Here is a 69408-nt window from a genome sequence, read left to right on the forward strand (position 1 = left end):
CCTCTGAATCATTCAGATGTTCATTGGCAAACTTCAGACGGGTCTGTACATGTGCTTTCTTGAGCAGGGGGACCTTGCGGGCGCTGCAGGATTTCAGTCCTTCACGGCATAGTGTGTTACCAATTGTTTTCTTGGTGACTATGGTCCCAGCTACCTTGAGATCATTAACAAGATCCTCCCATGTAGTTCTGGGCTGATTCCTCACCGTTCTCATGATCATTGAAACTCCACGAGGTGAGATCTTGCATGGAGCCCCAGACTGAGGGAGACTGACAGTTATTTTGTGTTTCTTCCATTTGCGAATAATCGCACCAACTGTTGTCACCTTCTCACCAAGCTGCTTGGTGATGGTCTTGTAGCCCATTCCAGTCTTGTGTAGGTCTACAATCTTGTCCCTGACATCCTTGGACAGCTCTTTGGCCATGGTGGAGAGTTTGGAATCTGATTGATTGATTGCTTCTGTGGACAAGTGTCTTTTATACAGGTAACGAGCTGAGATTAGGAGCACTCCCTTTAAGAGAGTGCTCCTAATCTCAGCTCGTTACCTGTATGAAAGACACCTGGGAGCCAGAAATCTTGCTGATTGATAGGGGATCAAATACTTATTTCCCTCATTAACATGCAAATCAATTTATAACTTTTTTGAAATGCGTTTTTCTGGATTTTCTTGTTGTTATTCTGTCTCTCACTGCTAAAATACACCTACCATTAAAATTATAGACTGATCATTTCTTTGTCAGTGGGCAAACGTACAAAATCAGCAGGGGATCAAATACTTTTTTCCCTCACTGTATGTATGTATGTATGTATGTATGTAAGTGTGTGTGTGTCTGTCTCTGTGTGAAAGTGTGTGTGTGTGTCTGTCTGTGAAAGTGATTGTGTGTGAAAGTGTGTGTGTCTGTCTGTCTGTCTGTGAAAGTGTGTGTGTGTGTGTGTGTGTGCGTGTGTCTGTCTGTGAAAGTGTGTGTTTGTGTGTGTATGGGTGTGACAGTGTGTATGAGTGTCTGTCATGTAACTCGCACATCTGTGAGGGCACCATTTTTGCAGAAAGAGATGTACACATTTTGGAGCAACATATGCTGCCATCCAGACATCATCTTTTCCAGGGACGTACCTGCATTTTTCAGCAGGATAACGCCAAACCACATTCTGCCCAGATTTCAAGCGCATGGTTGCATAGGCAGAGAGTGCGGGTGCTAGCATGGCCTGCCTGCAGTCCTGACCTGTCTCCGAATTGAGAATGTGTGGCGCACTATGAAGTGCAAATTAAGACAACGAAGGCCCTGTGCAGTTGCGCAGCTGAGGAAATGCATAATGGATGAATGGGGGAAAATCCCGCTTGCTAAACTTAACCAAGTGGTGTCTTCAGTGCCCAAGTGCTTAATAAGTGTTATTAAAAGAAAAGGTGATGTTACATAGTGGTAAACAGTCGACTGTCCCAACTTTCTTGGTTTCTTTTCACTGCTAATGAGATGCTGTAGAGTGAGTTAGTTATATTGCTTTCAGGAGCTCTAATCGTATTGATGAATTCATGCAGCATTTGTAATTGAATTTCAAAAAGAAATCCTTGCTGTCTGGCCTGTGTGTATGAGATGTACTCTGTCAATCTTTGGCTAACAACTGAAACATTGGTAGAACAGAAATGGCAACATAAAAAAGAAAAGTACATTTTAAAAGAGCACATTAAATAGGATGAATATACAGTTTTTTACAATCACTTTGTCACTAATTTCAGAACCTTGATGTCATTTTTCAAAACTCTAGACACAAAACTCAAAACGGTCATCACTTGTAACACAGGCTGTCCAATGTTCTAAACATTGCATTGTGCATTCATATCTTTATAGAAACCTAGCACTTGCAGACTTGTTGGTTCAAATAACTCATTTATCATGAAATACCATAGTAACATAGTAACACAGAAGATACCGATAGTTTCACTGTGTAGTTGTTCGTACAATCATTAAATATTGTAGTACAAAATATGTGATACATGTTTCATTATGGTACTACACATAAATACATCACTGTAAAAGGACTAGTAGAGAGAATACTACAGACACAGTGGAATCATTGAACAAAATCTGAAATGTATTGATGCAATACAATCAAATCACACCATAGGTTTCTTTGAATCCATGCAAAAATAATTAGCTACAAAAAAGAACAAAACTACAGTAAAATGTCAACTGCAGTGTTCCTCACCTGGCTTAGTGTAAAAAGCAAAACAAAGGATTGATTACTGTACTTCTAAATTTCCATCAGCCCTGTGTTCAGGTTCAGGTTCTCACAACCATTTTTCACAAGAGGCATCTTGAAACTGAACATACCTGAACATACTCAGTCATCAGCTGCTTCACTCTGTCTGCATTTCTTTCAAAAGGCACACTATACTCTGTGCTACACATTGGTATGCAGTATACAGTCATTTGACAATTGAGAGTAGCCTAATGTTTAGTGCATGCTGAAGACTTGCCGCTTCTCAGTACGGACATTTCTGATGATTGAGGCCACAGTTGATCCTGAGTTGATTCTGAGGTTTGATTGAATCATTGTAGCTGCCTCAGTCATGGTCATGCCATGATTTACAACATGCTCTACAACTATTTCTCGGATTTCACTGGACACTATTTGCTGTTGCTGCCGCTGTCTGGTCCGTGGCCTTGTCCTCTACCACGTTCCCCCAACACCTCTCAAATGAGGCCCATGGCTGCCTCTCTGGTGAGGCCTAAGCCCTCCTCTATGACGAGGCCCACGACCACCTCTCAGAAGGGGTGCATGTCCCCTTCCATTCCTTTGACCACCACGTCTTCCTCCTCCCACTGCTTGACCTCTATTGTGACCTGGATGACCTGCCGGCTCCATGTTATCACTGTGTTGCTCGGGTGGATAGCACTCATTTCACTCGATACTCGTACCACAATGTGAAATCAATCATCAATAACCAGTTGGCAGTATTGGAATAGCAATTACAAGGGCCTGCATACGTACAGTAATGTCAAATCTGATGTGGAAGAACAATCATCTTCAACCAGGTTGGAGCGTTAGTTGCAATGCCTTTAATACACGCAGCGTGGAGAGGAACAGTGACTCAAGAAGATCCCAAAGTCGCTCTGCCTTCATTTTAACAGTCAGAGCTTTTATACACAAAAATCAAAGAGCTGGTTATAATCAGAAAGTCATTACTATGTTATCTTAAAAGTTAGCTAAGCAGAATTTATATCATTATAGGACAGAGTTCATAGATCAACACATGGATTAGGGAGCAGGCACTTCAATCATACTGTTTGACATTGTCTCCAAGATTCTCATCGTAAATAACAAGCAGAAATCAAACTACCTTCTGGCCTGACCTTCTAGCTTGACCTTATCTTTCTTAAGTATACAAGAGAGAAAAACAGGTATTAGAGAAAGAATTTCTAACTTTCCTTCCACACTGAAAACATGGTGTGGAAAAGTGCTACATGATGATGAATGATGATGAAATATTACATCCATAGATAATGTAGTTCAACTGGTTCATGCTCCTCGGTTATTGGTGTCAATGGATCTCATTATCCTGAAACTTTCATGATCGAAACATGGAATACTGTTCGTCAGTTTCCATAAAACTATGAATTAAGAGTAATGCAACAGTCACTTATCATTTTGAGCAGCTGTATCAATTGATAGTTAGATCTTTGTAATGAAATGAATAGACAGTGATCTCAGATGTAATGTGTGAATTGCATTTTGAAATGGTAATACTTTGACGTTAAGTTGTATCATTTTAGTTCAATGAACAAATGATCTGAGGTTGATGTGTATTGTATCCAAGCAATTGAAAAATGTGCATTTTGATCATCGGGTGTGAGTTTAGTGTCTAGAGTTTTGAAAAATGACATCAAGGTTCTGAAATGAGTGCCAAAGTGATTGTAAAAAAGTGTAATATCAGGGGACAGTGGCTATTACTGATCTGGCCTTCCGTGGCCTCTGTATTAATGTAACAGGTCACATTGTATGTGTACACTGATACTTGATAGTATAATATAGTACAAGTAAAAAACATACATAGGTATCATAGAAGTATTTTGCAGAAATGATTAAGGATACTTATCAAAATGGAGAGGAAATGCTAAATCCAGTCTCCCCAGGCTGAGCTTCTATTGCTACACCTGCTAAGTGGCTGCTGGCCCCACTATATGGATAGAGCCACACCAAGTACAAGAGTCTCCCCATTGCTATTTATATCTCCCTATCCAGTCTTCTATACGTGTCAGGTATACAAGTGTGTGTGTGTGTGTGTGTGTCTGTCTGTCTGTCTGTCTGTCTGTGAAAGTGTGTGTGTGTGTGTGTGTGTGTGTGAAAGTGTGTGTGAGTGTCTGTCTGTCTGTCTGTCATGTAACTTGCACATCTGTTAGGGCACCATTAATGCAGAGATGTACACATATTGTTTATTTTCCATATATATGTATGTATGTATGTATGTATGCATGTCCAATTGCTTTGACAATACAAATGCACTGAATTGAGACAGAGAGAGAGAGAGAGAGAGAGAGAGAGAGGTGCTAAGGCACATTTGTAACATAAATTAGGGAACATTTGAAACATGCTTAGGGAACATTCATAAGAACATAAGAATATAAGAAAGTTTACAAACGAGAGGAGGCCATTCGACCCATCATGCTCGTTTGGTGTCCATTAATATCTAAGTGATCCATGGATCCTATCCAGTCTATTTTTAAATGTTCTCAAACTTTCAGCTTCTACCACTTTCCATCTTGAATGCCTTGAAGCCCAATTTCCATTTGTTGTCCCCTGGTGCGTGTGTCCCTGCTGATCTGGAAAAGCTCCTCTGGTTTGAGGAACCTTTCATGATTTTGAAGACTTGGATCAAGTCCCCACGTAATCTCCTCTGTTCCAGGGTGAAAAGGTTCAGTTCCCTCAGTCTCTCCGAGTAGGACTTTCCCTTCAGACCTGGAATAAGTCTGGTTGCTCTCCTCTGAACTGTCTCTAAAGCAGCAATATCCTTCTTGAAGTGTGGTGCCCAGAACTGTACACAGTATTCCAGATGAGGTCTAGCGCATTGTACAGTCTTAACATTACTTAAATTCTACACTTTTGACGATATACCCTAGCATTCTGTATGCCTTTTGTATTGCTTCCCCACATTGTTTGGATGGAGAAAGTGAATCCACATAGATTCCTAGGTCTTTCTCATGCATTACTTCATCTAGATCTGTACCTCCCATAGTGTAATTATAGTGGACATTTTTGTTTTACTGCATGTATTACCTTGCACTTGTCCACATTGAATTTCATTTGCCAGGTGTCAGCCCACAACTGAATTTATCTAAGTTCCTCTGAATAGCATGTGCTGCCAAGATTGTATGTGCTAAGCCACCTATTTTAGTATCATCTGCAAATTTGACAAGGTTGCTAAGTATCCCAGAGTCCAGATCATTAATATAGATTAGAAAAAGCAAAGGCCCTAGTACTGATCCCTGTGGAACTCCACTAACAACCTCACTCCAGTTAGAAGTGACTCCTCTAATCTGTTTCCTATACATCAACCAGTTCATAATCCATCTACTTACATGACCCTGAATGCCTACAGCTTCCAATTTGAGGATCAGTCTTTGGTGTGGAACCTTATCAAAAGCTTTTTGGAAATCTAAGTATATCATATCATATGCTTTCACGTGATCTACAGCTGCAGTTGCATGTTCAAAAAAATGTATTAAGTTAGTAAGACATGATCTGCCTCGTCTAAACCCATGTTGACTATCTCCAAGAATATGGTTTTCATTGAGATGCTCCTCTATTTTCTGTCTAATCATTTTTTCCAACATTTTACAGGTGATGCAGGTGAGACTGATTGGTCTGTAATTTCCTGGCTCAGTTTTGTCCCCTTTCTTGTGGATTGGTATGAAATTTGCTGTCTTCCAGTCAGTGGGAACATCCCCTGTTCTAAGTGTCATTTGAAATAATCGAGTTAACGGCCTATACATAATTTCCCTCATTTCTTTAAGTACTGTTGGAAATATCCCATCTGGCCCAGGTGATTTGTTTGATTTTAATTCTGCTAGTCCCTTTAGTACCTCCTCCTCATTTATCCTGATCTCTCTTAGGGTTTGACTGGATTGATTGTCAACCTGTGGCATGTCATCTGTTTTTTCTTTTGTAAAAACCTCTGTGAAATACTCATTTAGAATATTTGCCACATCTTGTTCGTTTTCCAAGATACCTCCATTTTTGCCCTTTATCTGTTTCACCTCCTCCTTAATTGACCGCTTGCTGTTGTAATTTTGAAAAAAGCTCATTGCATTGGTTGTAGCTCCAAGAGCTATGTTTCTTTCTATTTCCCTCTTTGCTTTCCTGATCCCTTTCTTAAGATCTCTTTGCAGCTCAACATATTCTATGTATTTTGTTTCATCACCATCCCTTTTGTATGTGCTATACAACATTTTCTTCCTCTTTATATTTTTTTGCATGCCTCTGGTTTGTATGTATGTATGTATGTATGTATGTATGTATGTGTGGAAGGAAAGTTAGAAATTCTTTTCTCACAACTGTTTTTCTCTCTTGTATACTTAAGAAAGATAAGGTCAAGCTAGAAGGTCAGGAGGCCATAAGGTAGTTTGATTTCTCTTTGTTATTTACAATGAGAACCTTGGAGACAATGTCAAACAGAATGACCTACGTGCCTGTTCACTAATACCATGTATAGACCTATGAACTCTGTTCGATAATGATATATGTTCTGCTTAGTTAGCCTTTAAGATAACATAGTAATGACTTTCTAGCATGTATGTATGCATGTATATATATATATATATATATATATATATATATGTATGAATGTATGTATGTCCAATTGCTTTTGACAATACAAATGAATTGAGAGGGAGAGAGAGAGAGAGAGAGACAGACAGACAGACTGACAAACAGAAAAACAGACACACACACAAACACACACACACACAGAGCCAGCCAGCCCGCCAGCCAGCCAGCCAGCCAGCCAGCTCAGCGATGACATCACGAGCCTCTCTCAGCTGACTGCTATGACATCACAGAGCACGTACATTCCGTTGCTTGCCGTCTGTCAACCACTCAGTCACTGCCAGCCAGACTGGCTGGCTGGCTGGATGTGGGGGCTGCTTGCTGCTGCTGCGTACCTTAGCAAGCTTATTTGCTTGACCGGCCTTCCTACTCCTCTGCCCACATGCCCACCTATGCCTCTACTCCAAGATACTTATACAATAGAAAAACTATGGTAATAATAATATAGCCCAAGACAAAAAATATTAATCTTTCTAGACTGTATTAAAGTTCAGCACTTCGGAAAAATAGAATTATTTTGTATTTCAATAAAACAAAAATTATTACTGGTATCCACACACCCAACCAATGTAAATGTCACGGACGGTGTTAATTAGCTCCTTAATCACCATTACTTATTATATTTATATTTCACTTCACTTTATGCAATATGGCTTGTGTATTTTGTTTGGTTCTATATTGCCATTATTTTGTGTGTTGATTATCTTTCACTTTATTGTTTAATTTGTTATTCACTTAGTATTATTTTGATTGTTTGCACGCGTGCCTTATTATTTTTGTTTCTTCTTTCTTTCACAACTCACCTGGGTCCACCTGCACTCTTCACACGCGTCCCCACTTAATCACCCTGCCCTGGGAGAGGAGAGGATTATCTGCTGTAGTCCACTTTCCAATGTGGGAGGTCTCTGCGGCTCATATCTCATTCAATTATTTATTCATTTATCCTACATCAAGTTTATTTATTTTCCCACGTTTCATTCAATCACCATCAGAAGCTCTCTGTGCTAAAAGTGGCAGCACATTTGTCTCACACACATCAAACTCACCTTTTCCTGCTTCCCAAGCCTTATCAACTTACTCAGACCCTCGTCAACTTACTCAAACCCTCTTCAACTTTGGTTAACATTGCTCTGCATTCTAACAGCTATTCTTTCTCCTATTCTTAATTTCTTACAAGAAATGTATTCAGGTTTTTTTATCAATATGTTTTATTTATATTTATACAGATGTCACTCCATTATTCGTTTATTGAAGTCATATATGTACCTAACAAAATATTAGCCAATAGGCCATTGATCTCAATAATGATTCCCATAATCCTAGGACACCTTCTCTTTTACTCTTCCTTTCCATTCTTACTTTTCTCCTGTAAAGCATTTTATATTACTTGAGCTTACTTATTCTATAGTTGTAATCTTATACTTCTGCGGTATCTTACCCTTTTCCTACATCACTCATCTTAAAACCATGGTCTACTTTGACTTTCATTTCAGGTATTATATGCTAGGCACCAATAACCAAACATTTTCTGAAAGACTGTAACATGTCACCAGACTGTTTACATTCTCCTGCTTTCACAGGCTGTCAGGGCTGCACCAGGCTCTCTTCTAGCCTTTCGTTTCCTTGAATTTGACTTTTGACAGAGCTTGTCCATAACATGATGTTTAACAAACAAATTCTGGTTCTTCTTGTGGAGACACCATGACTATTTATGTATTACTATTATTATCCATCTGTTTATTCAATGTATATTTTGGATTACTTTTCTTATAATAGTCTTTCTTTCTGATTTCTGATGCTTGAGGCACTCTGTATAGAGCCAAAGATCCTCATGAATATGATAAATCTGTTGTTACATTTTTAAATATAATTCTAAAATGATTGCCAAAACATAGACATTTACCTTATATCACCTTCAAACTATACATATTCATAAACACACAAAGCACATACACATTGATATCTAAAGATAATTCAGATATCCGATCTGTGGCATGTTTTATTGACCCTGCAGTGTCTCAAACAGCCCTTATAACTTATTATTTAAGCTTATGATTATTTAGAATAAAATGTCAAATAATCCCACTCGATTATTTCATTATTTCACTATCTCAGTTTTCTTGATCCATTGTGAAAAAGTTCTGTTATTTCCTCCTCATCTGTAGAGGCTACATTAGCCCACTCCCCGGTCTGATATTCTCGTAGTAACTGTATCCAAATGTTGGGCGGACATTTAGCCTTCACGATGATGTGTACATCGTGCGGGTGAAGGAGGTGAATAACCATCTTTTCATCTAGAATATCCCAAAAAGTTGTGTTACCCTGGTTTGGTTTTAATTTTGGGAGGGACACCCATATCATTTCTTTTTCTCCTGGGGAGAAGGGGACATGGGTTTTAGTCGTATAGACTATTGATTGACCTTCCTCTTTACTCTGTCTAGTTTTGACTTGCATGGGTGCAGCTGGGACCGTTTTCAGAGCGGTCAGATCTGGATACAATGTATTATTATAACCAAAATCAGTGATTGATTTATATTCCGGATTATATGGGGGAGGAGCGCTAGCAAAACCTCCTTTTTCATATTCCCATGCTTTGCGATCTAAATCATCCCAATCGGGCCTGTCGTCCTCGGAGTGATCTGTGTCGCGACGCGCTGCTAACACGGCAGCACATCGCGCACCTACACCTTCACCTTTTCTGACCACTTTTCTTGCCCTTCTAATTTGCCTTGTAGTTCTATTAATTCTATCGTATTTTTCACAACTTCTTCTCTCAATTCACATTACTGTTTATGATGATCTTCCATTTCTGTTATTTTCTTTTCTTGATTCTCACCAACCTGACACAATATCACAATTCCTTTCTCTGTCTTATCTGGTTGTTGTTGCTTCCACCAGTCCCGGTGCTCCTTCGGAGACCAGTCTTTCTCCCAACTTCCTTCCAACATTTTCTTCTCTACATTCTGTTTTTTTATTTCTCAAAAAACCAATAATGCTGGTGTCACTCACTGTGACGATTTATCTGAAATATTACATTATTATATATTATTTTATGTATATATATTATAATAAAAACAAACACTCCAGTAAGGTACGGACACCCGTACATGACACTGGCTAAGGTAAGGGAACCCATAAACAACCATAAGCACCCCCGGACCTAGGACAGACTGTAACTTGCTAACTTGCTAACTTGCTAACTGTTTTGTTTGCTTCACATCGTTTGCTGCTAGTTGCATGCCAAACGAGTTCGTTCTGTCCAAAATATAAGCTTTTTTCTTCTAATAAACTCAATAAAAATACAGTGCACTAGCAACTATTTCCCTTTCAAAAGTTGTAGTCCCGTTTCAGTTAAAACAAAATGTGTTCTTCAAACAAAGAAAATACTTGTGTTTCTTTTCCCTCTTTACCTGCTCTTATCACAAAGCTTCTCAACACAATCTCAGGTGCAGGTGCACTCTGCGCTATCCTTTGCCCGAGCTTTGTCCAGGAAAACTCACTGTAGCCATCTTAGTTCAACACGGGCTCTCCTTACCTGCGAGTCACACGGGTCCAGTTCACTTTGCAAGTGAACAGTCTCTTCTCAGAAACAATAAGGAAACTTGGAAAGAAACACAATCCCAGGTCGGTGTTAAAAAAAAGTTCTTTGTTTTCATATTAAAAGAAAACATTTGTATTTTCTCTGCACACTTCACAGCTCCAATTAGCACACTCAACTAATCCCTGCCCCCCTCAGAACCGTCACTAAAGAAAGGTACTCACAGTCATTTTAAATATGACATCCTGTAGTGTTTCATTTCAAAATATGATCTTATTATCACTTGAACCAAATAAATCCTTTGACCCACTAATACCAAATTACAGTTATGGGGGCCACAGATGTGATTTGAAAATACGATCTTCCATGTCTTTCTGTTGTGTTTTGACCTGGGGATCTGTAATTGTCCAAGTGGCTACTGCACATGTACTTATTTAATATTAAATGTGTTATTTAATTAGGCTTGGTTCTGGTGAGCATGTACAAGACGTCAGCTTTTTAAATAACTGTGTGTATTGGATCATACACATTTTAGAAATACTCTCTCAAACTTCCCGCATTGGTACCTCACCAGGGAGGTAGAAAACAGCAATAGCATTGAAAAAGTGTGATTGTAGTTCTGCTCTTCTGCAATATATTTCTACAATATCTTTAACATCTTCTTTAACATTGTTTTAAAGGCTGGGACCAATATGGTGGAATATCTCCAACACACGGACATTGAGAGACTCGACCCCTTTGTGCTGCTGCTCAGAGACCAACTCTCAGTTGTCTCTGAGTAGGCTATGGATCAACTTCCTTTCCTAATATGAAGGAGACCATGGATACAAAACCTATGAAAAACAGGTGATTATTGTTATTCTTCTCATTATAAACTACTTAATACATCTCTCCCATAAAGTACAACAGGATAGTGGTGACGTCATTCAGGATTGGATTGCCATTGGTCAAAAGCCCTCTGAGAGAAATTGTGTGGCGACACTCCACACTCTTAGAAGAAATTGTTCTGCACAGAACCATAAAGGGTTCCTCGAGTAATCGCTCTGGTGGATCCCTTTATGGTTCTATGTAGAACCCCTTCAAAGGGGTTACATGAAGAACCCCCAAACATAGCGTTCTACACAGAACCATTCGTTTTAAAATGTTATATATAGAACCCATTCAAAAGGGGGACACGTGCTATACCTGAATTTGTTTTCCAAATACAATCTTTAAAAAATGTATGAGTTCATATATACAAACACACATACACAACGTAGAAATCGCACTACTAGTGAAGTAACTTCATTTACATTATATGCCACAACTCCTCAATTTGGAACGCAAAAACAAGACATCTGATGTAAAAGTGTAAACTAATTACGAACAGCACTTTTGATTTTTATCTTCAATTCAGGGGCTACTTATTCGAACAGTAAACTGTATTCTCTCTTCAGAGTGACTGGAATGTTTTTGCCTACATTCAACTTAAATATGAAAGTTTCCAAAAACGGCATAGTTTTCTTTAAGGCTATTCAATGCCAAACACAAAATTCTCTCTGCTTTCAGTGCTTGTCCTTCAGCACAATTACACAGGTTCATGATGTTCTCATTTCAATACATTGTTTTCTTATTTAAACTATTTGACTTTGAGCTTACATTGAGAATAAAATCACTTTTGCAAGTAAAACCTGGCCAAGAAAGGAAGCAGCACTACAATAAAACAATACACAGAATACAAAGCAGTTCCTTCAAAAGTGAAAGTGATAAAGAGTGATGTCTGTCAGTAAATTACGTTGAGATACATATTGGTTATTTTGAATTAGGAGTCCAACTTCAATAACTTCTATTAACAAGCCAAAATACAGATCAGAATTACGGGTAATTGAAAATAATATGTAGCGCCTAGGTAAGCTTGGATGTGTTCAGAGAAACACTAAAAACGGACCTTCCTCACACCCGTCTTGTTGAGGTGGACGTGGTCATACAGGTGATGTGGCTGGATGTCTCAGTGGTGTGCCAGGTGGACGTTGGGGAGGAGGGCACATCTTCGGGATACTTCTGCGTTGATGGCCTGGATGATGTGCAGGGGCACGTCTGTGCGGGGCAGCAGTGTGGAGATGGTGATTTTGGCAGTTTGGAATTCCTCTGTGGCTTTCTTTGCCACCTGTCTCAGGGCTGAGGCCACATCGCCCCTGCGGGCACTCAGGTCGTTAGTGCCGGTGTGGATGAGGATGTGTTTGACCTGGCACAGCCTCCTCTTGGAGAGCAGCTCCAGGGCTCTCTGTGCTGTCGGGCACCAAAGCTTTTTCACTTTTCGCCCAGGGAAGAGGCGCCTCTCATCCAGGAACTTCCCATTGGAGTCGCTCAGAATGACCACCTCTGTGTTGACCTGCCACTCCGGGTTTTGCGTCGGGAGTGGTGGGGGCAGCGGGTGTGTTTTAGGGGAGTGGCGTTTCAGGGGTTTGTGTATTAGTGGCAGGTCTGGTGATAGTGGGGGTGTCAGGAGTGGTGGGGAGTGTGGGTGGATCAGTGGGTGCGTCAGTGGGTGCGTCAGGGGTGTAGGTGTTGTGGGGTCAGTGCAGTGCAGTCTCTGTGCTCCTCTCTTAGCTTCTCCAGCTGGCTCTGCAGGCTCCTCAGCTGGCTGTGCTGGGGTGTCCTGGTCAGCTCCTCCCTCGCTCTGTGCAGCTCCGTCCTCAGGGTTTGGCTCTGCTCCTCCTGGTCTCTTACTGCTGCTCTCAGCTTATGGATCTCAGCCTTGTGGTGCATCTTTAGTCCCTGAACTCCGCAAACTTCAGCTCCAGCACTGATAGGCATTCCTTTAGTGTTTTAATGTTGCTGGAGAGTTTTGGGGAGACAGGGGGGCAGTCTGTGGGAGATGGGGCACTGTCTGGCTCCGTGTGGCTGGGGGCAGACTGCAGGGTGGCCGGCTCTGGCTCGTGTTTCTCTACCTCAGTCTGCTGCTTTGAGGTGTGGAAGCCGAGAGATAATTGGTCCAGGCTGCTCTCGCTGTCCTGCACCATGATGGTCCCATTGTGGTATACATTAAAAGTGAGCATCACACTGTCTGTGTCTTTCTCTACCAGCACTGAGATCTGCCTGCCTCTGCTAATGCCCCTCTTGTTGTTATTGGGGTATGTCTGGCACAGGGTTTTGTGAAAGGCGGTGTAGAACAGTAGATTGTTCTTGACCCTGTTTTCTCCTTTACCGGTGTAGTCTAGGATGAGGGTCTCAGGAGATGCTCTCATCACAGCTTGTTTGTAGTCCTTCTTAGCCTGTGCAGAGCGAATGTCTTCAGGGTATCGGATTTCAAAAGGCAGCTCTGCAGTCAGACTGCTGTTCGATAGATTTCTATCAGTCTCAGTGGCAGTTGGGCTCTCTCCTACTGTCACTCTATTCAAATTGGAGCTCTGCATTTTCATTGGCTGAGTCAACTACTGAGAATGCTTATTTATTTTATTAATACATATTTTTTTGTTTAATTATTTGTCTCTATAGGTGAAAGGTCTTACCTCCAATTCTTGTCTTCAGCTTTTCTTTTCTGACTTTTCTTCCTGAACTGTCTCTCTGCTTTCTTCTTTTTGTGTTTCTCTTAAAATTATTATTTTTTGAATACTTTTTCTTCTGAATTTCTATTCCATGTCTTCTGTGTATGTGTGTATGTTTATAGTGCTATATATTCATTTGTAAATGACAAATTAAATCCGCTTATGTATAAAAACAAATGTTTTTTAGGAGCTCATATTCCTCTCTCTCTCTCTCTCTCTCTCTTTCTCTCTCTCCCTCTCAATTCAATTCATTTGTATTGTCAAAGCAATTGGACATACATACATATACATACATACATACATACATACATACATACATCTACACGGAAAATAAATAATAGAATTATGAATCACAATAAGATGTAATGAAGTACAGAAAATGAAAATGTAAAAAAATGTGATCTTTAATACATACAAATAAAGAAAATAGGTTTACTATTTCCAGATTCCTTTTTTGAAATACAATGACATGCATAACAAACAAGTATTTACATTATATTTACAGCCGGTGCTCGTGTGTCACTGTGTCCCTCAGGCTGTGGTAGGCGCTGACATATTGGGCAGCCAGGGTGGCTGTGTGTCCCTCCCCCAGGAGGACTGGCGTTTTTCTTTTTTCTCAGTTTTGTCACAGGTTGGGTGGGCATCCATTATGTTGTTACAGAATTTGTCCCTTATTTTGGGCTAAAGCTTTCCGTGGAGGGGAACGTGGATCAGTTTGTACCATTTTTGGGAGAATCTGCCTTGTTGGGGCGGAGCTGTGACCAGGTGAACAGCAGATCGGGCATAGGTGGGCATGTGGGCAGAGGAGTTGGAAGGCCGGTCAAGCAAATAAGCTTGCTAAGGTACGCAGCAGCAGCAAGCATCCCCCACATCCAGCCAGCCAGCCAGTCTGGCTGGCGGTGACTGAGTGGTTGTCAGACGGCAAGCAACGGAATGTACGTGCTCTGTGATGTCATAGCAGTCAGCTGAGAGAGGCTCGTGATGTCATCGCTGAGCTGGCTGGCTGGCTGGCTCTGTGTGTGTGTGTGTATGTCTGTGTGTGTGTGTGTGTGTCTGTTTGTCTGTTTTTCAGTCTGTCTGTCTCTCTCTCTCTCTCTCTCTCTCTCTCTCCCTCTCAATTCAATTCATTTGTATTGTCAAAGCAATTGGACATACATACATTCATACATACATATATATATATATATATATATATATATATATATATATACATACATACATGCATACATGCTAGAAAGTCATTACTATGTTATCTTAAAGGCTAACTAAGCAGAACATATATCATTATATAACAGAGTCCATAGGTCTACACATGGTTTTAGGGAACAGGCACGTAGGTCATACCGTTTGACATTGTTTCCAAGGTTCTCATCGTAAATAACAAACAGAAATCAAACTAGCTTCTGGCCTGACCTTCTAGCTTGACTCTATCTTTCCGCCTTATATACTTGGTGAATAATTGAGGATGTAGCACCAAGTGACCACATTAGGCTGCCTGAGGGTTTCTGGGGAGTGTAGTTGTCTAGGGTCGGTTTTCTTCCCTAGAGTGCAGACCTTGCAGCAGACCTGGCCTGACATGTCTGCCATGTATGACCCTGCCCCTTGGTTTGTCCCACATCCTCCCCCCCAGCTGCGACCCCATAGGTCGAGCGACAGCCGCAAAAAAGCATGCACCCGGGACAGCCCATCAACATTCCCCATGGCCTTCCCTGGCCTGTGCTGCAGGGTGAAATGAAAATGTTGGAGACTCAAAAACCACCTCATCACACGGGCATTCCTGTCTTTCGAACGATGCATCCAAGTGAGGGGGGCATGGTCAGTGATCAGGGTGAAGTGCCTGCCCAACAAATAGTATCGAAGACTGTCCAAAGCCCACTTCACTGCCAAACATTCTTCTTCAACTACCAAATAATTTATTTCATTGGATTCCAACTTTCTGCTAAGGAACAACACCGGGTGTTCGTGATCACCCATTCTTTGGGACAAAACCACTCCGATCCCCACCTCAGAGGCGTCCATCTGGACTATAAATTCTTTCTGAAAGTCTGGTACCATTAAAACGGGGTTGCGGCAGAGCGCCTCCTGTAGGCTCCGGAAAGCCCGGTTTGCTGTATCACCCCATCTAACCATATTGGGTTCTGTAGCCTTAGTCATATCAGTCAGAGGGGCCGCTAAGGTAGCATAGTTGGGAATAAACCTCCGGTAATACCCAGTTAACCCTAAAAATGCCCTAACCTGCTTTTTATTGACAGGCCTAGGCCAAGAGTTTATGGCTTCAACCTTGGATATTTGGGGTTTCACCATACCCCTCCCTACTGTATAGCCCAAGTATTTGGCCTCTTCCAACCCCAAATTGCATTTGGTTGGATTAGCCATCAGGCCTGCTGCATGTATTGAATCCAATACCGCTTGGAGCTGAGACAAATGTGATTCCCAATCTGGACTGTGAATGACCACATCATCTAAATATGCTGCCGCATACGTCCTGTGTGGTCTAAGTATGTGGTCCATCAACCTTTGAAAGGTGGCAGGAGCACCATGCAGGCCAAAGGGCATCACTGTGTAGTGAAACAGACCATCTGGGGTTGCAAAGGCTGTTTTTTCTTTGGCACCCGGGGTCAAGGGAATCTGCCAGTAGCCCTTGGCTAAGTCAATAGTTGAAATATAGCGAGCATTCCCAATATTCTCTAACAATTCATCTACTCGGGGCATTGGGTATGCATCAAACTTTGAAATTTCATTAACCTTTCTAAAATCATTACAGAATCTCCAGGAGCCATCAGGTTTGGAAACCATGACTATAGGGCTGGACCACTCACTGTGGGATTCTTCAATAACCCCTGCCTCCAGCATTTCCTTAACCTCATTTCTAATAGTGTTCCTGCGAGCTTCTGGTACCCTGTAAGGCCTCATATTTACCTTCTTTCCTGGGAGAGACACAATGTTGTGAGAGACTAAATGGGTACGCCCCGGTATGCCTGAGAAAACTTCCCTATTACGTATTATCAAGTCGTTCACCTCCTTCAACTGGTCAGGTGACAAGGCAGCTGCAATATTCACCTTCGGTGTCCCTAGTGGCTGAGGGGGGTAAGTCAACATCAACACTTCCCTGTCCTTCCAGGCTTTTATTAAGTTGACATGATATATTTGTTCTGGGGGTCGGCGGCCGGGTTGCTGAACCTTATAGTTCACTTCCCGTATTCGCTCTATAATCTCATAAGGTCCCATCCACGTAGCCAGAAATTTACATTCTACAGTGGGAACCAACACCAACACCCTATCACCAGGCTGGAACACCCTCAGTGTAGCCTGACGATTATAGGCGAATTGTTGGTGTTCCTGTGCCTGCCTTAGGTGCTCTCTCACAATGGGAGTGACTGTGGCTATTCTCTCTTGCATAGCATTGATGTGCTCGACTACACTCCGGAAAGGAGTGGACTCGTGTTCCCACGTTTCACGGGCTATGTCTAATATCCCCCTGGGGTGCCTCCCATATAACAGTTCAAAAGGCGAAAAGCCCAGGGAAGCCTGTGGGACTTCCCTAATGGCAGACATCAAGTAGGGCAGCATGAATTCCCAATTTTTCCCATCCTTATCGATTACCTTTCTTAGCATGGACTTCAGGGTCCTATTAAATCTCTCAACCAACCCATCTGTTTGTGGGTGGTAGACTGATGTTCTCAACTGCTTAACCTGCAACAATTTACACAGATCGGTCATAACCTTAGACATAAAGGGTGTGCCCTGATCTGTTAATATCTCCCTCGGTATCCCCACCCTACTACACATCAACATTAGCTCTTTTGCAATACCTTTTGAAGCCATGGTCCGCAGTGGAATGGCTTCTGGGTACCTGGTGGCATAATCCAAAATAACCAGTATATACTGATGCCCTCTGGCTGATTTCGGGAGAGGTCCCACCACATCCATAGCTATCCTAGCAAAGGGGGTCTCTATGATGGGCAAAGGGACCAGTGGGCTTCTGAAGGCTGGTTTAGGAGCATGTAGTTGACATTCAGGACATGAGCTACAATGTTCTGTCACGTCTGCATGTACGCCTGGCCAGTAAAACCTCCTCAGGAGTCTATCCTTGGTTTTGTCCATCCCCAGATGTCCCCCCAGGATATGCCCATGTGCCAGATTGAGAACTGTTCGTCTGAATGGGGTGGGAACTAGCAATTGCTCCACAATGTCCACCCCTATCTTATTTACACGGTACAATAGGTCATTTTTTACCATAAAATAAGGATAAGCTGTTGGCGGGTCTGCAGTAGTCATAGGGGTCCCATTTACTACCTTCACATTTTCTTTAGCATAGTGTAGAGTGAGATCTCGCACCTGTGCGCTGCCAAAATCAGTGGGGAGTCCCTCTAACACTGACACTTCTACATTGTCAGCTTCAGGGGTCTCTATGAATGGATTCTCACCCACCCTGCTAGTGCTGGGTTCCTCACCCTCCATAGGGTCATCTACGTCACTACATTCCACCCCTATGTTTTCAGTTTAATTTTCCCCAACCAAAACCTTCACTGTCGACTCAACTGGAACCAGGTCTACTTTTAGCTCTAGTTGTGGGATCGAGGCAACTTGTGGCTTACAGTTTTCAGTGTGCATTTCCAATTTACTATGTTTTCTATCTAGTTTTCCAAAATTAGGAAAATATCGTCCCAGTATCACATCATATGGCATGTTGGGTACCACACCGACTTCGTAATCTAGTTTCCCGGCCTCTGTCTGTATGTTTACAAGGGCTGTGGGATAGGGGCGTGTGTCACCATGTGTGCATGTGATACTGAGCTCCTGATGTCTATCCAGCTTGTTGGTCGCTACTAATTTTTCTGTGACCAGTGTAACCATACTGCCAGAGTCGAGTAGAGCAGCCACTTCTTTCTCATCGACTATCACTGTACACATGTGTTTTGGATTAGGTACTCCGCCTATGAAAACATCCGTCCCAACAGGGCAGGCATAAAATACCGGTTTCTCTTTCCCCATATCACACACATTACATTGCATTGGTTCCTCTCTACCTGGGCAGTGGGCCGCAATATGTCCTACTTTGTCACAATTGTAGCAGACAATTGGTTGTGATGGTGACCCCCTATAACCCTTAGTCTCGGCTTTAGGCCCCACCTTTGCCCCCCCCAGTCTTGCTCTTTTCTTCCAACCCAGCGCGTCATGTTCCCCAGAGTACTTTGGAACCATCTTACCCGGTCCGCTGGTTCGTCATGGCCTGGGGAACGAGTTTTTAACCTCCGGTACATGCTCTGCTGCTCCGGCTGTATAGAACCGCTCTACAATGGCCACCAAGGTGTCAGCGGACAGCACCTCATTCTGGCCAACCCAGCGTCGAACGTCCTTGGGCAAACAGCGTTGGTAGTTGTCAAGGACTATGGCCTCCACCACCTCGGCTGATGAATGGACCTCTGGCTGTAGCCATTTCCTGGCCAGATGGATCAGATCAAACATCTGCGTTCAGATTGGTTGTCCTGGTTGGTAGGCCCACTGCTGAAACCGATGTGCCCTCACTGCGGTGGTCACGCCCAATCGGGTCATTATCTCCGCTTTCAATTTATCATAGTCCTGGGCGTCCTTCAGCTCCAGATCAAAGTACGCTTTCTGTGCATCCCCTGCCAGATAAGGTGCCACAAGCCCTGCCCAGGAATCTTTTGGCCATCCCTCTCTCCGCTGTCCTCTCAAAGGTCATAAGGAAGGCCTCAACATCGTCCTGTTTTGTCATTTTCTGCAGAAAGTGATTGGTGCGGGGAGTGGAATGGGTTGCAGCCCCCTGTGGCCCAATCCTGGTTGCAAGTGCTTCAACACTCTCTTTCAGCTCTTTAGTCACCTTTTCCTGCTCTTCTCTAAACATTTTATTTGTATCATGCTGGACCTGCAGTGCTTCCTGATGCATCCGCATAGCATCCTGGTGAGCCACCTGCTGCACCCTGGTCGCTTCCTGTTGGGCTATTACAGCCTGTAGTTTTTTTTTTTTGGATAAAAAAATTCACTCAGCCAGTCTGGGTTTCATGAGGTGCTGCCCGCATTCTACACCAAATGTGACAAAACGCCTTGGCTGTACACATGTGCGGGTCTTCTCTGTGATCTTCTTAGGAGTAAAAACCAGTCATGACCCAGGGAGGAGGTTGCAAATACAGGGCTGTGCCTGTATGTTTACTTCAAACAAAACAAATCTGAAAACAAAACCTAACTCACACTGGAGTTGTAACTAATCTTACATAATCATTCTATTTTAAACAAAGTCTGGAATAAATAAGTCTTGGCTTTCTCCTTATGAGCTACCTCTGTTTTCCAGATAACTCACCCTATTGTCTCTCACTTCTCTCTCTCTCAGGCCCGCCTTATATACCTGGTGAATAATTGAGGAAGTAACACCAAGTGACCACATTAGGTGCTAGAATGGCTGCCTGAGGGTTTCTGGGGAGTGTAGTTGCCTAGGGTCGGTATTCTACCCTAGAGTACACACCTTGCAGCAGACCTGGCCTGACATATCTGCCATGTATGACCCTGCCCCTTGGTTTGTCACATTACATACATACATACATATACACGGAAAATAAATAATAGAATTATGAATCACAATAAGATGTAATGAAGTACAGAAAAAGAAAATGTAATAAAATGTGATCTTTAATACATACAAATAAAGAAAATAGGTATACCATTTCCAGATTCCTTTTTTGAAATACAATGACATGCATTACAAACGAGTATTTACATTATATTTACAGCCGGTGCTCGTGTGTCACTGTGTCCCTCAGGCTGTGGTTGGCGCTGACATATTGGGCAGAATGTGTCCCTTATTTTGGGCTAAAGCTTTCTGTGGAGGGGAACGTGGATCAGTTTGTACCATTTTTGGGAGGATCTGCCTTGTTGGGGCGGAGCTGTGATCCAGGTGAACAGCAGATCGGGCATAGGTGGGCATGTGGGCAGAGGAGTAGGAAGGCCGGTCAAGCAAATAAGCTTGCTAAGGTACACAGCAGCAGCAAGCAGCCCCCCCATCCAGCCAGCCAGCCAGTCTGGCTGGCAGTGACTGAGTGGTTGACAGACGGCAAGCAACGGAATGTTCATGCTCTGTGATGTCATAGCAGTCAGCTGAGAGAGGCTTGTGATGTCATCGCTGAGCTGGCTGGCTGGCTGTGTGTGTGTCTGTGTGTGTGTGTGTGTGTGTGTGTGTGTCTGTTTGTGTTTGTCAGTCTGTCTGTCTCTCTCTCTCTCTCTCTCTCTCTCTCTCCCTCTCAATTCAATTCATTGTCAAAGCAATTGGACATACATACATACATACATACATGCTAGAAAATCATTACTATGTTATCTTAAAGGCTAACTAAGCAGAACATATTTCATTATAGAACAGAGTTCATAGATCTACACATGGTTTTAAGGAACAGGCACGTAGGTCATACCGTTTGACATTGTCTCCAAGGTTCTCATCGTAAATAACAAACAGAAATCAAACTACCTTATGGCCTCCTGACCTTCTAGCTTGACCTTATCTTTCTTAAGTATACAAGAGAGAAAAACAGGTTTGAGAAAATCATTTCTAACTTTCCTTCCATACAATAATACATACATACATACTGAAAATAAATAATAGAATTATGAATCTCAATATAATGTAATGAAGTACAGAAAAAGAAAATGTAATAAAATGTGATCTTTAATACATTCAAATAAAGAAAATAGGTTTACTATTTCCAGATTCCTTTTTGAAATACAATGACATGCATTACAAACGAGGCTTAGGTGGGCATTTGGGCATAGGAGTAGGAAGGCCGTTCAGGCAAATTAGCTTGCTAAGATACGCAGCAGCAGCAAGCAGCCCCCCCATCCAGCCAGCCAGCCAGTCTGGCTGGCAGTGACTGAGTGGTTGACAGACGGCAAGCAATGGAATGTACGTGCTCTGTGATGTCATAGCAGTCAGCTGAGAGAGGCTCGTGATGTCATGGCTGAGCTGGCTGGCTGTCTGGCTGGCTGGCTCTGTGTGTGTGTGTGTGTGTGTGTGTGTGTGTGTGTGTGCGTGTGTCTGTCTGTCTGTCAATTCATTTCAATTCAATTCAAAGGTTCTTTATTGGCATGATCTATCACAATATTGCCAAAGCAGATACAAATGTTCTATCAATCAAGACAAAACATTGCAATACAAGATTCAGTGGAACAAATATAGTACACATTGAAATAAAATTAAGTAGGATATAAACCATATTTGTTGTTTGTATCAAAATTTGTGTCATGACATCAGAAAAATCACTGTTTTTATTTTGTTTTGCAAATGGAGTGCCACAGGCTGGTGTCTACACAATGTCTCGCAGGCTGTGGCAGGTGGATACATATTGCGCTGCTAAGAAGGCAGTGCGCTCCTCCTCTCCCAGCAGGACGGGGAGTTTGCAGCAATCGGGGATCATGCTGAACTCAGGGATATGCATTTTTAATATTTTAAAGTATGTCTCCCTGATTTTTGTGTATTTAGGGCAGGACAGCAGGAAATGCGCCTGTGTTTCGACCTCCCCTAGGTCACACTGGCTGCACAGCCGCTCTTCTCTGGCAACCCAGAATTTTCTGTAGCGGCCTTTTTCAATGGCGAGGCTGTGGTCACTGAGCCTGTATTTAGTTAGATTTTGTCTCTCTTTTATATTTTGGATTTTTAAGTATTCAGCCAATGTAATGTTTCTATTCAGGGCCCGGTAGCATTCCAATTTGTTTTGTAATTCTAATTCGTGTCTCTAATCTTTTGTGTATTTGCTTTTCAGGTACATGTCAATTTTCCCAATTGTTGTTGTTTTGGTCATTGTGTGTTCGGGCTCTGTGAGCCTCAGAGCCGTGGGGGCGTTTCTGTGTACGTGTAAGATGTTTTTATTAAATTCTAGGTGGAATATTTCCATGGGGCTTTTGTCCCAATTGTTGTTATTGAGGTTCATGAGGGGACCCCACACTTCGCTCCCATATAGCAGGATTGGTTGGATGATGGAGTTTAATATTTTAATCCAAATAGTTATTGGTATTGTTGTTTTCCCAAATTGTGTCTTTATGGCATAAAATGCCCGGCGTGCCTTGTCTTTTAATGCGTTTATAGCCAGGCTGAAGCTCCCTGACGCACTGATGGTCAGGCCAAGGTAGTTGTATCTGGTGCAGTGCTCTAATCCAGTGCTGCCCAGAGTGAAGCGGTACCTGTTTCCCTGAGATGGGGCTTTTTTCTGGAAAACCATAACTCTGGTCTTGTCCAGATTGACTGCCAGGGCCCATTTCTGACAGTACTGCTCTAGCAGCGCCAGGTTCTGCTGAAGCCCCTGCTCTGTGGGCGACAGCAGCACCAGGTCGTCTGCATAGAGCAGGAACTTGATCTCTGTGTCATGGAGAGTTAGGCTGCGGGCGTCAGACTGCTCCAACACTGTGGCCAACTCGATGATGTAGATGTTGAACAGTGTTGGACTCAGACTGCAGCCCTGTCTCACTCCCCGCCCCTGAGTGAAGAACTCTGTTCTTGAGTTGCCAATTTGAACTCCGCATTTGTTTTCAGAATACATTGATTTAATGATGTCATAAACTTTACCCCCTACACCACTCTGTAGAAGTTTATAAAATAATCCCTTGTGCCAGATTGAGTCAAATGCCTTTCTAAAGTCTACAAAACAGGCAAATATTTTTCCTTTATTGTTTTGGGTATATTTATTTATGAGGGTGTGTAGAGTGTAAATATGATCGGTTGTGCGGTGTTTTGGTAGGAAGCCAATCTGACTCTTATTCAGGACACTGTGCTTGGTAAGGAAGGCCAGTATCTGGGCGTTGATGATACTGCAGAACACCTTCCCCAGGTTACTGCTCACACAGCTGCCCCAGTAGTTATTGGGGTCTAATTTGTCTCCACTTTTAAAAATCGGGGTGATCAATCCTTGATTCCCGACCTCAGGGAAACACCCGGCTCTCAGCACCAGGTTAAAGAGTTTGAGCAGAGCCTCCTGCAGCTGCGGGCTGCTGTGCTTCAGCATCTCAGGGCTGATGCTGTCGGGGCCGCTGGCTTTCCTGGGTTTGAGGATTTTGAGTTGATGTTTTAGTTCCTATATTGTAAATGGGTTATCTAAGGGATTTTGGTTATTCTTAATGATTTCTTCCAATTTATTTAGGTTTTTTAATATTTTAACCTGTTCTGGCTTTGGATTGTTTTCAACATTTTGGTAAAGTTTTTCAAAGTGTGTTTTCCAGATTTCTCCATTTTGAATTGGTATTTCATTTTTTGTTTTTGGGGTATTTATTCTGCCCATATAGTGGTCTTTTTTCTTACTGAGGAGTTGCTTGTAGTGCCGCAGGGCCTGGCAGTAGCTGAGGCGAGCCTCCTGGTTGTCGGGCTCTCTGTGTTTAGTGTTGGAGAGATGTCTCAGGTGTTTCCTAGAAGTTTCACACTCCTGGTCACACCACTGTTCTTTTTTTCTTTTAGACGATTTCATATTTTGGTTTTTAATTGTTTTAATGTTTGATTTTAAAGCCAGTCTCTCAAATATTTCATTCAGTGTTTTGGTGGCTGAGTTTATTCCGTTTTGGTTTATTTGATAGTGTGAGGATTGATATCTGTCTAACATGTTTTCAATCTCATCACTATTCAGGGCTCTTGTGTAGTTCTCTGTGCTGGGCTCTGACCATCTCTAACTGGGTGGCAGGGAGACCAGTTTTGTGGGAAGTTTGGCTCTGACTTGTGGCTGCGCTGATCTTTTTAGGTAAAGTGTTATTTGGCTGTGGTCTGATAGTGGAGATTGTTGTCTGACTATAAACGCATTGTTGGCTTGTGGGTCCAGGTCAGTTATGGCGTAGTCCACCACACTGCTGCCCAGAGCCGAGCAGTATGTGAATCTCCCCAGAGAGTACCCCCTGGTCCTGCCATTGATGATATATAGACCCAGGCTTTTACATAGGCGCACTACCTGCTTCCTGCTCTTGTTTACCACGCTGTCGTGGCTGTGTCAGTGTGGAGGTGTGTGTGTGGCACAGCGGGGAGTCTCCGAACAGGTGTGTGTTCCCCTCTGTATTGATGTAGTCCATCTCTCTGCCAGTCCTGGCATTGAGATCGCCACACAGCAGTACAGAGCCCAGGGTCTGGAAGTGGCAGATTTCGTTTTGAAGCTCATGAAAGCCTTCCTCATTATAGTAGGGGGAGTCTGCGGGTGGCATATAAATTGCACATAGGTATATATCTGTGTTATTTTGTAGGGTGTCTTTTCTGATTTTCATCCACAGGTGTGTGTCTCCTCTCTGTACTGGGCATAGGGCTGCTCGGAGCTCCTCCCTGTACCACACGATAATCCCCCACGAGGCCCTGCCACACCTGACTTTGGGTTTTTTATAGGAGGGCACAATCAGCTCCCTGTATCCATTGTATCCATCCAGTGTATAGACATATCTGCACAGCACCAAGTCTCTACAAGAATGAAAACATCTGAACTATTTACAGTGTTGATCAGTTCAGGGCCTGTGCTCTTCATTCCAAAAGTTGAGGAGCGTAAACCCTGCATATTCCAACTGCTTATTTTAAAGGACATGTTAATATATTTTATTATACTTGTCTCTTCTACATAAGAAAGTTTAATTTGTGGTCTACAACTGATATTATATTACTATTAATAATTATATATGGATATACATAATAATCACTCAAAGATTTTATGTTTGCATCAAAATATCAGAATAATTAAATCACATTTTTTCTTACTCTCCATCTCCACAACCATATATATGTGTGTTGAGGCTCAGTTAACTCAGCAGTGTGGAACAGATGACACTGAGGAGTTGCCTTATCTGGGCCAGCTGGGCAGCATCGGGCCTCCAGGCTCTGGAAGCCGCTGCTGCGTGGCTGTGTGGCTGTGCTGGTCCCCGGCTGTCCGCTCTGCTGTGCTGGACGGGCCCTCTGGGGATGGGGGGGTGGGGAATGGGGCCGCGGGGTCTCAGGGGCTGGGGCTGGGGTGGAGCCGGTGGCTGGGGATGTGGCCGGGGGCTGGGGGGTTTGCTCCTGGTCTCGAGGTGGGGGTGTGTGGGGTTTCGGCCCAGGGTTGTGTCCTTGAGGACCTTTGAGATGATCCTCACACCCGTCTTGTTGAGGTGGACGTGGTCATACAGGTGATGTGGCTGGATGTCTCAGTGGTGTGCCAGGTGGACGTTGGGGAGGAGGGCACATCTTCGGGACACTTCTGCGTTGATGGCCTGGATGATGTGCAGGGGCACGTCTGTGCGGGGCAGCAGTGTGGAGATGGAAATTTTGGCAGTTGGGAATTCCTCTGTGGCTTTCGTTGCTACCTGTCTCAGGGCTGAGGCCACATCGCCCCTGCGGGCACTCAGGTCGTTAGTGCCAGTGTGGATGAAGATGTGTTTGACTTGGCAAAGCCTCCTCTTGGAGAGCAGCTCCAGGGCTCTCTGTGCTGTGGAGCACCAAAGCTTTTTCACTTTTCGCCCAGGGAAGAGGCGCCTCTCAACCAGGAACTTCCCATTGGATTCGCTCAGAATGACCACCTCTGCGTTGACCTGCCACTCCGGGTTTGCGTCGGGAGTGGTGGGGGCAGCGGGTGTGTTTTGGGGGAGTGGCGTTTCAGGGGGTTGTGTATTAGTGGCAGGTCTGGTGATAGTGGGTGTGTCAGGAGTGGTGGGGAGTGTGGGTGGATCAGTGGGTGCGTCAGGGGTTGGAGGTGTTGTGGGGTCAGTGCAGTGCAGTCTCTGTGCTCCAGTGATGTGTAGCTCCTCTCTTAGCTCCTCCAGCTGGCTCTACAGGCTCCTCAGCTAGCTGTGCTGGGGTGTCCAGGTCAGCTCCTCCCTCGCTCTGCGCAGCTCCGTCCTCAGGGTTTGGCTCTGCTCCTCCAGGTCTCTCACTGCTGCTCTCAGCTCATGGATCTCAGCCTTGTGCTGCATCTTTAGTCTGTGCATCTCATCCCGGAGCTGATCACACAAGGAGGTCTGGGCCAGGGTGCTCAAGGTCTGCTCCATGAACTCCGCAAACTCCAGCTCCAGCACTGATAGGCATTCCTTTAGTGTTTTAATGTTGCTGGAGAGTTTTGGGGAGACAGGGGGGCAGTCTGTGGGAGATGGGGCACTGTCTGGCTCCGTGTGGCTGGGGGCAGACTGCAGGGTGGCCGGCTCTGGCTCTTGTTTCTCTACCTCAGTCTGCTGCTTTGAGGTGTGGAAGCCGAGAGCTAATTGGTCCAGGCTGCTCTCGCTGCCCTGCACCATGATGGTCCCGTTGTGGTATACATTAAAAGTGAGCATCACACTGTCTGTGTCTTTCTCTACCAGCACTGAGATCTGCCTGCCTCTGCTAATGCCCCTCTTGTTGTTATTGGGGTATGTCTGGCACAGGGTTTTGTGAAAGGCGGTGTAGAACAGTAGATTGTTCTTGACCCTGTTTTCTCCTTTACCGGTGTAGTCTAGGATGAGGGTCTCAGGAGATGCTCTCATCACAGCTTGTTTGTAGTCCTTCTTAGCCTGTGCAGAGCGAATGTCTTCAGGGTATCGGATTTCAAAAGGCAGCTCTGCAGTCAGACTGCTGTTCGATAGATTTCTATCAGTCTCAGTGGCAGTTGGGCTCTCTCCTACTGTCACTCTATTCAAATCGGAGCTCTGCATTTTCATTGGCTGAGTCAACTACTGAGAATGCTTATTTATTTTATTAATACATATTTTTTTGTTTAATTATTTGTCTCTTACCTCCAATTCTTGTCTTCAGCTTTTCTTTTCTGACTTTTCTTCCTGAACTGTCTCTCTGCTTTCTTCTTTTTGTGTTTCTCTTAAAATTATTATTTTTGAATACTTTTTCTTCTGAATTTCTATTCCATGTCTTCTGTGTATGTTTATAGTGCTATATATTCATTTGTAAATCACAAATTAAATCCGCTTATGTATAAAAACAAATGTTTTTTAGGAGCTCATATTCCTCTCTCTCTCTCTCTCTCTCTCTCTCTCTCTCTCTCTCTCTCTCAATTCATTTCATTTGTATTGTCAAAGCAATTGGACATACATACACGTACATACATATACACTCACCTAAAGGATTATTAGGAACACCTGTTCAATTTCTCATTAATGCAATTATCTAATCAACCAATCACATGGCAGTTGCTTCAATGCATTTAGGGGTGTGGTCCTGGTCAAGACAATCTCCTGAACTCCAAACTGAATGTCTGAATGGGAATGAAAGGTGATTTAAGCAATTTTGAGCGTGGCATGGTTGTTGGTGCCAGACGGGCCGGTCTGAGTATTTCACAATCTGCTCAGTTACTGGGATTTTCACGCACAACCATTTCTAGGGTTTACAAAGAATGGTGTGAAAAGGGAAAAACATCCAGTATGCGGCAGTCCTGTGGGCGAAAATGCCTTGTTGATGCAAGAGGTCAGAGGAGAATGGGCCGACTGATTCAAGCTGATAGAAGAGCAACTTTGACTGAAATAACCACTAGTTACAAACGAGGTATGCAGCAAAGCATTTGTGAAGCCACAACACGTACAACCTTGAGGCGGATGGGCTACAACAGCAGAAGACCCCACCGGGTACCACTCATCTCCACTACAAATAGGAAAAAGAGGTGAGACATTCAGATGGTAGAGTCAGAATTTGGCGTAAACAGAATGAGAACATGGATCCATCATGTCTTGTTACCACTGTGCAGGCTGGTGGTGGTGGTGTAATGGTGTGGGGGATGTCTTCTTGGCACACTTTAGGCCCCTTAGTACCAATTGGGCATCGTTTAAATGCTACGGCCTACTTCCAGCAGGATAATGCACCATGTCACAAAGGTCGAATCATTTCAAATTGGTTTCTTGAACATGACAATGAGTTCACTGTACTAAACTGGCCCCCACAGTCACCAGATCTCAACACAATGGAGCATCTTTGGGATGTGGTGGAACGGGAGCTTCGTGCCCTGGATGTGCATTCCACAAATCTCCATCAACTGCAAGATGCTATCCTATCAATATGGGCCAACATTTCTAAAGAATGCTTTCAGCACCTTGTTGAAGCAATGCCACGTAGAATTAAAGCAGTTCTGAAGGCGAAAGGGGGTCAAACACAGTATTAGTATGGTGTTCCTAATAATCCTTTAGGTGAGTTCATCGTAGCTCTTAATACTCTCTTTCTGTCTGGAGGAGATATAATTGAAGTATTGTACACGTACCCAGCTACTGTCAACACCATTTGCTGCACTGATATTTTTCCATCCATTTTTCTTTTTTTTTTTTTTTTTTGCTGGAAGTTCCGTCAATACCCGCCAACCTTTAAGAGACATCATGCCGCCAGGCATCTTGGCTTGCGGCCACACCGTCCTGAACGCGCCCGATCTCGTCAGATCTCGGAAGCCAAACGGGGCAGGGCCTGGTCAGTACTTGGATGGGAGACCTCCTAGAAATACCAGGTGCTGCAAGCTTTTTACGTCTCCTGGGTAACTTCATCGTAGCTCTTAATACTCTCTTTCTGTCTCCAGGAGATATAATTGAAGAATTGTACACGTACCCGGCTACTTTCAACACCCTTTCCTGCACTGATATTTTTACCTCCATTTTTCTATTTTTTTTTTTTTTTTTTGCTGGAAATTCCGTCAATACCCGCCAGCCTTTAAGAGACATCATGCAGCCAGGCATCTCGGCTTTCGGCCACACCATCCTGAACGCGCCCGATCTCGTCAGATCTCGGAAGCTAAACGGGGCAGGACCTGGTCAGTACTTGAATGTGAGACCTCCTGGAAATACCAGGTGCTGCAAACTTTTACGTCTCCTGGGTAACTTTATCGTAGCTCTTAATACTCTCTTTCAGTCTGCAGGAGATATAATTGAAGAATTGTACACGTACCCGGCTACTTTCAACACCCTTTCCTGCACTGATATTTTTCCCTCCATTTTTCTATTTTTTTTTTTTTTTTTTTTTGCTGGAAGTTCCGTCAATACCCGCCAACCTTTAAGAGACATCATGCAGCCAGGCCTTTCGGCTTGTGGCCACACCGTCCTGAATGCGCCCGATCTCGTCAGATCTCGGAAGCTAAACGGGGCAGGGCCTGGTCAGTACTTGGATGGGAGACCTCCTAGAAATACCAGGTGCTTCAAGCTCTTTACGTCTCCTGGGTAACTTCATCGTAGCTCTTAATACTCTCTATCTGTCTGGAGGAGATATAATTGAAGTATTGTACACGTACCCAGCTACTGTCAACACCATTTGCTGCACTGATATTTTTCCATCCATTTTTCCTTTTTTTTTTTTTTTTTGCTGGAAGTTCCGTCAATACCCGCCAACCTTTAAGAGACATCATGTAGCCAGGCCTCTTGGCTTGCGGCCAAACCGTCCTGAATGCGCCCGATCTCGTCAGATCTCGGAAGCTAAACGGGGCAGGGCCTGGTCAGTACTTGGATGGGAGACCTCCTAGAAATACCAGGTGCTGCAAGCTTTTTATGTCTCCTGGGTAACTTCATCGTAGCTCTTAATACTCTCTTTCTGTCTCCAGGAGATATAATTGAAGAATTGTACACGTACCCGGCTACTTTCAACACCCTTTGCTGCACTGGTATATTTCCCTCTATTTTTCTTTTTTTTTTTTGCTGGCAGTTCTGTCAATACCCGCCAGCCTTTAAGAGACATCATGCAGCCAGGCATCTCGGCTTGCGGCCACACCATCCTGAACGCGCCCGATCTCGTCAGATCTCGGAAGCTAAACGGGGCAGGACCTGGTCAGTACATGAATGTGAGACCTCCTGGAAATACCTAGTGCTGCAAGCTTTTACGTCTCCTGGGTAACTTTATCGTAGCTCTTAATACTCTCTCTCTGTCTGGAGGAGATATAATTGAAGTATTGTACACGTACCCGGCTACTGTCAACACCCTTTGCTGCACTGATATTTTTCCATCCATTTTTCTTTTTTCTTTTTTTCTTTTATTTTTTTGCTGGAAGTTCCGTCAATACCCGCCAACCTTTAAGAGACATCATGCAGCCAGGGCTTTCGGCTTGTGGACACACCGTCCTGAATGCGCCCGATCTCGTCAGATCTCGGAAGCTAAACGGTGCAGGGCCTGGTCAGTACTTGGATGGGAGACCTCCTAGAAATACCAGGTGCTGCAAGCTTTTTACGTCTCCTGGGTAACTTCATCGTAGCTCTTAATACTCTCTTTCTGTCTCCAGGAGATATAATTGAAGAATTGTACACTTACCCGGCTACTTTCAACACCCTTTGCTGCACTGGTATATTTCCCTCTATTTTTCTTTTTTTTTTTTGCTGGCAGTTCCGTCAATACCCGCCAGCCTTTAAGAGACATCATGCAGCCAGACATCTCGGCTTGCGGCCACACCGTCCTGAACGCGCCCGATCTTGTCAGATCTCGGAAGCTAAACGGGGCAGGACCTGGTCAGTACTTAAATGTGAGACCTCCTGGAAATACCAGGTGCTGCCAGCTTTTTACGTCTCCTGGGGAACTTCATCGTAGCTCTTAATACTCTCTTTCTGTCTGGAGAAGATATAATTGAAGAATTGTACACGTACCCGGCTACTTTCAACACCCATTGCTGCACTGGTATTTTTCCCTCTATTTTTCTTTTTTTTTTTGCTGGCAGTTCCGTCAATACCCGCCAGCCTTTAAGAGACATCATGCAGCCAGGCATCTTGGCTTGCGGCCACACCATCCTGAACGCGCCCGATCTCGTCAGATCTCGGAAGCTAAACGGGGCAGGGCCTGGTCAGTACTTGGATGGGAGACCTCCGAGAAATACCAGGTGCTGCAAGCCTTTTACGTCTCCTGGGTAACTTCATCGTAGCTCTTAATACTCTCTTTCTGTCTGGAGGAGATATAATTGAAGAATTGTACACGTACTAGGCTACTTTCAACAGCCTTTGCTGCACTGATATTTTTCCCTCCATTTTTCTTTTTATTTTATTTTTTTGCTGGAAGTTCCGTCAATATCCGCCAGCCTTTAAGAGACATCATGCAGCCAGGCCTCTTGGCTTGTAGTCACACCGTCCTGAACGCGCCCGATCATATCAGATTCCGAAGCTAAACGGGGCAGGGCCTGGTCAGTACTTGGATGTGTGACCTCCTGGAAATACCAGGTGCTGCAAGCTTTTTACGTCTCCTGGGTAACTTCATCGAAGCTCTTAATACTCTCTTTCTTTCTCCAGGAGATATAATTGAAGAATTGTACACGTACCCGGCTACTTTCAACACCCTGTGCTGCACTGGTATATTTCCCTCTATTTTTCTTTTTTTTTTTTGCTGGCAGTTCCGTCAATACCCGCCAGCCTTTAAGAGACATCATGCAGCCAGGCATCTCGGCTTGCGGCCACACCATCCTGAACGCGCCCGATCTCGTCAGATCTCGGAAGCTAAACGGGGCAGGACCTGGTCAGTACATGAATGTGAGACCTCCTGGAAATACCTGGTGCTGCAAGCTTTTACGTCTCCTGGGTAACTTTATCGTAGCTCTTAATACTCTCTATCTGTCTGGAGGAGATATAATTGAAGTATTGTACACGTACCCGGCTACTTTCAAAACCCATTACTGCACTGATATTTTTCCCTCCATTTTTCTTTTTCTTTTTTTTTTTTTTTTTTTTTTTGCTGGAAGTTCCGTCAATACCCGCCAGCCATTAAGAGACATCATGTAGCCAGGCCTGTCGGCTTGCGGCCACACCGTCCTGAATGCGCCCGATCTCGTCAGATCTCGGAAGCTAAACGGGGCAGGGCCTGGTCAGTACTTGGATGGGAGACCTCCTAGAAATACCAGGTGCTGCAAGCTTTTTACGTCTCCTGGGTAACTTCATCGTAGCTCTTAATACTCTCTTTCTGTCTGGAGGAGATATAATTGAAGAATTGTACACGTACTAGGCTACTTTCAACACCCTTTGCTGCACTGATATTTTTCCCTCCATTTTTCTTTTTATTTTATTTTTTTGCTGGAAGTTCCGTCAATATCCGCCAGCCTTTAAGAGACATCATGCAGCCAGGCCTCTTGGCTTGTAGTCACACCGTCCAGAACGCGCCCGATCATATCAGATTTCGGAAGCTAAACGGGGCAGGGCCTGCTCAGTACTTGGATGGGAGACCTCCTGGAAATACCAGGTGCTGCAAGCTTTTTACGTCTCCTGGGTAACTTCATCGTAGCTCTTAATTCTCTCTTTCTGTCTCCAGGAGATATAATTGAAGAATTGTACACGTACCCGGCTACTTTCAACACCCTTTGCTGCACTGGTATATTTCCCTCTATTTTTCTTTTTTTTTTTTGCTGGCAGTTCCGTCAATACCCGCCAGCCTTTAAGAGACATCATGCAGCCAGGCATCTCGGCTTGCGGCCACACCATCCTGAACGCGCCCGATCTCGTCAGATCTCGGAAGCTAAACGGGGCAGGACCTGGTCAGTACATGAATGTGAGACCTCCTGGAAATACCTCGTGCTGCAAGCTTTTACGTCTCCTGGGTAACTTTATCGTAGCTCTTAATACTCTCTATCTGTCTGGAGGAGTTATAATTGAAGTATTGTACACGTACCCAGCTACTGTCAACACCCTTTGCTGCACTGATATTTTTCCATCCATTTTTTTTTTTTTTTTTGCTGGAAATTCCGTCAATACCCGCCAGCCTTTAAGAGACATCATGCAGCCAGGCATCTCGGCTTGCGGCCACACCATCCTGAACTCGCCCGATCTCGTCAGATCTTGGAAGCTAAACGGGGCAGGACCTGGTCGGTACATGAATGTGAGACCTCCTGGAAATACCTGGTGCTGCAAGCTTTTACGTCTCCTGGGTAACTTTATCGTAGCTCTTAATACTCTCTATCTGTCTGGAGGAGATATATATGAAGTATTGTACACGTACCCAGCTACTGTCAACACCCTTTGCTGCACTGATATTTTTCCATCCATTTTTCTTTTTTTTTTTTTTTTTTGCTGGAAGTTCCGTCAATACCCGCCAACCTTTAAGAGACATCATGCAGCCAGGCCTCTCGGCTTGCGGCCACACCGTCCTGAATGCGCCCGATCTCGTCAGATCTCGCAAGCTAAACGGGGCAGGGCCTGGTCAGTACTTGGATGGGAGACCTCCTAGAAATACCAGGTGCTGCAAGCCTTTTACGTCTCCTGGGTAACTTCATCGTAGCTCTTAATACTCTCTTTCTGTCTCCAGGAGATATAATTGAAGAATTGTACACGTACTAGGCTACTTTCAACACCCTTTGCTGCACTGATATTTTTCCCTCCATTTTTCTTTTTATTTTATTTTTTTGCTGGAAGTTCCGTCAATATCCGCCAGCCTTTAAGAGACATCATGCAGCCAGGCCTCTTGGCTTGTAGTCACACCGTCCTGAACGCGCCCGATCATATCAGATTTCGGAAGCTAAACGGGGCAGTGCCTGGTCAGTACTTGGATGTGTGACCTCCTGGAAATACCAGGTGCTGCAAGCTTTTTACGTCTCCTGGGTAACTTCATCGTAGCTCTTAATACTCTCTTTCTTTCTCCAGGAGATATAATTGAAGAATTGTACACGTACCCGGCTACTTTCAACACCCTGTGCTGCACTGGTATATTTCCCTCTATTTTTTTTTTTTTTTTTTGCTGGCAGTTCCGTCAATACCCGCCAGCCTTTAAGAGACATCATGCAGCCAGGCATCTCGGCTTGCGGCCACACCATCCTGAACGCGCCCGATCTCGTCAGATCTCGGAAGCTAAACGGGGCAGGACCTGGTCAGTACATGAATGTGAGACCTCCTGGAAATACCTGGTGCTGCAAGCTTTTACGTCTCTTGGGTAACTTTATCGTAGCTCTTAATACTCTCTATCTGTCTGGAGGAGATATAATTGAAGAATTGTACACGTACCCAGCTACTGTCAACACCATTTGCTGCACTGATATTTTTCCCTCCATTTTTCTTTTTTCTTTTGTTTTTTGCTGGAAGTTCCATCAATACCCGCCAGCCTTTAAGACACATCATGCCGCCAGGCCTCTTGGCTTGCAGCCACACCGTCCTGAACGCCCCCGATCTCATCAGATCTTGGAATTTAAACGGGGCAGGGCCTGGTCAGTACTTGGATGGGTGACCTCCTAGAAATGCCAGGTGCTGCAAGCTTTTTACGTCTCCTGGGTAACTTCATCGTAGCTCTTAATACTCTCTTTCTGTCCGGAGGAGATATAATTGAAGAATTGTACACATACCCGGCTACTTTCAAAACCCATTACTGCACTGATATTTTTCCCTCCATTCTTCTTTTTCTTTTTTTTTTTTTTTTTTTTTTTTGCTGGAAGTTCTGTCAATACCCGCCAGCCATTAAGAGATATCATGCAGCCAGGCCTCTCGGCTTGCGGCCACACCGTCCTGAACGCGCCCGATCTCGTCAGATCTCAGAATTTAAACGGGGCAGGGCCTGGTCAGTACTTTTATGGGTGACCTTCTGGAAATACCAGGTGCTGCCAGCTTTTTACATCTCCTGGGGAACTTCATCGTAGCTCTTAATACTCTCTTTCTGTCTGGAGAATATATAATTGAAGAATTGTACACGTACCCGGCTACTTTCAACACCCTTTGCTGCACTGGTATTTTTCCCTCTATTTTTCTTTTTTTTTTTTTTTTTTTTTGCTGGCAGTTCCGTCAATACCCACCAGCCTTTAAGAGACATCATGCAGCCAGGCCTCTTGGCTTGCGGCCACATTGTCCTGAACGCGCCTGATCTCGTTAGATCTCAGAAGCTAAACGGGGCAGGACCTGGTCAGTACTTGGATGGGAGACCTCCAGGAAATACCTGGTGCTGCAAGCTTTTTACGTCTCCTGGGAAACTTAATCGTAGCTCTTAATACTCTCTATCTGTCTGGAGGAGATATAATTCAAGTATTGTACACGTACCCGGCTACTTTCAACACCCTTTGCTGCACTGGTATTTCTCCCTCCATTTCTCTTTTTTTTATTGCTGGCAGTTCCGTCAATACCCGCCAGCCTTTAAGAGACATCATGCAGCCAGGCATCTCGGCTTGCGGCCACACCGTCCTGAACGCGTCCGATCTCGTAAGATCTCGGAAACTGAGTGGGGCAGGGCCTGGTCAGTACTTGGATGGGTGTCCTCCTGGAAATACCAGGTGCTGCAAGCTTTTTACGTCTCCTGGGTAACTTCATCGTAGCTCTTAATACTCTCTTTCAGTCTGGAGGAGATATAATTGAAGAATTGTACACGTACCTGGCTACTTTCAACACCCTTTGCTGCACTGATATTTTTACCACCATTTCTCTTTTTTTTTATTTGCTGGACGTTCCGTCAAAACCCGCCAACCATTAAGAGACATCATGCAGCCAGGCCTCTTGGCTTGCAGCCACACCGTCCTGAACGCCCCCGATCTCATCAGATCTTGGAATTTAAACGGGGCAGGGCCTGGTCAGTACTTGGATGGGTGACCTCCTAGGAATGCCAGGTTCTGCAAGCTTTTTACGTCTCCTGGGTAACTTCATCGTAGCTCTTAATACTCTCTTTCTGTCCGGAGGAGATATAATTGAAGAATTGTACACGTACCCGGCTACTTTCAAAACCCATTACTGCACTGATATTTTTCCCTCCATTTTTCTTTTTCTTTTTTTTTTTTTTTTTTTTTTTGCTGGAAGTTCTGTCAATACCCGCCAGCCATTAAGAGACATCATGCAGCCAGGCCTCTCGGCTTGCGGCCACACCGTCCTGAACGCGCCCGATCTCGTCAGATCTCAGAATTTAAACGGGGCAGGGCCTGGTCAGTACTTTTATGGGTGACCTTCTGGAAATACGAGGTGCTGCAAACTTTTTACGTCTCCTGGGTAACTTCATCGTAGCTCTTAATTCTCTCTTTCTGTCTGGAGGAGATATAATTGAAGAGTTGTACACGTACCCGGCTACTTTCAACAGCCTTAGCTGCACTGATATTTTTCCCTCCATTTCTCTTTTTTTTTTTGCTGGCTGTTCCATCAATACCCGCCAGCCTTTAAGAGACATCATGCCGCCAGGCATATTTGGCTTGCGGCCACACCGTCCTGAACGCGCCCGATCTCGTCAGATCTCGGAAGCCAAACGGGGCAGGGCCTGGTCAGTACTTGGATGGGTTTCCTCCTGGAAATACCAGATGCTGCAAGCTTTTTACGTCTCCTGTGTAACTTCATCGTAGCTCTTAATACTCTCTTTCAATCTGGAGGAGATATAATTGAAGAATTGTACACGTACCTGGCTACTTTCAACACCCTTTGCTGCACTGATATTTTTACCACCATTTCTCTTTTTTTTTATTTGCTGGCAGTTCCGTCAATACCCGCCAGCCTTTAAGAGACATCATGCAGCCAGGATCTCGGCTTGTGGCCACACCGTCCTGAATGCGCCCGATCTCGTAAGATCTCGGAAGCTAAACGGGGCAGGGCCTGGTCAGTACTTGGATGGCTGACCTCCTAGAAATACCAGGTGCTGCAAGCTTTTTACGTCTCCTGGGTAACTTCATCGTAGCTCTTAATACTCTCTTTCTGTCTGCAGGAGATATAATTGAAGAATTGTACACGTACCCGGCTACTTTCAACACCCTTTGCTGCACTGGTATTTCTCCCTCCATTTCTCTTTTTTTTTTTTGCTGGATGTTCCGTCAAAACCCGCCAACCATTAAGAGACATCATGCAGCCCGGCCTCTTGGCTTGCGGCCACACCATCCTGAACGCGCCCGATCTCGTCAGATCTCGGAATTTAAACGGGGCAGGACCTGGTCAGTACTTGAATGTGAGACCTCCTGGAAATACCTGGTGCTGCAAGCTTTTTACGTCTCCTGGGTAACTTCATCGTAGCTCTTAATACTCTCTTTCTGTCTGGAGGAGATATAATTGAAGTATTGTACACGTACCCAGTTACTTTCAACACCCTTTCCTGCACTGATATTTTTCCCTCCATTTTTCTTTTTTTTTTTTTTTTTTTTTTGGATGTTCCATCAATACCCGCCAGCCTTTAAGAGACATCATGCAGCCAGGCCTCTTGGCTTGTGGCCACACAGTCCCGATCTCGTCAGATCACGGAAGCTAAACGGGGCAGGGCCTGGTCAGTACTTGAATGGGAGACCTCCTAGAAATACCAGGTGCTGCAAGGTTTTTACGTCTCCTGGGTAACTTCATCGTAGCTCTTAATACTCTCTTTCTGTCTGCAGGAGATATAATTGAAGAATTGTACACGTACCCTGCTACTTTCAACACGCTTTGCTGCACTGATATTTTTCCCTCCATTTTTCTATTTTTTTTTTTTTTTTTTCTTGCTGGAAGTTCCATCAATTCCCTCCAGCGTTTAAGAGACATCATGCAGCCAGGCCTCTTGGCTTGCAACCACACCGTCCTGAACGCGCCCCATCTCGTCAGATCTCGGAAGCTAAACAGGGCAGGGCCTGGTCATTACTTGAATGTGGGACCTCCTGGAAATACCTGGTGCTGCAAGCTTTTTACGTCTCCTGGGTAACTTTATCGTAGCTCTTAACACTCTCTTTCTGTCTGGAGGAGATATAATTGAAGAATTGTTCACGTAACCGGCTACATTCAACACCCTTTGCTGCACTGATATTTTTCCCTCCATTTTTCTATTTATTTTTTTCTTTTTTTTTTGCTGGAAGTTCCGTCAATACCCGCCAGTCTTTAAGAGACATCATGCAGCCAGGACTCTCGGCTTGTGGCCACACCGTACTGAATGCGCCCGATCTCGTCAGATCTCGGAAACTAAACGGGGCAGGGCCTGGTCAGTACTTGGATGGGAGACCTCCTGGAAATACCAGGTGCTGCAAGCCTTTTACGTCTCCTGGGTAACTTCATCGTAGCTCTTAATACTCTCTATCTGTCTGGAGGTGTTATAATTGAGGAATTGTACACGTACCCTGCTACTTTCAACAGCCTTTGCTGCACTGATATTTTTCCCTCCATTTTTCTTATTTTTTTTTTTTTTTGCTGGAAGTTCTGTCAATACCCTCCAGCCTTTAAGAGACATCATGCAGCCAGGCCGCTTGGCTTGCGGCCACACCGTCCTGAACGCGCCCGATCTTGTCAGATCTTGGAAGCAAAACGGGGCAGGGCCTGGTCAGTACTTGGATGGGAGACCTCCTGGAAAAACCAGGTACTGAAAGCTTTTTACGTCTCCTGGGTAACTTCATCGTAGCTCTTAATGCTCTCTTACAGTCTGGAGGAGATATAATTGAAGAATTGTACACGTACCCGGCTACTTTCAACACCCTTTGCTGCACAGATATATTTCCCTCCATTTTTCTTTATTCTTTTCTTTTTTGCTGGAAGTTCCGTCAATACCCTCCAGCCTTTAAGAGACTTCATGCAGCCAGGCCTCTTGGCTTGCGGCCACACCGTCCTGAACGCGCCCGATCTCGTCATATCTCGGAAGCTGAACGGGGCAGGGCCTGGTCAGTACTTGGATGGGTGACCTCCTGGAAATACCAGGTGCTGCAAGCTTTTTTCGTCACTTGGGTAACTTCATCGTAGCTCTTAATACTCTCTTTCAGTCTGGTGGAGATATAATTGAAGTATTGTTCACATACCCGGCTACTTTCAACACCCTTTGCTGCACTGATATTTTTCACTCCATTTTTCTTTTTTCTTTTTTTTTTTGCTGGAAGTTCCGTCAATACCCGCCAGCCTTTAAGAGACATCATGCAGCCAGGCCTCTTGGTTTGCGGCCACACCGTCCTGAACGCGCCCGATCTCGTCAGATCTCGGAAGCTAAACGGGGCAGGGCCTGGTCAGTACTTAGATGGGAGACCTCCTGGAAATACCTGGTGCTGCAAGCTTTTTACATCACTTGGGTAACTTCATCGTAGCTCTTAATACTCTCTTTCTGTCTGGAGGAGATATAATTGAAGAATTGTACACGTACCCGGCTACTTTCAACAACCTCTCCTGCACTGATATTTTTCCCTCCATTTTTCTATTTTTTTTTTTTTTTTTTTTGCTGGAAATTCCGTCAATACCCGCCAGCCGTTAAGAGACATCAGGCAGCCAGGAATCTCGGCTTGCGGCCACACCGTCCTGAACGCGCTCGATCTCGTCAGATCTCGGAAGCTAAACGGGGCAGGACCTGGTCAGTACTTGAATGTGAGACCTCCTGGAAATACCTGGTGCTGCAAGCTTTTACGTCTCCTGGGTAACTTTATCGTAGCTCTTAATACTCTCTTTCTGTCTGGAGGAGATATAATTGAAGTATTGTACACGTACCCAGCTACTGTCAACACCCTTTGCTGCACTGATATTTTTCCATCCATCTTTTTATTTTTATTTTTATTTTATTTTTCTGCTGGAAGTTCCGTCAATACCCGCCAACCTTTAAGAGACATCATGCAGCCAGGCGTCTTGGCTTGTGGCCACACCGTCCTGAATGCACCCGATCTCGTCAGATCTCGGAAGCTAAACGGGGCAGGGCCTGGTCAGTACTTAGATGGGAGACCTCCTGGAAATACCAGGTGCTGCAAGCTTTTTACATCACTTGGGTAACTTCATCGTAGCTCTTAATACTCTCTTACAGTCTGGAGGAGATATAATTGAAGAATTGTACACGTACCCGGCTACTTTCAACACCCTTTGCTGCACTGATATATTTCCCTCCATTTTTCTTTTTTCTTTTATTTTTTGCTGGAAGTTCCGTCAATACCCTCCAGCCTTTAAGAGACTTCATGCAGCCAGGCCTCTTGGCTTGCGGCCACACCGTCCTGAACGCGCCCGATCTCGTCAGATCTCGGAAGCTGAACGGGGCAGGGCCTGGTCAGTACTTGGATGGGTGACCTCCTGGAAATACCAGGTGCTGCAAGCTTTTTTCGTCACTTGGGTAACTTCATCGTAGCTCTTAATACTCTCTTTCAGTCTGGAGGAGATATAATTGAAGTATTGTTCACATACCCGGCTACTTTCAACACCCTTTGCTGCACTGATATTTTTCACTCCATTTTTCTTTTTTCTTTTTTTTTTTGCTGGAAGTTCCGTCAATACCCGCCAGCCTTTAAGAGACATCATGCAGCCAGGCCTCTTGGTTTGCGGCCACACCGTCCTGAACGCGCCCGATCTCGTCAGATCTCGGAAGCTAAATGGGGCAGGGCCTGGTCAGTACTTGGATGGGAGACCTCCTGGAAATACCAGGTGCTGCAAGCTTCTTACGTCTCCTGGGTAACTTCATCATAGCTCTTAATACTCTCTTTCTGTCTGGAGGAGATATAATTGAAGAATTGTACACGTACCCGGCTACTTTCAACTCCCTTTGCTGCACTGAAATTTTTCACTCCATTTTTCTTATTTCTTTTTTTTTTGCTGGCAGTTCCGTCAATACCCGCCAGCCTTTAAGAGACATCATGCAGCCAGGCCTCTTGGTTTGCGGCCACACCGTCCTGAACGCGCCCAATCTCATCAGATCTCGGAAGCTAAACGGGGCAGTGTCTATTCTGTACTTGGATGGGAGACCTCCTGGAAATACCAGGTGCTGCAAGCTTCTTACGTCTCCTGGGTAACTTCATCATAGCTCTTAATACTCTCTTTCTGTCTGGAGGAGATATAATTGAAGAATTGTACACGTACCCGGCTACTTTCAACTCCCTTTGCTGCACTGATATTTTTCCCTCCATTTTTCTTTTTTCTTCTTTATTTTGCTGGAAGTTCTGTCAATATCCTCCAGCCTTTAAGAGACATCATGCAGCCAGGCATCTCGGCTTGTGGCCACACCATCCTGAATGCGCACGATCTCGTCAGATCTCGGAAGCTAAACGGGGCAGGGCCTGGTCAGTACTTAGATGGGAGACCTCCTGGAGATACCAGGTGCTGCAAGCTTTTTACATCACTTGGGTAACTTCATCGTAGCTCTTAATACTCGCTTTCTGTCTGGAGGAGATATAATTGAAGTATTGTACACGTACCCAGCTACATTTAACACCCTTTGCTGCACTGATATTTTTCCCTCCATTTTTCTTATTTCTTTTTTTTTTGCTGGAACTTCCGTCAATACCCGCCAGCCTTTAAGAGACTTCATACATCCAGGCCTCTTGGCTTGCGGCCACACCGTCCTGAACGCTTCCGATCTCGTCAGATCTCGGAAGCTGAACGGGGCAGGGCCTGGTCAGTATTTGGATGGGTGACCTCCTGGAAATACCAGGTGCTGCAAGCTTTTTTCGTCACTTGGGTAACTTCATCGTAGCTCTTAATACTCTCTTTCTGTCTGGAGGAGATATAATTGAAGTATTGTACACGTACCCGGCTACATTCAACACCCTTTCCTGCACTGATATTTTTCCCTCCATTTTTCTATTTTTTTTTTAATTTTTTTTCTTGGATGTTCCGTCAATACCCGCCAGCCTTTTAGAGACATCATGCAGGCAGGCCTCTAGGTTTGCGGCCACACCGTCCTGAACGCGCCCGATCTCATCAGATCTCGGAAGCTAAACGGGGCAAGACCTGGTCAGTACTTGGATGGGAGACCTTCTGGAAATACCTGGTGCTGCAAGCTTTTTAGTCTCCTGAGTAACTTCATTGTAGCTCTTAATACTCTCTTTCTGTCTGGAGGTGTTATAATTGAGGATTTGTACACGTACCCGGCTACTTTCAACACCATTTGCTGCACTGGTATTTTTCCCTCCATTTTTCTTTTTTTTGCTGGAAGTTCCGTCAATACCCGCCAGCCTTTAAGAGACATCATGCAGCCAGGCTTTTTGGCTTGCGGCCACACCGTCCTGAACGCGCCCGATCTTGTCAGATCTAGGAAGCAAAACGTGGCAGGACCTGGTCAGTATTTGGATTGGTGACCTCCTGGAAAAACTAGGTACTGCAAACTTTTTACGTCTCCTGGGTAACTTCATCGTAGCTCTTAATACTCTCTTTCTGTCAGGAGAAGATACAATTGAAGAAATGTACACGTACCCGGCAACTTTCAACACCCTTTGCTGCACTGATATTTTTCCCTCCATTTTTCTTTTTTCTTTTTTTTTTTGCTGGAAGGTCCGTCAAAACCCGCCCGCCTTTAAGAGACATCATGCTGCCAGGCGTCTCGGCTTGCGGCCACGCCGTCCTGAACGCGACTGATCTCATCAGATCTCGGAAGCTATACAGGGCAGGGCCTGGTCAGTACTTGGATGGGTGACCTCCTGGTAATACCAGGTGCTGCAAGCTTTATACGTCTCCTGGGTAACATCATCGTAGATCTTAATACTCTCTTTCTGTCTGGAGGAGATATAATTGAAGAAATGTACACGTACCCGGCTACTTTCAACACCCTTTGCTGAACTGATATTTTTCCCTCCATTTTTCTTTTTTTATTTGCTGGAAGTTCCGTCAACACCCGTCAGCCTTTAAGAGACATTATGCAGCCAGGCCTCTCGGCTTGCGGCTACACCGTCCTGGACGCACCCCGTCTCGTCAGATCTCGGAAGCTAAACGGGGCATGGCCTGGTCAGTACTTGGATGGGAGATCTCCTAGAAATACCAGGTGCTGCAAGCTTTTTACGTCTCCTGGGTAACTTCATCGTAGCTCTTAATACTCTCTTTCTGTCTGGAGGAGATATAATTGAAGAATTGTACACGTTCCCGGCTACTTTCAACACCCTTTCCTGCACTGTTATTTTTCCCTCCATTTTTTTATTTTTTTATTTTTTATTTTTTGCTGGAAATTCCGTCAATACCCGCCAGCCTTTAAGAGACATCATGCAGCCAGGCATCTCGGCTTGCGGCCACACCGTCCTGAACGTGCCCGGTCTCGTCAGACCTTGGAAACTAAACGGGCCAGGGCCTGGTTAGTACTTGGATGGGTGACCTCCAGGAAATACCAGGTGATGCAAGCTTTTTACGTCTCCTGGGTATCTTCATCGTAGCTCTTAATACTCTTTATCTGTCTGGAGGAGATATAATTGAAGTATTGTACACTTTGTCTTAGGGACAGTCTGGCTAGCAGTGACTGAGTGGTTGACAGACGACAAGCAACGGAATGTACGTGCTCTGTGATGTCATAGGAGTCAGCTGAGAGAGGCTCGTGATGTCATCGCTGAGCTGTCTGTCTGTCTGTCTGTCTCTCTCTCTCTCTCTCTCTCTTCCTCTGAATTCAATTCATTTGTATTGTCAAAGCAATTGGACATACATACATATATATATATATATATATATATACATACATACATACATCCATACATGCTAGAAAGTCATTACTATGTTATCTTAAAGGCTAACTAAGCAGAACATATATCATTATAGAACAGAGTTCATAGGTCAACACATGGTTTTAGGGAACAGGCACGTAGGTCATACCGTTTGACAATGTCTCCAAGGTTCTCATCGTAAATAACAAACAGAAATCAAACTATCTTCTGGGCTGACCTTCTAGCTTGACCGTATCTTTCTTAAGTATACAAGAGAGAAAAACAGGTGTAAGAAAATAATATCTAATTTTCCTTCTACACATATATACATACATACATACATATGTAGCGTTATGTTGGGTGTATTTGGATAAGAGCATTTGGGCTCTGAGCTGAAGCACTGATCTAAAGAAGACCTCTCCCCCCCCAAAGTTATCAGATTTCCTTAGCTCATCAGCTTAGAACTGGTTTGCATCAAAGTGACAGTTTTGGGGAGGATGGCACCGAGAAGAGGCCAAATAGTTTGGAATTCTGCTATGAGATGTCTGGAGAAAGGGGCCTGTAGGTGATAAAAACTCTTTGAAGTGGATGAGAGCCGAAATCCCGACATAGAGCTACGAACCCAGGCCAACCGGCATTTCCAAAAGATGGCATGGATTGACATCAGTCATAAATAAAGCCTCCCTCCAATAGGACACTGGGGGCTGAAACCGAAATCCAATCTCAAGAACTCAGGGACCAATCACCTACTGATCTGACAGACTATAAGGAACAGCGGACAGTCTTTCTCTCTCTCTCTCTCTCACCTGAACCAGAAACTCGCTGCCACAGCTCAACCTGTAGCTCTGTTGCCAGAACCGGAATCAGAAACCAACCAAGTCTTTGCCGGCAACAGAAGAGTTAAACTATGAGAAGGAGATTGAGCGAAGAATTATTTTAAAGGACTTTATTAAATAAATAACTTCACAGACCCACCTGATCAGTGGAGTTTTACAGCTGGACAATTGACTAAGTCGACTGAATACGAAAGTGTCAGTCACTTAAATAGCTATTTGAGTCTTAAGAAACTTGACCCTTGGAACAAACAGGGCCCTGCTTTCCTCAAAGACTTCGTCTTCAAGTAACTACGGTGGAACCATGCTTACAAAGAAGATTTTGTGCACAACCTTGGAGCCTTCAAACCAATGGAAAATCTGTTTGGAAACGACTCTACATTCCCGAAACCCCAACTTCCAGGTGCATCGACTGAGTGGAAGTTCTTGGACAAAGCCGAACCGGACTGCCTTTGTTCCAAATAACACGGACCTCGTGCCGTGTGCTGTTATCTGAGCCCGAAGCCAGAGAGGCCTCTCTGCGACGAAGTTCACATAAGTTTAACAGTTTGGAGTTTGTGATTCATGACATTTGAGAAATCAATTAGAAATGTTAATCTGTGATTCATAACTCTAGAATGTGTAATATCATTTAGTTTTCTTAAATATAAATGTGAGTTGCATTAAACTGTTTTGTTGATAATTTTAGAAATAAAATCTGTCAACGCCGAGAAATATCTTCTCATTCCTGTTTAACTGTTTAGTCTGAAATTGACACAAGTTAATAGACATTAGATTATTGGTGGCCCTGCCTATCCTTAATCATTGAATAATAATCAGTTAAGGGAAATTGTGGTAACAAATAGGATCTTTCTCGGCACCTAAACGTAAATGAGACTGATATATATATAACGAGAAGTTACCTGACATAAATACTAACCTGCGTAGTTATTTAATGTCTGACTAATAATACTAACGAGAGACTCACCTTCGTCTTACTAACCGGTATTGTAGTCAATGTGTTTATAACCTTTTTTGTTTAACGATTTGTTAAACGGAATGTACGTGCTCTGTGATGTCATAGCAGTAAGCTGAGAGAGGCTCGTCATGTCATCGCTGAGCTGGCTGGCTGGCTCTCTGTGTGTGTGTGTGTGTGTGTGTCTCTCTCTGTCTGTCTGTCTGTCTGTCTCTCTCTCTCTCTCTTACTCTCTCTCTCTCCCTCTCAATTCAATTCATTTGTATTGTCAAAGCAATTGGACATGCATACATACATACATACATATATATGGAAAATAAACAATATGTGTACATCTCTTTCTGCATTAGTGGTGCCCTCACAGATGTGCAAGTTACATGACAGACAGACAGACAGACACACACACACTTTCACACACAGACAGACAGACACAGACACACACAGAAACACACACACATACTTTGACAGACAGACAGACAGACACACGCATATTATGGGTCTTTGTTGGGTAGTGAAATGGGTAGCATCAGTCGCAGTGTGGGTAATGTCAGGGAGCCAATCATAGTCCCCGTTATTTGCATATCGTCACTTAAAGAAGACTGGATAGGGAGATATAAATAGCAATGGGGAGACTCTTGTACTTGGTGTGGCTCTATCCATATAGTGGGGCCAGCAGGTGCAGCAATAGAAGCTCAGCCTGGGGAGACTGGATTTAGCATTTCCTCTCCATTTTGATAACTATCCATAATCATTTCTGCAAAATACTTCTATGATACCTATGTATGTTTTTTACTTGTACTATATTATACTATCAAGTATCAGTGTACACATACAATGTGACCTGTTACATTAATACAGAGGCCACGGAAGGCCAGATCACTAATAGCCACTGTCCCCTGATATTACACTTTTTTACAATCACTTTGGCACTCATTTCAGAACCTTGATGTCATTTTTCAAAACTCTAGACACTAAACTCACACCCGATGATCAAAATGCACATTTTTCAAAACTCTAACACTTTTTTACAATTGCTTGGATACAATACACATCAACCTCAGATCATTTGTTCATTGAACTAAAATGACACAACTTAACATCAAAGTATTACCATTTCAAAATGCAATTCACACATTACATCTGAGATCACTGTCTATTCATTTCATTACAAAGATCTAACTATCAATTGATACAGCTGCTCAAAATGATAAGTGACTGTTGCATTACTCTTAATGCATAATTTTATGGAAACTGACAAACAATATTCCATGTTTCGATCATGAAAGTTTCAGGATAATGAGATCCATTGACATCAATAAACGAGGAGCATGAACCAGTTGGACTACATTATCTATGGATGTAATATTTCATCATCATTCATCATCATGTAGCACTTTTCCACACCATGTTTGCAGTGTGGAAGGAAAGTTAGAAATTCTTTCTCTAATACCTGTTTTTCTCTCTTGTATACTTAAGAAAGATAAGGTCAAGCTAGAAGGTCAGGCCAGAAGGTAGTTTGATTTCTGTTTGTTATTTACGATGAGAATCTTGGAGACAATGTCAAACAGTATGATTGAAGTGCCTGCTCCCTAATCCATGTGTTGATCTATGAACTCTGTCCTATAATGATATAAATTCTGCTTAGCTAACTTTTAAGATAACATAGTAATGACTTTCTGATTATAACCAGCTCTTTGATTTTTGTGTATAAAAGCTCTGACTGTTAAAATGAAGGCAGAGCGACTTTGGGATCTACTTGAGTCACTGTTCCTCTCCACGCTGCGTGTATTAAAGGCATTGCAACTAACGCTCCAACCTGGTTGAAGATGATTGTTCTTCCACATCAGATTTGACATTACTGTATGTATGCAGGCCCTTGTAATTGCTTTTCCAATACTGCCAACTGGTTATTGATGATTGATTTCACATTGTGGTACGAGTATCGAGTGAATTGAGTGCTATCCACCCCAGCAACACAGTGATAACATGGAGCCGGCAAGTCATCCAGGTCACAATAGAGGTCAAGCAGTGGGAGGAGGAAGACGTGGTGGTCAAAGGAATGGAAGGGGACATGCACCCCTTCTGAGAGGTGGTCGTGGGCCTCGTCATAGAGGAGGGCTTAGGCCTCACCAGAGAGGCAGCCATGGGCCTCATTTGAGAGGTGTTGGGGGAACGTGGTAGAGGACAAGGCCACGGACCAGACAGCGGCAGCAACAGCAAATAGTGTCCAGTGAAATCCGAGAAATAGTTGTAGAGCATGTTGTAAATCATGGCATGACCATGACTGAGGCAGCTACAATGATTCAATCAAACCTCAGAATCAACTCAGGATCAACTGTGGCCTCAATCATCAGAAATGTCCGTACTGAGAAGCGGCAAGTCTTCAGCATGCACTAAACATTAGGCTACTCTCAATTGTCAAATGACTGTATACTGCATACCAATGTGTAGCACAGAGTATAGTGTGCCTTTTGAAAGAAATGCAGACAGAGTGAAGCAGCTGATGACTGAGTATGTTCAGGTATGTTCAGTTTCAAGATGCCTCTTGTGAAAAATGGTTGTGAGAACCTGAACCTGAACACAGGGCTGATGGAAATTCAGAAGTACAGTAATCAATCCTTTGTTTTACACTAAGCCAGGTGAGGAACACTGCAGTTGACATTTTACTGTAGTTTTGTTCTTTTTTGTAGCTAATTATTGTTGCATGGATTCAAAGAAACCTATGGTGTGATTTGATTGTATTGCATCAATACATTTCAGATTTTGTTCAATGATTCCACTGTGTCTGTAGTATTCTCTCTACTAGTCCTTTTACAGTGATGTATTTATGTGTAGTACCATAATGAAACATGTATCACATATTTTGTACTACAATATTTAATGATTGTACGAACAACTACACAGTGAAACTATCGGTATCTTCTGTGTGGGTGATCTAAATAAATGTTACTATGGTATTTCATGATAAATGAATTATTTGAACCAACAAGTCTGCAAGTGCAAGGTTTCTTTAAAGATATGAATGCACAATGCAATGTTTTGAACATTGGACAGCCTGTGTTACAAGTGATGACCGTTTTGAGTTTTGTGTCTAGAGTTTTGAAAAATGACATCAAGGTTCTGAAATTAGTGACAAAGTGATTGTAAAAAACTGTATATTCATCCTATTTAATGTGCTCTTTTAAAATGTACTTTTCTTTTTTATGTTGCCATTTCTGTTCTACCAATGTTTCAGTTGTTAGCCAAAGATTGACAGAGTACATCTCATACACACAGGCCAGACAGCAAGGATTTCTTTTTGAAATTCAATTACAAATGCTGCATGAACTCATCAATACGATTAGAGCTCCTGAAAGCAATATAACTAACTCACTCTACAGCATCTCATTAGCAGTGAAAAGAAACCAAGAAAGTTGGGACAGTCGACTGTTTACCACTATGTAACATCACCTTTTCTTTTAATAACACTTATTAAGCACTTGGGCACTGAAGACACCACTTGGTTAAGTTTAGCAAGTGGGATTTCCCCCCATTCATCCATTATGCATTTCCTCAGCTGCGCAACTGCACAGGGCCTTCGTTGTCTTAATTTGCACTTCATAGTGCGCCACACATTCTCAATTCGGAGACAGGTCAGGACTGCAGGCAGGCCATGCTAGCACCCGCACTCTCTGCCTACGCAACCATGCGCTTGTAATCTGGGCAGAATGTGGTTTGGCGTTATCCTGCTGAAAAATGCAGGGACGTCCCTGGAAAAGACGATGTCTGGATGGCAGCATATGTTGCTCCAAAATGTGTACATCTCTTTCTGCAAAAATGGTGCCCTCACAGATGTGCGAGTTACATGACAGACAGACACTCATACACACTGTCACACCCACACACACACACACACTTTCACAGACAGACACACGCACACACACTCACTTTCACACAGAGACAGACACACAAACACAGAGACAGACACACACACACTCACTTTCACACAGAGACACACAAACACATACACTTTCACACAGACACACACACACATACATACATACATACATACATATATAAGGAAAAGAAACAATACATTTAAAAATCACAAAAAGATGTAATAAAGTACAGAAAATCTAAATGTAATAAAATGTGATCTTTAATACACACAAATATGTATGGCTGGTCGGATGCGTCTTGGACTCGGGTTCCTCTTCATTACGTATAATGCTTTTGCCTTTTGCTATAGCTTTCCGTGGAGGGGATCGTGGGTGAGTTTGTACCATTCTTGGGAGGCTCTGCCTTGTTGGGGCGGAGCTGTGATCCAGGTGAACAGCAGATCGGACATAGGTGGGCATGTGGGCGGAGGAGGAAGGCCGGTCAAGCAAATAAGCTTGCTAAGGTACGCAGCAGCAGCAAGCAGCCCCACCATCCAGTCAGCCAGCCAGTCTGGCTGGCAGTGACTGAGTGGTTGACAGACGGCAAGCAACGGAATGTACGTGCTCTGTGATGTCATAGGAGTCACCTGAGAGAGATGTTTGTGATGTCATCGCTGAGCTGGCTGGCTCTGTGTGTCTTGCTGGCTGTGTGTGTGTGTGTGAGAGAGAGAGAGACTTTTTGACTTTTATCAGACTTCATTGCCTGTTTGCAACACGCAATAATTCATACAAAAGAAAATAAATAAATAAATAAAAAATAGTGTTCCCCTTTGTTTGTCTCCCCCCAACAAGCATTAACTCCGCCACTGATCTGTACACTTTTAAAGAAAGCAACCCAATACACACAACAAAACAACCATCAAATACTAAACCCTATAAATGAATTACATAATAAAAACCAACTCCCCGTCATACAATTCACAAAGGGCATCATTAATACACCAGACCTGTTCAAAACTCTCCAAATCATTCATCAGCCTGTAATAGTTAAACTCTAGTCTGACTCTGCACTTGACCAGCATGGCAAACACTCTCACTGCATCCTCACTGCCCTCCCCACACACTCTGTTCTTCCTAGTCTTATAGACGGCCATTTTAGCCTGGCCCAGCAAGAAGTTTACCAGCTGGTCCACATGTTTGGTCTTTCTGGTGTATCGCGCCCCTAAAATAAAAACCTTTGTGTTAAAAATCAGGTTAAGATCAGTAAAAAGACGAGTTAAAAGACTAAAAATGGGTGACAACCGAGAGCAAGTGCTGAAACAGTGAAACACGGTCTCTCTCTGAGCACAGAATGGGCAGGCGTCGGACACAGCAGGGTTAAGAACAGTAATAAAAGAATTGACAGCAATAATGGTGTGTAACACCCTCCACTGCAGATTGCCAGCTCTCTTATTGAGGGGGGCTTGTACAGGCTTCTCCAGGCGGGCGCAGTGTCTTCCCCCAGCCCCAGCCTGTAAAGTAATTTTAGGAATCACAAAGAAACAGTTGAAAGTGCTAAATAAGTATTTTGATGCACCACATTAATTTAGGAAATTTACATGTTGTTTTTCATCAGCTTCTGTATCTGATGGCTCCACATCACTGGCTGGATTGACAGCAACGACACTCTAAAAAAAGAAGTGTTAAGTTTGAGCATTCAGGACTTGTTTTGAAGATCCTGAATATCACTGGTCCACAATTTATCTGTGAAACTATGGGTTAATCTCCATATACAAAATACTTTTCACACACACTTTAAATTTACAACTAAATTTACATGTTGATGTCTTTCGTCAGCTTCTGTATTTGATGGCTCAATATAACTGGTTGCATTAACAGCAACGGCACACTACAAGAAAATAACATTATATTTAAACATTCAGGACTGGTTTAGCATCACCTCGAATATCCCTAGCCCTTGAGGTCGATTGTTATTGTGGTCTTCAAGACCAGTGCTTCTCAACCTTAGTCCTGGAGGAGGCCCACTGTCTGCTGATTTTCATTACAACAACATTGTAGGTTATATCAGTGACTGTGGTCCTAAAGTACCCCTATGCCTGCTGTTTTTTTTCCAGTTGAGCTCTTAATTACCTAATTGGCTTAACTGAAGCCATTTAACCCTTTTCCCAGGTCTTTGGTTGTTGATGAGTTACAAAGAGCTGGATTGTGGCCCGCCATGACTGGAAGTGAAGAACACTCACTCTAGGCCTTTAACTTAATGTTCATATGTAGGGGCCTATCCATCTGATTTGTTTTTGCACATTTATTAACAGAAAAATTGATGGTACGTGAAATCATCTGAGCTGAAAAACATAATGTTCCACCAATAATAAAATAAATGTATTAATTAAAATTATAGAGATAATAGAATGTTCACAGATTATTAGTTCAGAAAATAAAATATTTTTTTATATCTTAAATAGAATTAACACTCAAATCAGTTGTAGGGTAAACAAGGTCTATTTTTTGGATTGATTTTATAATTATACATGTATGGCTGCATGAAGCTTACCTGAGAATCTGATATTTTAGTAACTTTGTTGCTTCTTGTTGGGTAGTCCACGTTTGCCGCCGTTCTTTTTCTGTAAATGTAAATCAAAAGGCAATAATTACATAGTGTAATTAAAATACAAAAAGTATAAACATTGTATTATTATTTTTGTATCCTGTTTCTCCATCTCGATGCTGTTCTTTTTGGAATTGCATATCTAGGTTTACTTAAATACTGTTTATAAGATTGTAAACTCATCATCCAAATTTCTTCATTTGCCAAACTTTATGTAGTGCGCTTGCAGTTTCAGAAGAAGAAAAAAAACTGTAACAGATGGGATATGTAGTACTTTATACTCGAGTGGTCTATGCGATTACACCCTGTTGGTGTTATTAAGAACGCCAAGTACCAGAATGCAGAGCGGGACTGTTTTTTGTGCCGTGACTTGTCGGGGGAAAAACGGACGAGAAGGTGAAGGTAGTATGGCGGTGATGCACTCGTTGGTGAAGTGGGAAAGCGGGGTCGACAAAGACTCTTACAGCGTGATTCCCACTGCTTGCTTTCGCAATTTTGATTTATTCAGCATTGCTGATGATGACGAAGAGACGACTCGAAACTTCAGAGCAGAGTGGAGAGACACGAACAAACCTCCAAAAGGTGGATGGCCTGTCCATGAAGCGCAGATCATTATGACTGGTAACAATGTTTATTTAAAAAAAAAACATTAAAGTCTTTACATGCTATTTGATATATACAATCACAGTATATTTGAAATGAATGTTTAAGTTATTAATGTGTTGTACGTCTAACATACTCTTATAACATGGTAGGTGGTGGTGAGGGCGCTAAAAACTCGTCATACTTGACTGGCATTTGTAAGAACGATTTATTGTGTGTTGTGCTTTACAATAAAATCCCCCAAATCACAAAATAAATTAAACCAGATATAATTTAACTTCAGTTTTGATTCAGTGTTGGCTGTTCATCTTAATTTGTATGGTCAAAGCACAGTATTTTTATGACAAATAAATATAATCCCCAAATATCTGTGGACATAATGCAGGGTTTTATTTATTTTATTTTTATTTTAGGAAAAGAAGGCGAACTAAGAAGAAAACTTAATGACCTAACAAAAATGCCCTGTCCTAAAATGAAGAGAGTACCTAAACCAAACAAAAAACAGATGATAGTGACCTTGATGAACCACAGTTACCGGTGAGATAATTACTGCAAATATTAAATAAATGTATTGCAGGATTGTTTTTTTTTAATCATATTCATATATATATATATATATATTTTAATTTTAAACTCTTTTCCTCTCTGAATACAGCACAAAATAAGAAAGAAAACCGATGGAGCTTCAAGAATTAGATCCCGTCATATTCTACAGACATTTAAAGAGTCCAGTGAAGTTGAGCTACAGCAAAACGTTAAGCAGCTCGAAAAGGAAAACACAAGACTTAAAAATGAAAACCAATGTCTTCGAAACCGTATGGTTGATGGTAAGTTTTTTTATTTATAGCAAATAATTCCTTACCTTGATAAATGTTATTCTTCAGTAATTTAGATTCCAGAGTAATGTATTATAGTTGATCATACTGAAGTAATCTAGAACCACAATACAGACTCTTAATGTGCACTGTCTAATAGTTTAATAATACTGATTATTAAATAAAGTTTTTCAACATAACTTCATAATCCTACATTAATGACTATATGCATTACATTAGACCTGGAAATTCTTGTATTTTATCTTTTTTATTTTTTTCGTAGCTAATGTTAATGACCCACAAAAAGGTCAGTTTGCCAATAACATAGAGCAAGTCTCTCAAGTATAATTGCAGGCATTGATGGTTTTGTTTTCACTTTGCATTAAATATATTACTAGAAATGATTATCATTTAATACTAAGGTTTTTTTCTCCAGAGATTCCAGACCTTTTGGACAATCTGAAAAAAATTGTAACAAAAGCCACATTTATCAGCAATGAAGACAAAAGTGTGTCACCATCAAGTGGTTCTGACAGCCCCACAGCAAATTGTTCTGAATCTGACAAAGAATCACCAAAACAGGTATAACACTCTTGGTCTACAATATTACAAAGACAAGGTAAAAATATATATATTGAAAACAAATATTGGTTGTAAACAATCTAATGATGCTACATTATCAGTTATATTCATAGTTATAGTTGATAATAAGAATGTAATTGAATTATGGGTGTCACAGATTCACTGACTTTATTATGTCTGTAAATTAATAAACTTAGAATTGAGACATACTGTGGTCTTTAATAACACATTTCTGTAACAAAATCACAGCCTTACTGATAATGTATTCCACTTAACATAATATAAGAATAGTTTGGGGATAAACTTGTTTTTTATTTACCATTGTCTTTTAGGTGGAAAAGTTCCCAGGCACTGGAGTTTACATTGACAAACTGTCCTGGATCCTTGCAGAGAGGTGCAGCACGAATACGTCATATGCAAGAACCCTGACGGTTGCTGTCTTTGACTTTCCAACATTACTAAAGAGCAATCTTCGTGGTGGTGGCAGCAAGAGAGATCCAACTTCGGAGACATTAAGATCCTCATTGATGTTATTGAGGATCATATACAGCTGCCTTCGGAAGGACACGACGTGTTTCAGTTGCGGGGCTTTGCAGCCCAGCGGGACCCTCTTAATGCCGGACATCAGCTGCCCGAGCCGGTGCGGATGAACGGAGGGACGTTAGACAGCGTTACCTTCCGGGCAGGAGCAGCGAGCGGCAACACCGGGGTGAAAGTGTCGTCTAACACTGTGCCATTAGCCACTAGCTGATTGAGCAGATCAGTGGTTTTTAAGAAGATAACAATGGCAGCAGACTTGATATTTTCACACCCTGCTACCTCCCCAACCGCTAACACACACTGCTCTAGGGGGCAGAACTGCACCGGAGCGATCTTGACTCCATGGCGTCGGGTCAGTTTTTCAAAAGACGCATTCAGGGGGTCCGACCCCCCGACCCGGGAAGAACTACCGGTACTCCCCCCTCCCCTCCCCTGTTCCCCCACAATAAGAAAAGCACTGAAAACAGAAGACAAAATAAACAAACTGAAAAAAGTAAAGCAACAAAAAAACGCAGCCAAAGGACAGAGCTCTCAGCAGCACTCCCGCTCACTGCAGACCCCTCCCACACACTCCCAGCTGAGAGAGAGAGAGAGAGAGAGAGAGAGAGAGAGAGAGAGAGAGAGAGTTAGTGTCTGTCTGTCTCTCTCTCTCTCTCTCTGTAGATGCATCATAGGGAACATATGTAACAATCTCTCTTTTTGTTTACCAAAAATGAGAATGAACGTATTTCAAGTGGGTGTTGCCTTGGTTGGAAACGTTTTAAGATTATTTATGAAGTGTAAAGTGGATTTGTCTCAGTTCTCCGTAGTTTTCAATGTATGTGCCATTCAGTAGCGTTCATGTTACAGATGTGCCCTATGCAGTGGTAGGGTCAATAAAATGTCAGTAAAACTTTATTTTAGCAATTATGGAGGGGAAGAACTGCAAATAGCGGGTCCCCACTAATTATCTAACTTACCAACAACGTTTCAAATTAGGTCTTGCGAAGCTGCCAAATAATGCTGTATAATCGTATGTGTCTTCATACACCGGCTGCTATAGTCTGATAGCTTTGATTATATATATATATATTTTCTCGTGAACCACAAATGCTATTTGCTTGATTTTTACAGAGTATGTTATAAATACCATTGTTATGAAGCCTGACAAATTGTATGCTGTAATTATGAATATTTTCAAATCATTTGTTTGTTTTTCCTAACATGTTACAAATGTTCCCTATGTGAAAGATGCATTATATCTTAATAACGTCTAAACAATTAAAGATATACAGATTATTATTTTCGGTAAAGTTATAACACATTGCTATTAACTATGTGTGTCAGTAAAAGTTTAAAAAATCCTAATAATTTTTTATTGATCCTGCAAAATAGGTGTTTAGGGAACATTTGTAACATTAGGGTTACGATTTGCCATAGACGCGGAATGAGTTTGATTGTGATGTTAAATGGGGTTTAAAGACGCAGTCGCCTCGGTGCTGATTACTATTGCTGTGTTTCTCCACTTCTACTCCATGCTTGGGAACGCCCACATCCAGTGACGTCAAAACCGGTGGAAAAGCGGGCCGGTTCAAAAAAGATCAGCTGGATCCCAGGCCGAGCAGCAGCTCCGGCTCCAGCACCGGCACCATGTCGCTGGAAAAGCGCTAAGTGAGCTCACAGTGAGCTCAGTGTAATGTCTGCTCTGGTGAGCTCACAGTGTGACCTAGTCGTTAGTTCACGTCTTCACTGGGTAGTCCATGACAACTCAATTCTTGGGCTTAATTGGTCAAAATGACCATTGGTTGAAGGTACTCAGGGACTGATGTGTAGAGAGACTTATTAAACCTGCAGGATTGTGGTTTTCCCAGAACAGAATTAACCAGTGTAGCGTTATGTTGGGTGTATTCTGATAAGAGCATTTTAGCTCTGAGCTGAAGCACTGATCTAAAGAAGACCTCTCCCCCCCAAATTTATCAGATTTCCTTAACTCATCAGCATGTGAACTGGTTTACATCAAAGTGACAGTCTTGGGAGGATGGCACCAAGAATGGGCCAAATAGCTTGGAATCCCTGCTGTGAGATGTCTGGGGAAGGGGGCCTGTAGGAAATAAAAACTCTTTGAAATGGACGAGAGCCGAAATCCCGACACAGAGCTACGAACCCGTGCCAACCGGCATTTCCAAAAGATGGCATGGATTGACATCAGTCATACATCAAGCCCCCCTCCAATAGGACACTGGGGGCTGAAGCCGAAATCCAATCTCACAAACTAAAGAACCAATCACCTATTGATCTGACAGGCGTATAAAGGGTAACGCACGGCATCTCTCTCTCTCTCTCACCTAAACCAGTAACTCGCTGCCACAGCTCAACTTGTATCTCTGTTGCCAGAACCGGAACCAGAAACCAACTAAGTCTTTACCAGCAACAGAAGGGTTAAACTGGGAGAAGGAGATTGAGCCGTACGAAGAATTCTTTTAAAGGACTTTATTAAATAAAGAACTTTACAGACTGCGCTGCCCGCCTGTGCCCAGCCATCCAGCTGGACAATTGACTAAGTCGACTGAATACGAAAGTCATTTAAATAGCTATTTGAGTCTTAAGAAACTTGACCCTTGGAACGAACAGGGCCCTGCTTTCCTCAAAGACTTTGTCTTCAAGTAACTACGGTGGAACCCTGCTTACAAAGAAGATTTTGTGCACAACCTTGGAGCCTTCAAACCAGTGGAAAATCTGTTTGGAAAAGACTCTACATTCGCGAAACCCCAACTTCCAGGTGCATCGACTGAGTGGAAGTTCTTGGACAAAGCCGAACCGGACTGCCTTTGTTCCAAACCACACGGACCTCGTGCCGTGTGCTGTTATCTGAGCCCGAAGCCAGAGAGGCCTCTCTGCGACGAAGTTCACATAAGTTTAACAGTTTGGAGTTTGTGATTCATGACATTTGAGAAATCAATTAGAAATGTTAATCTGTGATTCATAACTCTAGAATGTGTAATATCATTTAGTTTTCTTAAATATAAATGTGTGTTGCATTCAACTGTTTTGTTGATAATTTTAGAAATAAAATCTGTCAACGCCGAGAAATATCTTCTCATTCCTGTTTAACTGTTTAGTCTGAAATTGACACAAGTTAATAGACACCAGATTATAGGTGGCCCTGCCTATCCTTAATCATTGAATAATAATCAGTTAAGGGAAATTGTGGTAACAAGTAATGATAGGATCTTTCTCTCCACCTAAACGTTAATGAGACTGATATATATATAACGAGAAGTTACCTGACATAAATACTAACCTGCATAGTTATTGAATGTCTGACTAACAATACTAATGAGAGACTCACCTTCGTCTTACTAACCGGTATTGTAGTCAATGTGTTTATAACCTTTTTTGTTTAATGATTTGTGTGTTATCATATGCGATCCCATGGTCTTTGATTTGGTCACGGAAGTGATTTGTCTTTGATTTGTTGATCTAGAGTTGAATTTTAATTAGTTTTTCCCTTTTGTATAATTAGTGTAGTGCTACATTTAGTCTTTGTTTTTGAATAAATTTGACAATTTATATCTTTGGAATTGGTGTCTGCGTCCAATTATTACAGAAATTGAGTTCTACAAGATTCCAGGATTCGTGATAAGGTGATACTATAAATTCACTTCTTTAATTGAATTTTATAAGTGTACCTTACGCTACACCTTTGACCACCACGTCTTCCTCCTCCCACTGCTTGACCTCTATTGTGACCTGGATCACCTGCCGGCTCCATGTTATCGCTGTGTTGTTGAGGTGGATAGCACGCATTTCACTCGATACTCGTACCACAATGTGAAATCAATCATCAATAACCAGTTGGCAGTATTGGAAAAGCAATTACAAGGGCCTGCATACATACAGTAATGTCAAATCTGATGTGGAAGAACAATTCCTTTATCCCTCTGTTCTCCACCAGGGTTGTGCTGTTCGCCTCGATTGGCAAGTTTGCAGTGTGAGGAGTGGATCCATGTCGTCGTTCCTAGGCACTTCACAGCTGTGTGGGTGGTCAGGAGCACCTGGTAGGGCCCTGTCCACCTGGGCTGTTGGGAGGACTTTCTCTTGTGTGCTTTGATATACACAGTCACCTTGCTGGAAGGGGTGGTAAACCTGCTGGGATGGTTCAGTCTGGGCGGCTTTCATCTGTGAATGGACAGCTTCGAAAGCACGTGTTAGTCCCATACAAAAAGACAACAGAGCATCATCCATCAAGTGGATGTCCATTTCCCTTACAGACAATGGAGGAGTGATGGAGAGTCTCATAAGTCATCCCATAATAATCTCACACAGAGAAAGACCTGTTTTTCTCAATTTGCTGACGATTTCATTGTCATTAGGACTATAGGAAGGGGATCTGGACGTTTGAGTCCTGTTTGTTTGCATATATTAGACAGCTTATTCTTTAATATCCCATTTTGTTTCTCCACTGCTCCAGCTGACTGAGCCTGATGGGGCAGTGAAAATGTTGTTTACCTCGCAGGGCTTTGCATAGTTCCTGCACTATTGTCCCAGTGAAGTGAGTGTTCCTATCACTGGAAATTTCCCTGGAATGCGAAATCTACATATAACATCCCTTAACTGTATTTTTGCTACTTTTACTACTTCAGCCTTCCTACGGGATAGGCTTCAACCCATTTAGAACACCTATATATTATTACAAGTATATATTCATATCCACAACATTTAAGCTTTTGAACACAATCTATTTGCATATTGCAGGATTATGAGCTTGACAAATGTGGCAAGTTCTACAATATTGCTAAGCTGTTACTATAAAACCTGGGGCAAACCAATTTAAAAGACTGATGCACACATCCCCCCTTTGCCCGTGTGGCCAACACCATGCGCCACATGGGCAAACCAGGGAAAGAGTGCCTGTGAGGCAACCAATGCATTAGCAAATGTTTGAGCTCTCTTATGGAAGGTGCAGTGGCCAGTTGCAATTTCCTGGAGCTTTTACAGTGCATCTCAAATTAAATTTCATCCAGCCCCAGGTCATAAAAGTCAAACCCTAGTTACGACATACATAACACATACATTTTGTTGCTTCAAAGAGAATACAAAAGTCAGCAAAACATTCTTTTTTACAAATTCAGTTTGTAAACTGTATTGTACATATATTTGTTGCGTTTTGATTTATAAACATTATACATTGTACAAATCTTAAGTGAAGGGCAATGGACTGATTCTGACTTCATGGCTGTCATTCTATTCATTTGAATAATGTGACATCTCCACTAATAGTACATTATAAATTAAACTATCAATAGAAGAATATGTGCTACTGCGGACGTCATCTGAGCAGTTTCACAATATATTGTAGATTCCTATAATCTGGAAAACCTTTAATTATAGTATTTTAACTTATTTCTCCACTGAGTCAAGCATCACTTCAGCGTAGTGGACCTCAGCATTGGTCTGTTCAAGTTGCTGTGAGGCTGTCTTTAAAGCCGCGCCCTCGGCCTACTGTGTCTCAACAAGAACACCAGCATCTTCTCCATATGGGTCAGACATCGGTTCCTTCAGGACACGATTCATAATATGCATATCTGCCATGTGGAATAAATCAGTCTGAAGACACAATGTGTGGTTCACACAACATCAGAGATCGTCCTTATAAAAGGCATCTCTATCACATTAGTTGACATTCGCACAATCTATAAGGTTTCTAGTAAAGGGACAATTCAAAATAATAATAATCTTGATTCTAATTTATCTCATTTATCAAATTATTTCAGTACAGCACTCAGCTGTCGTCAGCAGCATCATATCTCCTGTGTTTATTGAATCAGCTTTACTTCCTAGTGTAGATACTCTTTTTGTGTGGAGTTGTCAAAGTTTCAAAACAATGTGCTTATCTTTGTCCTTTTATCTAACTTAAATACCTGAGAACATTACAATAACTATTACAGCAGCTCCTTCAACACCATAGTTAATAGTAGTTGGGTAAATTATGGCAGTTATTAATCTTTGTTTCTCAATTCATTTTTTACCAATAAACCATAATTTGAAATTATTTCCATACTCCTATTATTCCTATTTTCATTATTATTAGTTTTATGCGGTTGTCATCTAGTATGTGATGTATTCGTCTGTATCAACATCAATATTATTATCATTATTAATACAAGCAGTGTAAATTACCATTCATTACACTCTTGCTCTGTTTGTAATAAGTTATGAACCCTTACACGTACTTACAGTCTCTGCCTTGTCTCTGACTTCTCTCTCTCTCTCTCTCTCTCTCTCTCTCTCTCTCTCTCTCTCTCTCTCTCTCTCTCTCTCTCTCTCTCTCTCTCTCTCATCTCAGGCTGCTTGTCTGCTCAGGCGAACAGGGGGAGCAGAGGAGCACATACGGCCCTTGCCCCCTGCCCCCCTCTTCCTAATTGATAGGGTATTTCTGTTTGTGAAAGGACTATTTCCAAACAGTTTTATAACTTGCCATGACTATGTTTCATTAAATTAGTTATGTTACACCTTTAGTTATACCTGTAGTAACTTCATTATTTTCCCTCATATTCCAGTCAATCACCATCAGAGTCTTTCGTGGCAGTACATTTGTCTCACACAGAACAAACTCTCCTTTCTCAACCGCTTTCAATTTTGGATAACATCGCACTGCATCCCAACAGCTGTTCTTTCTCCTATTCCTAATTTCTTACAAGAAAATGCAAGTTATATTTGATCGATTTGTATTATTACTATTTATATACATTTCACTACATTATTGTAGTTAATGAATGTATTTAATCTTTGGAAAATAAGCCTTTTCATTGATCTCAATAATGATGTCCAGGTACTTCAGGAAAGCACATTTTCAAAAAATGTGTCCAGTCAATGATTTCCCCAACTAAGAACCTGCGTGGGCACTAAGACTGTCCTCCTGCGCGGCTCATGTCTTTATTGTGTCACTTCCTCCTATTGAAGTCCAATCTACACCAGTACAGGTTCAGAAGAACTGTTCCCGAATCCAGATTGAACTGATCAATAGTTAATTTCTTACCTACACATTGTATTTAGGGATCTATTACTAGGGATTTAAAAACTCTTCATTGTGGAACTCATAGCTTCCAAATGAGCACATCGTTAATTTCCTGGAGTATCTGGTTATCTATTTATCAATATGTAAGAAACCTTCACCGAATGTTTGTGGTTGCCTCGGATTCCTATTTCTAAATTTGGCTCTAATTCCATTTCTAACATGTTACTTTTAACTTCTGTATTCGTAAGACCTATTTAAATAACTTAATTTTGTATTATTATTTCTGTTTGCAATAGCATTCTGTGTACAGTTAAATGCTGACTTTCTTGTAGGTCTGTTATTACAACATATTTAACTGGCGTTTTTTAGCTATCATTCTGTAACTATTTGTGACTTATGACTCTCTTAGTCATATTCTGGACTATACAGTACATGAAAAAGTCAAAATATGGACATTTACCTTGCGCAAACTGAAAACGTACAAACATACAAAGAGACACATATTAATTTATATCCATAGTAAATTCAGATACCATGGTTTTGGTTGGCATGTTATATTGACCTGCAGTGTCTCAAACTACCCTTATTTATTACTTATCTAGTAATTTTCCTTCAGTATCTTGAGGACTGTCATTTATACTGAAAAACATATATATATATTTTTAATTTGTCTTCGGGGCATTCAGATTGAATTATGCCTGTTGTCTTTTCTTTCTTTTCTCTAACAAATGTTTTAAGATAGCTAGCTTTGGTTTCTCATTTCTTAATGCTTTGTATTCCTATTTTGCAAAACCGTTTTTAGGTGCTCAAGTCTATCTGAATCAAAAGTCCCATCTTCTGGAAACCTTAATTTTCTGTCACCTATTGTCCAGTCAAACGCACCGCTTCACTCCATAGTTATCATACATGTACCTTACATGTGTACCTTTAAGTGGCGGGTCGCCCGTCTTACTAGAGCTGTTCCCACACAGTAACACGTTTTCCCATTTTCTATGTATCGTTTTGTACACAACAACCAAGGCGTGCAAGCCCGCAAAATAACAATAAACGACAGGGGAGAAAACATAGCAAAAAACAAGAAAACACAAATAATACTAAATCCTATATAGGAATAACAACAAACATGCTTTTCAATGTTTGCATTTATAGAACTTGTATATAACTTAATGACTTTTCTTCATTTACCATAAACACTATAAACTTCTATAAACTATAAACACGTTATTTTATATTATCACCGGCGTATCAGATATTGAACAATTAATTAGCGCTCCTTTTTTTTTTTTTTCTAATAGTAGGTCAAACCTACGCTGCAGTTTACAAACACACTTAAGCCTGCGGGAACCCAGACAGGAAAACACAGTCCTGTTCCTTCACAAACAAGAAGACACAGTCAAGTCTATGGTAACCCTAAGAAACCATGCTCCTCGGTTATTGGTGTCAATGGATCTCATTATCCTGAAACTTTCATGATCGAAACATGAAATACTGTTTGTCAGTTTCCATAAAACTATGCATTAAGAGTAATGCAACAGTCACTTATCATTTTGAGCAGCTGTATCAATTGATAGTTAGATCTTTGTAATGAAATGAATAGACAGTGATCTCAGATGTAATGTGTGAATTGCATTTTGAAATGGTAATACTTTGATGTTAAGTTGTGTCATTTTAGTTCAATGAACAAATGATCTGAGGTTGATGTGTATTGTATCCAAGCAATTGTAAAAAAGTGTTAGAGTTTTGAAAAATGTGCATTTTGATCATCGGGTGTGAGTTTAGTGTCTAGAGTTTTGAAAAATGACATCAAGGTTCTGAAATGAGTGCCAAAGTGATTGTAAAAAAGTGTAATATCAGGGGACAGTGGCTATTAGTGATCTGGCCTTCCGTGGCCTCTGTATTAATGTAACAGGTCACATTGTATGTGTACACTGATACTTGATAGTATAATATAGTACAAGTAAAAAACATACATAGGTATCATAGAAGTATTTTGCAGAAATGATTATGGATAGTTATCAAAATGGAGAGGAAATGCTAAATCCAGTCTCCCCAGGCTGAGCTTCTATTGCTACACCTGCTAAGTGGCTGCTGGCCCCACTATATGGATAGAGCCACACCAAGTACAAGAGTCTCCCCATTGCTATTTATATCTCCCTATCCAGTCTTCTATAGGTGTCAGGGTGGGGTGCCTATTCCCCTGCATGCTTTGAAACCTATAGCACCTGGGACGCACACTTGGGATCCGGTTCCTCTGCCCCTCACATACACATGAGGAATCCCAGGTGCTCAATACGTCATACTGTCTCTTTCATCTCATGTGTAAACTATGGACAAATACATGACTAAACGTGTTAAGTTGCTTTTCCCAGAATGCTTTGCGCCACGATATGCAAATAACGGGGACTATGATTGGCTCCCTGACATTACCCACACTGCGACTGATGCTACCCATTTCACTACCCAACAAAGACCCATAATATGCATGTGTCTGTCTGTCTGTCTGTCAAAGTATGTGTGTCTGTGTCTGTTTGTGTGTGTTTGTGTGTCTGTCTCTGTGTGAAAATGTGCCTGTCTCTGTGTGAAAGTGAGTGTGTCTGTGTCTGTGTCTGTCTGTCTGTGAAAGTGAGTGTGTGAAAGTGTGTGTGAGTGTCTGTCTGTCTGTCTGTCTTTGAAAGTGTGTGTGAGTGTCTGTCTGTCATGTAACTTGCACATCTGTTAGGGCACCATATGCAGAGATGTACACATATTGTTCCTTTTCCATATACACTCACCTAAAGGATTATTAGGAACACCATACTAATACTGTGTTTGACCCCCTTTCGCCTTCAGAACTGCCTTAATTCTACGTGGCATTGATTCAACAAGGTGCTGAAAGCATTCTTTAGAAATGTTGGCCCATATTGATAGGATAGCATCTTGCAGTTGATGGAGATTTGTGGGATGCACATCCAGGGCACGAAGCTCCCGTTCCACCTGTAGCGTAAGGTACACTTATAAATTTCAATTAAAGAAGTGAATTTATAGTATCACCTTATCACGAATCCTGGAATCTTGTAGAACTCAATTTCTGTAATAATTGGACGCAGACACCAATTCCAAAGATATAAATTGTCAAATTTATTCAAAACAAAGACTAAATGTAGCACTACACTAATTATACAAAAGGGAAAAACTAATTAAAATTCAACTCTAGATCAACAAATCAAAGACAAATCACTTCCGTGACCAAATCAAAGACCATGGGATCGCATATGATAACACAAATCTTAAACAAAAGAGGTTATAAACACATTGACTACAATACCAGTTAGTAAGATGAAGGTGAGTCTCTTGTTAGTATTATTAGTCAGACATTAAATAACTACGCAGGTTAGTATTTATGTCAGGTAACTTCTCGTTATATATATATCAGTCTCATTAACGTTTAGGTACAGAGAAAGATCCTATCATTACTTGTTACCACAATTTCCCTTAACTGATTATTATTCAATGATTAAGGATAGGCAGGGCCACCAATAATCTAATGTCTATTAACTTGTGTCAATTTCAGACTAAACAGTTAAACAGGAATGAGAAGATATTTCTCGGCGTTGACAGATTTTATTTCTAAAATTATCAACAAAACAGTTTAATGCAACACACATTTATATTTAAGAAAACTAAATGATATTACACATTCTAGAGTTATGAATCACAGATTAACATTTCTAATTGATTTCTCAAATGTCATGAATCATGAACTCCAAACTGTTAAACTTATCTGAACTTCGTCGCAGAGAGGCCTCTCTGCCTTCGGGCTCAGATAACAGCACACGGCACGAGGTCCGTGTGGTTTGGAACAAAGGCAGTCCGGTTCGGCTTTGTCCAAGAACTTCCACTCAGTCGATGCACCTGGAAGTTGGGGTTTCGCGAAAGTAGAGTCGTTTCCAAACAGATTTTCCACTGGTTTGAAGGCTCCAAGGTTGTGCACAAAATCTTCTTTGTAAGCAGGTTTCCACCGTAGTTACTTGAAGACAAAGTCTTTGAGGAAAGCAGGGCCCTGTTTGTTCCAAGGGTCAAGTTTCTTAAGACTCAAATAGCTATTTAAGTGACTGACACTTTCGTATTCAGTCGACTTAGTCAATTGTCCAGCTGTAAAACTCCACTGATCAGGTGGGTCTGTAAAGTTATTTATTTAATAAAGTCCTTTAAAAGAATTCTTCGTACGGCTCAATCTCCTTCTCCCAGTTTAACTCTTCTGTTGCCGGCAAAGACTTGGTTGGTTTCTGATTCCGGTTCTGGCAACAGAGCTACAGGTTGAGCTGTGGCAGCGAGTTTCTGGTTCAGGTGAGAGAAAGAGAGAGAGAAAGACTGTCCGCTGTTCCTTAAAGTCTGTCAGATCAGTAGGTGATTGGTCCCTGAGTTCTTGAGATTGGATTTCGGTTTCAGCCCCCAGTGTCCTATTGGAGGGGGGCTTGATTTATGACTGATGTCAATCCATGCCATCTTTTGGAAATGCCGGTTGGCCCGGGTTCGTAGCTCTATGTCGGGATTTCGGCTCTCATCCACTTCAAAGAGTTTTTATCACCTACAGGCCCCTTTCTCCAGACATCTCATAGCAGAATTCCAAACTATTTGGCCTCTTCTCGGTGCCATCCTCCCCAAAACTGTCACTTTGATGCAAACCAGTTCCAAGCTGATGAGCTAAGGAAATCTGATAACTTTGGGGGGGGAGAGGTCTTCTTTAGATCCGTGCTTCAGCTCAGAGCCCAAATGCTCTTATCCAAATACACCCAACATAACGCTACATATGTATGTATGTATGTATATATGTGTAGAAGGAAAATTAGAAATTATTTTCTTACACCTGTTTTTCTCTCTTGTATACTTAAGAAAGATACGGTCAAACTAGAAGGTCAGCCCAGAAGATAGTTTGATTTCTGTTTGTTATTTACGATGAGAACCTTGGAGACAATGTCAAACGGTTTGACCTATGTGCCTGTTCCCTAAAACCATGTGTTGACCTATGAACTCTGTTCTATAATGATATATGTTCTGCTTAGTTAGCCTTTAAGATAACATAGTAATGACTTTCTAGCATGTATGTATGTATGTATGTATGTATATATATATATATATATATATACACTCACCTAAAGGATTATTAGGAACACCTGTTCAATTTCTCATTAATGCAATTATCTAACCAACCAATCACATGGCAGTTGCTTCAATGCATTTAGGGGTGTGGTCCTGGTCAAGACAATCTCCTGAACTCCAAACTGAATGTCTGAATGGGAAAGAAAGGTGATTTAAGCAATTTTGAGCGTGGCATGGTTGTTGGTGCCAGACGGGCCGGTCTGAGTATTTCACAATCTGCTCAGTAACTGGGATTTTCACGCACAACCATTTCTAGGGTTTACAAAGAATGGTGTGAAAAGGGAAAAACATCCAGTATGCAGCAGTCCTGTGGGCGAAAATGCCTTGTTGATGCTAGAGGACAGAGGAGAATGGGCCGACTGATTCAAGCTGATAGAAGAGCAACTTTGACTGAAATAACCACTCATTACAACCGAGGTATGCAGCAAAGCATTTGTGAAGCCACAACACGTACAACCTTGAGGCGGACGGGCTACAACAGCAGAAGACCCCACCGGGTACCACTCATCTCCACTACAAATAGGAAAAAGAGGCTACAATTTGCACAAGCTCACCAAAATTGGACAGTTGAAGACTGGAAAAATGTTGCCTGGTCTGATGAGTCTCGATTTCTGTTGAGACATTCAGATGGTAGAGTCAGAATTTGGCGTAAACAGAATGAGAACATGGATCCATCATGCCTTGTTACCACTGTGCAGGCTGGTGGTGGTGGTGTAATGGTGTGGGGGATGTTTTCTTGGCACACTTTAGGCCCCTTAGTGCTAATTGTCATCGTTTAAATGCCACGGCCTACCTGAGCATTGTTTCTGACCATGTCCATCCCTTTATGACCACCATGTACCCATCCTCTGATGGCTACTTCCAGCAGGATAATGCACCATGTCACAAAGGTCGAATAATTTCAAATTGGTTTCTTGAACATGACAATGAGTTCACTGTACTAAACTGGCCCCCACAGTCACCAGATCTCAACCCAATAGAGCATCTTTGGGATGTGGTGGAACGGGAGCTTCGTGCCCTGGATGTGCATCCCACAAATCTCCATCAACTGCAAGATGCTATCCTATCAATATGGGCCAACATTTCTAAAGAATGCTTTCAGCACCTTGTTGAATCAATGCCACGTAGAATTAAGGCAGTTCTGAAGGCGAAAGGGGGTCAAACACAGTATTTGTATGGTGTTCCTAATAATCCTTTAGGTGAGTGTATATATGTATGTATGTATGTATGTATGTCCAATTGCTTTGACAATACAAATGAATTGAATTGAGAGGAAGAGAGAGAGAGAGAGAGAGAGAGAGAGACAGACAGACAGACAGACAGCTCAGCGATGACATCACGAGCCTCTCTCAGCTGACTGCTATGACATCACAGAGCACGTACATTCCGTTGCTTGCCGTCTGTCAACCACTCAGTCACTGCTAGCCAGACTGGCTGGCTGGCTGGATGGGGGGGCTGCTTGCTGCTGCTGCGTACCTTAGCAAGCTTATTTGCTTGACCGGCCTTCCTACTCCTCTGCCCACATGCCCACCTATGCCCGATCTGCTGTTCACCTGGATCACAGCTCCGCCCCAACAAGGCAGATCTTCCCAAAAATGGTACAAACTGATCCACGTTCCCCTCCACGGAAAGCTTTAGCCCAAAATAAGGGACACATTCTGTAACAACATAATGGATGCCCACCCAACCTGTGACAAAACTTAGAAAAAAGAAAAACGGTCAGTCCTCCTGGGGGAGGGACACACAGCCACCCTGGCTGCCCAATATGTCAGCGCCTACCACAGCCTGAGGGACACAGTGACACACGAGCACCGGCTGTAAATATAATGTAAATACTCATTTGTAATGCATGTCATTGTATTTCAAAAAAGGAATCTGGAAATAGTAAACCAATTTTCTTTATTTGTATGTATTTAAGATCACATTTTATTACATTTTCTTTTTCTGTACTTGATAACATCTTATTGTGATTCAAAATTCTATTATTTATTTTCCGTATGTATGTATGTATGTATGTATGTATGTATGTATGTATGTGTGGAAGGAAAGTTAGAAATTCTTTTCTCACACCTGTTAATCTCTCTTGTATACTTAAGAAAGATAAGGTCAAGCTAGAAGGTCAGGCCAGAAGGTAGTTTGATTTCTGTTTGTTATTTACGATGAGAACCTTGGAGACTGTCACGGTCTCCCCTGCTTCTACCTTAGTTCACCACCAGAGGTCTCCCTCTCCCAAATACTAGTTTAGTGCTTCTCTTGTCCTTTGTCCAGTCAAACCAGTCTTTCCACATTCTTCCCTACCAGGTGCACCTGTTCTGTCCTCCTCTCCTATCATTGGTCAATCCTTCATTCACCTCGTTCAATCCCTCTCTCCTTCACAGTACACAGTACCCCTCTGTTTCCTAGATTCATCGCGAAGTCTTGCATTCTCTCCTGAATCAATTCTAAGCCTTGTTTCTTGATTGCCTTCCCGTGTATTTTTGACCTCTTGCTTCCTTCTCTCGTTTACCCCTTTCGG

The 69408-nt window shown here is 42.6% G+C and overlaps 13 non-coding genes and 31 pseudogenes across 13 annotated transcripts; all 44 read left to right on the plus strand.

The window, feature by feature from the left end:
• Positions 1-29178: 29178 nt before the first annotated feature.
• LOC136738590 (5S ribosomal RNA) lies at positions 29179-29297 on the plus strand. Its single transcript, XR_010812669.1, has one exon. It is a non-coding gene; the product is annotated as a 5S ribosomal RNA (ribosomal RNA).
• Positions 29298-29515: 218 nt separating this feature from the next.
• On the plus strand, positions 29516-29634 carry LOC136738477 (uncharacterized; annotated as a pseudogene).
• Positions 29635-29854: 220 nt separating this feature from the next.
• Positions 29855-29973, plus strand: LOC136738299 (5S ribosomal RNA). Its single transcript, XR_010812601.1, has one exon. It is a non-coding gene; the product is annotated as a 5S ribosomal RNA (ribosomal RNA).
• A 216-nt stretch (positions 29974-30189) lies between these two features.
• On the plus strand, positions 30190-30308 carry LOC136738403 (5S ribosomal RNA). The gene has a single exon (XR_010812629.1). It is a non-coding gene; the product is annotated as a 5S ribosomal RNA (ribosomal RNA).
• A 210-nt stretch (positions 30309-30518) lies between these two features.
• LOC136738464 (uncharacterized) lies at positions 30519-30637 on the plus strand (annotated as a pseudogene).
• A 224-nt stretch (positions 30638-30861) lies between these two features.
• LOC136738377 (uncharacterized) lies at positions 30862-30980 on the plus strand (annotated as a pseudogene).
• A 210-nt stretch (positions 30981-31190) lies between these two features.
• Positions 31191-31309, plus strand: LOC136738470 (uncharacterized; annotated as a pseudogene).
• A 209-nt stretch (positions 31310-31518) lies between these two features.
• Positions 31519-31637, plus strand: LOC136738586 (5S ribosomal RNA). The gene has a single exon (XR_010812665.1). It is a non-coding gene; the product is annotated as a 5S ribosomal RNA (ribosomal RNA).
• Positions 31638-31853: 216 nt separating this feature from the next.
• On the plus strand, positions 31854-31971 carry LOC136738534 (uncharacterized; annotated as a pseudogene).
• A 210-nt stretch (positions 31972-32181) lies between these two features.
• Positions 32182-32300, plus strand: LOC136738394 (uncharacterized; annotated as a pseudogene).
• A 226-nt stretch (positions 32301-32526) lies between these two features.
• LOC136738335 (5S ribosomal RNA) lies at positions 32527-32645 on the plus strand. The gene has a single exon (XR_010812623.1). It is a non-coding gene; the product is annotated as a 5S ribosomal RNA (ribosomal RNA).
• Positions 32646-32861: 216 nt separating this feature from the next.
• On the plus strand, positions 32862-32980 carry LOC136738453 (uncharacterized; annotated as a pseudogene).
• A 210-nt stretch (positions 32981-33190) lies between these two features.
• On the plus strand, positions 33191-33309 carry LOC136738484 (uncharacterized; annotated as a pseudogene).
• A 208-nt stretch (positions 33310-33517) lies between these two features.
• LOC136738503 (uncharacterized) lies at positions 33518-33636 on the plus strand (annotated as a pseudogene).
• A 215-nt stretch (positions 33637-33851) lies between these two features.
• On the plus strand, positions 33852-33970 carry LOC136738304 (5S ribosomal RNA). Its single transcript, XR_010812606.1, has one exon. It is a non-coding gene; the product is annotated as a 5S ribosomal RNA (ribosomal RNA).
• Positions 33971-34186: 216 nt separating this feature from the next.
• LOC136738499 (uncharacterized) lies at positions 34187-34305 on the plus strand (annotated as a pseudogene).
• Positions 34306-34515: 210 nt separating this feature from the next.
• Positions 34516-34634, plus strand: LOC136738395 (uncharacterized; annotated as a pseudogene).
• A 215-nt stretch (positions 34635-34849) lies between these two features.
• Positions 34850-34968, plus strand: LOC136738354 (uncharacterized; annotated as a pseudogene).
• Positions 34969-35196: 228 nt separating this feature from the next.
• Positions 35197-35315, plus strand: LOC136738438 (uncharacterized; annotated as a pseudogene).
• A 219-nt stretch (positions 35316-35534) lies between these two features.
• LOC136738360 (uncharacterized) lies at positions 35535-35653 on the plus strand (annotated as a pseudogene).
• A 209-nt stretch (positions 35654-35862) lies between these two features.
• LOC136738459 (uncharacterized) lies at positions 35863-35981 on the plus strand (annotated as a pseudogene).
• A 211-nt stretch (positions 35982-36192) lies between these two features.
• LOC136738366 (uncharacterized) lies at positions 36193-36311 on the plus strand (annotated as a pseudogene).
• Positions 36312-36538: 227 nt separating this feature from the next.
• Positions 36539-36657, plus strand: LOC136738493 (uncharacterized; annotated as a pseudogene).
• Positions 36658-36867: 210 nt separating this feature from the next.
• LOC136738349 (uncharacterized) lies at positions 36868-36986 on the plus strand (annotated as a pseudogene).
• Positions 36987-37196: 210 nt separating this feature from the next.
• On the plus strand, positions 37197-37315 carry LOC136738324 (uncharacterized; annotated as a pseudogene).
• Positions 37316-37525: 210 nt separating this feature from the next.
• LOC136738406 (uncharacterized) lies at positions 37526-37644 on the plus strand (annotated as a pseudogene).
• Positions 37645-38191: 547 nt separating this feature from the next.
• On the plus strand, positions 38192-38310 carry LOC136738511 (uncharacterized; annotated as a pseudogene).
• Positions 38311-38532: 222 nt separating this feature from the next.
• LOC136738327 (uncharacterized) lies at positions 38533-38651 on the plus strand (annotated as a pseudogene).
• Positions 38652-38867: 216 nt separating this feature from the next.
• Positions 38868-38986, plus strand: LOC136738489 (uncharacterized; annotated as a pseudogene).
• A 216-nt stretch (positions 38987-39202) lies between these two features.
• LOC136738356 (uncharacterized) lies at positions 39203-39321 on the plus strand (annotated as a pseudogene).
• Positions 39322-39537: 216 nt separating this feature from the next.
• LOC136738437 (5S ribosomal RNA) lies at positions 39538-39656 on the plus strand. The gene has a single exon (XR_010812633.1). It is a non-coding gene; the product is annotated as a 5S ribosomal RNA (ribosomal RNA).
• Positions 39657-39876: 220 nt separating this feature from the next.
• Positions 39877-39995, plus strand: LOC136738367 (uncharacterized; annotated as a pseudogene).
• A 223-nt stretch (positions 39996-40218) lies between these two features.
• Positions 40219-40337, plus strand: LOC136738584 (5S ribosomal RNA). Its single transcript, XR_010812663.1, has one exon. It is a non-coding gene; the product is annotated as a 5S ribosomal RNA (ribosomal RNA).
• Positions 40338-40553: 216 nt separating this feature from the next.
• On the plus strand, positions 40554-40672 carry LOC136738568 (5S ribosomal RNA). Its single transcript, XR_010812648.1, has one exon. It is a non-coding gene; the product is annotated as a 5S ribosomal RNA (ribosomal RNA).
• Positions 40673-40888: 216 nt separating this feature from the next.
• Positions 40889-41007, plus strand: LOC136738579 (5S ribosomal RNA). Its single transcript, XR_010812659.1, has one exon. It is a non-coding gene; the product is annotated as a 5S ribosomal RNA (ribosomal RNA).
• A 215-nt stretch (positions 41008-41222) lies between these two features.
• Positions 41223-41341, plus strand: LOC136738517 (uncharacterized; annotated as a pseudogene).
• Positions 41342-41557: 216 nt separating this feature from the next.
• On the plus strand, positions 41558-41676 carry LOC136738345 (uncharacterized; annotated as a pseudogene).
• A 215-nt stretch (positions 41677-41891) lies between these two features.
• On the plus strand, positions 41892-42010 carry LOC136738591 (5S ribosomal RNA). Its single transcript, XR_010812670.1, has one exon. It is a non-coding gene; the product is annotated as a 5S ribosomal RNA (ribosomal RNA).
• Positions 42011-42230: 220 nt separating this feature from the next.
• On the plus strand, positions 42231-42349 carry LOC136738318 (5S ribosomal RNA). Its single transcript, XR_010812619.1, has one exon. It is a non-coding gene; the product is annotated as a 5S ribosomal RNA (ribosomal RNA).
• Positions 42350-42554: 205 nt separating this feature from the next.
• Positions 42555-42673, plus strand: LOC136738564 (uncharacterized; annotated as a pseudogene).
• Positions 42674-42889: 216 nt separating this feature from the next.
• Positions 42890-43008, plus strand: LOC136738379 (uncharacterized; annotated as a pseudogene).
• A 209-nt stretch (positions 43009-43217) lies between these two features.
• LOC136738495 (uncharacterized) lies at positions 43218-43336 on the plus strand (annotated as a pseudogene).
• Positions 43337-43557: 221 nt separating this feature from the next.
• LOC136738422 (uncharacterized) lies at positions 43558-43676 on the plus strand (annotated as a pseudogene).
• A 6257-nt stretch (positions 43677-49933) lies between these two features.
• Positions 49934-50048, plus strand: LOC136738575 (U5 spliceosomal RNA). The gene has a single exon (XR_010812655.1). It is a non-coding gene; the product is annotated as a U5 spliceosomal RNA (small nuclear RNA).
• Positions 50049-69408: the final 19360 nt, after the last annotated feature.

The sequence above is a fragment of the Amia ocellicauda genome, unplaced genomic scaffold, assembly GCF_036373705.1.
Source record: "Amia ocellicauda isolate fAmiCal2 unplaced genomic scaffold, fAmiCal2.hap1 HAP1_SCAFFOLD_56, whole genome shotgun sequence".
In the NCBI taxonomy this organism is placed as follows: domain Eukaryota; kingdom Metazoa; phylum Chordata; class Actinopteri; order Amiiformes; family Amiidae; genus Amia; species Amia ocellicauda.